The sequence below is a fragment of the Tachyglossus aculeatus genome, chromosome 24, assembly GCF_015852505.1.
Source record: "Tachyglossus aculeatus isolate mTacAcu1 chromosome 24, mTacAcu1.pri, whole genome shotgun sequence".
Classification (NCBI taxonomy): domain Eukaryota; kingdom Metazoa; phylum Chordata; class Mammalia; order Monotremata; family Tachyglossidae; genus Tachyglossus; species Tachyglossus aculeatus.
The window spans coordinates 28180473-28252561 of record NC_052089.1 but is presented as its reverse complement, the minus strand read 5'-3'; the positions used below and the strand labels follow the sequence as shown (position 1 = coordinate 28252561).

The 72089-nt window shown below is 50.9% G+C and overlaps 1 protein-coding gene across 1 annotated transcript; it reads left to right on the top strand.

Annotated features, from left to right (window-relative positions):
- Positions 1–21207: 21207 nt before the first annotated feature.
- ADAMTS5 (ADAM metallopeptidase with thrombospondin type 1 motif 5) lies at positions 21208–48398 on the top strand. The gene is given in 9 exon segments (XM_038766173.1): positions 21208–21804; positions 31563–31695; positions 35114–35281; positions 38523–38806; positions 41164–41268; positions 41270–41348; positions 44005–44180; positions 46130–46305; positions 46385–48398. Coding segments are annotated over 9 exon segments (2259 nt in total). The 3' UTR covers positions 46926–48398.
- Positions 48399–72089: the final 23691 nt, after the last annotated feature.

Here is a 72089-nt window from a genome sequence, read left to right as displayed (position 1 = left end):
GTCCTGGGGGTCAGAGGAGGGGGGCTCGGGACTCTGAACCATTAGGACTTTTTCCCCGGACCCCTGGGGTCGCCCCCCTGGGTGGGGGAGGAGGAAGGGGGGACCCTCATCCTCTCTGCACCTCCCTTTCCTCTTCTTTAAGCTCGCAATCATAACTGCACTGTTTGTTAAGTGCTTACTGTGTCTTCTAGACTGTGAGCCAGACCGTCTCTATATGTTGCCAACTTGCACTTCCCAAGCGCTTAGTACAGTGCTCTGCACACAGTAAGCACTCAATAAATACAACTGAATGCATGAATGTGCCGGGCACTGTACTAAGCGCTGGGGCCATATAATAATCCTGGTATTTGTTAAGTGCTTACTGTGTGCCAAGCACTGTTCTAAGCGCTGGGGTAGATACACGGTAATTAGATTGTCCCACATGAAGCTCACAGTCTTAATCCCCATTTTACAGATGAGGTCACTGAGGCACAGAAAAGTGAAGTGACTTGCTCAAAGTCACACAGCTGACAAGTGTCAGAGCTGGGATTAGAACCCACGACCTCTGACTCCCAAGCCCGGGCTCTTTCTGCTAAGTCATATGGGCATTAAGAGCTTGGGAAAGTACAATACAACAGTGTCACTTTTTTTGTTGTTGTATTGTACTTTCCCAACAACAGTGTCACCGTTTATTGCTGTCCTTTCCCAAGAGCTTAGTACAGTGCTCTGCACACAGTAAGTACTTAAAGACGATTGAATGAATACAGGCAAATCAGTTTAGTTACAGTCCCTGTCCCTCATTCGTTCAATCGTATTTATTGAGCACTTGCTGTGTGCAGAGCACTGTACTAAGCTCTTGTACGTGGGGCTCATGGTCTCAATCCCCATTTTGCAGATGAAGGAACCAGGCAAGGAGAAGGGAAGTGACTTGCCCAAGGTCACCCAGCAGACAAGTGGTTTCTAGACTCTGAACCCACTGTTGGGTAGGGACTGTCTCTATATGTTGCCAACTTGTACTTCCCAAGCGCTTAGTACAGTGCTCTGCACACAGTAAGCGCTCAATAAATACGATTGAATGAATGAATGGTGGTGTCAGGATTAGAATCCAACTCCTTCTGACTACTGGAAAGGCCCAGGCCCTTTCCCCTAGGTCATACTGCTTCTCTTAATAAATTTATCAATCCACTTTCCAGGGCCCAAGTGCCATTCAGGCTCCTTGGATAATGATAATAATAATAATGGTTTTTGTTGAGTGCTTACTGTGTGCCAAGCATTGTTCTAAGCACTGAGGTAGATACAAGGTAATCAGGTTGTCCAATGTGGGGCTTGCAGTCAATCAATCAATCAATCAATCGTATTTATTGAGCGCTTACTATGTGCAGAGCACTGTACTAAGCGCTTGGGAAGTACAAATTGGCAACACATAGAGACAGTCCCTACCCAACAGTGGGCTCACAGTCTAAAAGGGGGAGACAGAGAACAGAACCAAACATACCAACAAAATAAAATAAATAGGATAGAAATGTACAAGTAAAATAAATAAATAGAGTAATAAATGTGTACAACCATATTTGTACATATGTACAGTCTTCATCCCCATTTTCCAGATGAGGGAACTGAGGCCCAGAGAAGTGAAGTGACTTGCCCAAAGCCACCCAGCTGACAAGTGGCAGAACCGGGATTAGAACCCACGACCTCTGTGCTCCTAACCCCGGGCTCTTTCCACTAGGCCACGTTGCTTCCCCACCTTCCCTGCTGGGAAGCTACAAGATCAATCAATCCATCAATCAATGGTATTTATTGAGCATTTACTATGGGTAGGGCACTGTACTGAACACTTGGGAGAGGGGCGGCGGGGGCTGGCTGTGTTCACCTGATCTCCCAGTTGCCTCTCAGGTGTACTCCTCTGTCCTGCCCCAAGACACCGGAGAAAGGGTTTTTTTTGGGGGGGGAGGGGGCCAGTATATAGCCAGGGGGGGCGTCTGCCTCTGAGAGGCTTTGGGCTCTGCCCCAGAAGCCCCTCCCGCCCCCAAAGCCTGTTTAGACTCTTCATCCTGTGGATCTGAGCCTGCAAATATTTGCATGTCTGACCCCAGCAAAGCGAAGAGTTGGTCTGCATGACTTTGTTTCTGTTTGGACAACTGGAGTGACAAAAATAAACTTCTTCCACTGACCGCTGGCCCGGCCGTGGGGCTTCCTTCCTGACCAAAGTGGTGAGCTAAGCTAGACTTCCTACTGCCGTTTATTCATCCATTCAATCCTATTTACTGAGCGCTTCCGATGTGCAGAGCACAGTACTAAGCGCTCGGAAGGGGACCGCATACCAATAAACTGACACATTCCCTGCCCACGGCGAGCTCGTAGTAATCATAATTGTGGTTTTTTTATTCATTCTGTAGAATTTATTGAGCACTTACTGTGTGCGGAGCACTGTACTAAGCGCTTGGGAAAGGACAACACGATACACAGTGACATTCCCTGCCCACAACGAGTTTATGGTTTAGATGGCGGGATGGGGGGGAGACAGACATCCCTACAAATAAATAAAATGACAGATATGGACAGAAGTGCTTTGGGGCTGGGAGGGGGAAGAGAAAAGGGAACAAGGCAACGCAGAAGGGAGTGAGGGATGAGGAAAAGTGGGGCTTAGTCTGGGAAGGCCTCTTGGAGGAGGAAAAGGGCCTTCAGTAAGGCTTTGAAGGGGAGGAGAGTCATGGGCTGGTGGATTTGAGAACAGTGCTTTGCACATAACGTGGCTCAGTGGAAAGAGCCCGGGCTTTGGAGTCAGAGGTCATGGGTTTAAATCAATCAATCAGTCAATCAATTGTATTTATTGAGCACTTACTGTGTGCGGAGCACTGTACTAAGCGCTTGGGAAGTCCAAGTTGGCAACATATAGAGATGGTCCCTACCCAACGGTGGGCTCACAGTCTAGGAGGGGGAGACAGAGAACAAAACCAGATTAACAAAATAAAATAGATAGAATAGATATGTACAAGTAAAATAAATAAGTAAATAGAGTAAGAAATATGTACAAACATATATACGGGTGCTGTGGGGAAGGGAAGGAGGTAAGGCGAGGGGATGGAGGAGGGGGAGTGGCTCTGCCACTTGTCATCATCATCAATCGTATTTATTGAGCGCTTACTGTGTGCAGAGCACTGTACTAAGCGCTTGGGAAGTACAAGCTGGCAACATATAGAGACAGTCCCTACCCAACAGTGGGCTCAGCTGTGTGACTTTGGGCAAGTCACTTCATTTCTCTGGGCCTCAGTTCCCTCATCTGTAAAATGGGGATTAAGACTGTGAGCCCCACATGGGACAACCTGGGCTTAGAACAGTGCTTTGCACATAGTAAGCGCTTAATAAATGCCCTTATTATTATTATTATTATTATTAATAATAATAATAAATGTCATCATTATTACTTGAGGAGGGAGGGCATTCCAGGCCAGAGGCGGGACGTGGGCCAGGGGTCAGCGGGGAGACAAGCGAGATGGAAGGCCCTAGAGGAGCAAAGTGTGTGGGCTGGGTTGTAGAAGGAGAGAAATGAGGTGAGATAACCCATCTTCTAAACTGTGAGCCCATTATTGGGTAGTGTATGTTGCCAACTTGTACTTCCCAAGCACTTAGTTCAGTGCTCTGCACACAGGAAGCGCTCAAAAATACGATTGAATGAATGAATTGGAGGGGGCAAGGTGGTGGACTGCTTTAAAGCAGTGGTGAGGAGGGTTTTTTTCGATACAGAGGAGGGTGGGCAACCACTGGAGTTTTTTAAGGAGTGGGGTGACCTGAACGTTTTTGTAGGAAAGTGATCCGGGCAGCAGAATGAAGTCTGGACCGGAGTGGGGAGAGACAGGAGGCTGGGAGTTCAGCAAGGAGGCTGATGATTGTATAATCAAGGCAGGATAGAATGATTGTATAAATGCCGTAGCAGTTTGGATGGAGAGGAAAGGGCGGATATTAGCGATGTTGTGAAGGTTGAACTGACAGGATTTGGTGACAGATGGAATATGTGAGTTGAAAGAGAGAGAGGAGTCAAAGATAACGCCGAGGTTATGGGCTTGTGAGACAGGAAAGATGGTAGTGCCAAGCTAGCTCTCCACACATCCGCCAAGATAGCTCTCTTGATGATGATGATGATGGCATTTATTAAGCACTTACTATGTGCATTGCACTGTTCTAAGCACTGGGGAGGTTACAAGGTGATCAGGTTGTCCCACGGGGGGCTCACAGTCTTCATCCCCATTTTACAGATGAGGTAACTGAGGCACAGAGAAGTTAAGTGACTGGCCCAAAGTCACACAGCTGACAACTGGCGGAGCCGGGATGTGAACCCATGACCTCTGACTCCAAAGTCCGTGCTCTTTCCACTGATCCATGATGCTTCTCTTCCTCCCTTCAAAGCCCTACTGAGAGCTCACCTCCTGCTAGAGGCCTCCTCCAAGAGAAGCAGCGTGGCTCAGTGGAAAGAGCACGGGCTTAGGAGTCAGAGGTCATGGGTTCAAATCCTGACTCCGCCAATTGTCAGCTGTGTGTCTTTGGGCAAGTCACTTAACTTCTCTGGGTCTCAGTAACCTCATGGGTTTCCCACCCTGCTCTGTCACGGGGGGAAGTGGGGAACTCCGGGTGGAAACGGCTGAAGCTCTAGGGCCGGCAGGTGACCGGGCTGGAATTGGTGAGGCAGTGGCCCCCTGCCCCTGATTCTCCCCCAGCACAGATCGTTTAACCCCCTGAGCAGCGTGGCTCGGTGGAAAGAGCCCGGACTTGGGAGTCAGAGGTCATGGGTTCTAATCCCGACTCCGCCACATAATAATAATAATAATGATGACATTTGTTAAGCGCTTAGTATGTGCAAAGCACTGTTCAGGATACAAGATGATCAGATTGCCCCACGTGGGGCTCACAGTCTTCATCACCATTTTACAGATGAGAGAACTGAGGCACAGAGAAGTTGAGTGACTTGCCCCAAGTCACAAAGCTGGCCATTGGCGGAGCTGGGATTTGAACCCATGACCTCTGATTCCCAAGCCCATGCTCTTTCCATTAAGCCATGCTGCTTCTCTGCTGTGTGACCCTGGGCAAGTCACTTAGCTTCTCTGAGCCTGTTACCTCATCTGTACAGTGGGGATGAAGACTGAGCCCCACATCATCAATCATCATCAATCGTATTTATTGAGTGCTTACTGTGTGCAGAGCACTGTACTAAGCGCTTGGGAAGTACAAGTTGGCAACATGTAGAGACAGTCCCTACCCAACAGTGGGCTCACAGTCTAAAAGGTTGTCCCACATGGGACAACCTGATTACCTTGTATCCCCCCAGCGCTTAGAACAGTGCTTTGTACATGGTAAGCACTTAAGAAATGCTGTTATTATTATTTATTCTCTCTCCTCATCCCTGGCTCCCTCAGGGAACCAACACGGACCATCCCTGCCTCCTCCCCAGTGACCCACCACGGACCCTCCCGCACCTCTGACTCTCAATTCTTTGTCCCAGACTGTCCCCCAGTGACCCAGAATGGACCAGCCAACACCCCTGACCCTTCCCTCTCCATCCCTAATGAGATTCTAATCCCATCTCTGCCAGTTGTCAGCTGTGTGACTTTGGGCAAGTCACTTCACTTCTCTGGGCCTCAGTTCCCTCATCTGAAAAATGGGGATGAAGACTGTGAGCCCCACATGGGACAACCTGATCACCTTGTATCCCCCTCCAGCACTTAGAACAGTGCTTTGCACATAGTAAGTGCTTAATAAATGCCATTATTATTATTATTATCCCTGACTCCTCCCCAGTGACCCCGCGCAGAACATCCCACACCCCTGACTGTGCCCCAGTGACCCAGAATGGACCAGCCAACACCACTGACCCTTCCCTCTCCATCCCTAATGGGGTTCAAATCCCATCTCTGCCAATTAGCTGTGTGACTTTGGGCAAGTCACTTCACTTCTCTGTGCCTCAGTTACCTCATCTGGAAAATGGGGGTGAAGACTGTGAGCCCCCTGTGGGACAACCTGATCACCTTGTAGAGTGTGACTGTGAGCCCACTGTTGGGTAGGGACTGTCTCTATATGATGCCAACTTGTACTTCCCAAGCGCTTAGTACAGTGCTCTGCACACAGTAAGCGCTCAATAAATACGGTTGATTGATTTATTGATTGTATCCCCCTCCAGCACTTAGAACAGTGCTTTGTGCATAGTAAGTGCTTAATAAATGCCATTATTATTATTATTATCCCTAACTCTCCCTTCAATAACCCGGCAAGAGCAGTTCCCAGCCAAGAGAAGCAGCATGGCCTAGTGGATAGAGCAGATGCCTGGGAATCAGAAGGTCATGGGTTCTAATCCCGACTCTGCCGCTTGTCTGCTGTGTGACCTTGAGCAAGTCACTTCACCCCTCTGGGCCTCAGTGACCTCATCTGTAAAATGAGGTTTGAGATTGTGAGCCCCACGAGGGACGGGGACTGTGTCCAACCCGATTTGCTTGTATCCACGGCAGCGCTTAGTACGGTGTCTGGCACTGTAAAGAACGTTAAAAAGCTTTGTTAAGCATTTTGCTTTGTTAATAAATGCCCCAGTCATTGTTATTTAACGAAAGAAGCAGCATGGCTCAGTGGAAAGAGCCTGGGCTTGGGAGTCAGAGGTCATGGGTTCTAATCCCCGCTCTGTCATGTGTACTGGGTGATCTTGGGCAAGTCACTTAACTTCTCTGGGCCTCTGTTCTGTCATCTGTAAAATGGGGATGAAGACTGGGAGCCCCATGTGGGACAACCTGATTACCTTGTATTCCCCCCTCCAGCGCTTAGAACAGTGTTTGGCACATAGTAAGCACTTAACAAAAGCTATTATTATTATTATTAATATCTCTTCGTGTTGAACCATTCAGAATAAGAGAGGGGCTCAGTTGGTACATCTGGCTTGACCTTATAATAATAATAATAATAATGGCATTTATTAAGCGCTTACTATGCGCAGCAGCAGCCTCTGAATGTTAATCCCTTAGTACAGTGCTGTGCACACAGTAAGCGCTCAATAAATACGATCAAATGAATCCGGACTCGGCACTCTGTGGGGTGAGAAGCAGTACGTCTGTGTGTGGTGTCAGACACGGTGAATGTCCCTCACGCTTTTTGTTTTCCAAGAATGCAACCCTACTTTCTAGGAGAATTGGGTCTCCTAAGCTTCTTCCCAACAGGAAGAGAAAAAAAAGAGGAAGTGGGTTAACCGGCCAGGAAAATTAACTGGTCGCGGAGTCAGCAGGTGGGAAGGGAAAGAAGAGGAAGGGAAGGGTGAGAAATCTGATCCCGGACTGAAAAGGGCGGTATGGGATTTTGTGCCAGAACCCAGGCAGAGTACAGGATAGTAATAATAACAATGATGGTATTTGTTAAGCGCTTACTATTCATTCACTCGTATTTACTGAGTGCTTACTGTGTGCAGAGCACTGTACTAAGCGCTTGGGAAGTACAAGTTGGCAACATATAGAGACGGTCCCTACCCAACAGCGAGCTCACAGTCTAGAAGTCTACTATGTGCCAAGCACTATTCTAAGCGCTGGGGTAGATAGATGAGGTTGTCCCACATGGGGCTCACAGTCTTAATCCCCATTTTCCAGATGAGGTAACTGAGGCACAGAGAAGTGAAGTGACTTGCCCAAAGTCACACAGCTTATAAGTGGTGGAGCCAGGATTAGAACCCCTGACCTTTGACTCCCAATCCCGTGCTCTTTCCACTAAGCCACACTGACTATAATTATGGAGTGCTCACTATGTGCCAAGCACTGTTTTAAGCTCTGGGGAAGCTACAAGGTAATCAAGTTGGACACAGACGTGGGCTCACAGTCTCAATCCCCATTTTCCAGATGAGGTCACTGAGGCCCAGAGAAGTGAAGGGACTTGCCCAAGATGACACAGAGCAGACAAGTGGCAGAGGTGGGATTAGAACCCATGACCTTCCAACTCCCAGGCCTGGCCTCTGGCCACTACATCATCCTGCTTCCCGTCATGCTGAAGCTCCCATCAGTCAACATTTATCGAGCATCAACCAGTCATTTTTATTGAGCGCTTCCTGTGTGCAGAGCACTGCACTAAGCGCTTGGGAGAGTACAATACACAGCCACCAATTGTCAGCTGTGTGACTTTGGGCAAGTCACTTCACTTCTCTGGGCCTCAATTACCTCACCTAGAAAATGGGGATGAAGACCGTGAGCCCCCCCATGGGACAACCTGATCACCTTGTAACCTCCCCAGTGCTTAGAACAGTGCTTTGCACATAGTAAGTGCTTAATCAGTGCCATTATTATTATTACTATTATATTAATTCAATCATATTTATTGAGCGCTTACTGTGTGCAGAGCATTGTACTAAGCACTTGGGAAGTACAAGTTGGCAACATAAAGAGACAGTCCCTACCCAACAGTGGGCTCACAGTTTAGAAGGGGGAGACAGAGAACAAAACTAAACATATTAACAAAATAAAATAAATGGAATAAATATGTACAAATAAAATAGAGTGATAACTACTGTATTATATATTCTATTCTATTCTATTCTATGCACATTCCCTGCCCACAACAGGCTTACAGTCTTGAGGGGATGAACATCAATTTCTGTACAGAGCACTCGGAATAGTACAACAGAGTTAATAGACATCATCATCATCAATCGTATTAATTGAGCGCTTACTGTGTGCAGAGCACTGTACTAAGCGCTTGGGAAGTACAAGTTGGCAACATCTAGAGACAGTCCCTACCCAACAGTGGGCTCACAGTCTAAAAGGGGGAGACAGAGAACAAAACCAAACATACTAACAAAATAAAATAGAATAGATATGTACAAGTAAAATAAATAGAGTAATCAATATGTACAAACATCTATACATATATACAGGTGCTGTGGGGAAGGGAAGGAGGTAAGATGGGGGGGATGGAGAGGGGGACGAGGGGGAGAGGAAGGAAGGGGCTCAGTCTGGGAAGGCCTCCTGGAGGAGGTGAGCTCTCGGTAGGGCCTTGAAGGGAGGAAGAGAGCGAGCTTGGTGGATGGGCGGAGGGATTGGGGGCATTCCAGGCCCGGGGGAGGACGTGGGCCAGGGGTCGATGGCGGGACAGGCGAGAACGAGGCACCATGAGGAGATTAGCGGCAGAGGAGCGAAGGGTGCGGGTTGGGCTGGAGAAGGAGAGAAGGGAGGTGAGGTAAGGGGGGCGAGGCGATGGACAGCCTTGAAGCCCAGGGTGAGGAGTTTCTGCCTGATGCGCAGATTGATTGGTAGCCACTGGAGATTTTTGAGGAGGGGAGTATCATGCCCAGAGCATTTCTGGAGAAGGACAGTCCATGCTTAGTACAGTGCTCTGCACACAGTAAGCACTCAATAAATAAGATTGAATGAATGAATGAATGAACAACGTCCAACTTCCCAGTCTGGGCTCTTTCCACCGAGCCATGCTGCTTCTCGAAAGTGACTTGCCCAAGGTCACACAGCGGACAAGTGGCAGAGCTGGGATTCGAATCCAGGTCCTTCTAACTCCCAGGCCCGGGCTCTAGCCACCAGTCCACGTTGCTTCTCACTTGAGGTTGCTTCTAGCTCACACTGGTGGGGTGCACATGTTCAGCTACGTGGACGCGACAGGCGGAGTGATATGGAGTGGTTTTACTGGGTGAGGTTGGGTGAATTGTTTGGGTGACACTGGATGACATTGTGCGGTGACATTGGACGGCATTGTGAGACGACACACTGGCATTAGCGGAGGGACATTAGCGAGTGAATTATTTGCCAAATGCCATTGTTGGGTGACATTTTGGGGTCACACTGGGTGACATTTTGGGACAGCATTGTTAGATGACATTGTTGACTACTGAACAGAAGTCCTGAGCTGAAACTTCACTCCTCTAATGCTAACCTTCTCCCTGTCCCTTGATAATAATAATAATGATGGCATTTATTAGGCACTTACTATGTGCAAAGCACTGTCTCCCCATCTCACCGCCGACCCCTCGCCCACATCATGCCTCTGGTCTGGAACGCCCTCCCTCCTCATATTCATTCATTCAATCGTATTTATTGAGCGCTTACTGTGTGCAGAGCACTGTACTAAGCGCTTGGGAACTACAAGTCGGCAACATACAGAGACGGTCCCTACCCAACAATGGGCTCATGGTCTAGAAGATCCGACAGACAATTATTCTCCCTCTTTCATTCATTCATTTCAGTCATTCAATCGTATTTATTGTGTGCAGAGCACTGTACTAAGCGCTTGGGAAGTACAAGTTGGCAACATACAGAGACAACAGTATTTGTTGAGCGCTTACTGCTGTGTGCAGAGCACTGTACTAAGTGCTTGGGAAGTACAAGTTGGCAACATATAGAGGCAGCGGGCTCACAGTCTAGAAGGGGGAGACTGACAACAAAACAAAACAAATTAACAAGATAAAATAAATAGAATAAATATGTACAAGTAAAATAAATACATAAATAGAGCAATAAATATGTACAAACATATATACAGGTGCTGTGGGGAGGGATACAGGAGGGCCCATCTCCCCCAAGAGGCCTTCCCTGATTAAGCCCTCCTTTCTTTCTCCCCCAATTCCTTCTGTTTCACCCCAACTTGCTCCTTTTATTCAGCTCCCCTCCCAGCCCCACAGCACTTATGTCCATATCTGTAATTTATTGATTTCTAGTAATGCCTGTCTCCCCTTCTAGACTATGATCTGTTTGTGGGTAGGGAATGTGTCTGTTTATTATTGTATTGTAACAATAACAATAATAATAATAATGGCATTTATTAAGCGCTTCCTATGTGTAAAGCACTGTTCTAAGCGCTGGGGAGGTTACAAGGTGATCAGGTTGTCCCACATGGGGCTCACAGTCTTAATCCTCATTTTACAGATGAGGTAACTGAGGCCCAGAGAAGTGAAGTGACTTGCCCAAAGTCACACAGCTGACAATTGGCAGAGCCGGGATTCGAACCCCTGACCTCTGACTCCAAAGCCCCGGGCTCTTTCCACTGAGCCAAGCTGCTTCTAAGAATGGCATTTATTAAGCACTTACTATGTGCAAAGCACTGTTCTAAGCGCTGAGGTTGATACAAGGTGATCAGGTTGTCCCACGGGGGGCTCCCAGTCTTCATCCCCATTTTACAGATGAGATCACTGAGGCCCAGAGAAGTGAAGTGACTTGCCCAAAGTCACACAGCTGATGAGTGGTGGAACCGGGACTTGAACCATGGCCTCTGACTCCAAATAATAATAATAATGGCATTTATTAAGCGCTTACTATGTGCAAAACACTGTTCTAAGTGCTGGGGAAGTTACAAGGTGATCAGGTTGTCCCATGGGGGGCTCACAGTCTTCATCCCCATTTTACAGCTGAGGTAACCGAGGCCCAGAGAAGTGAAGTGACTTGCCCAAAGTCACACAGCCGACGAGTGGCGGAGCCGGGATTTGAAACCATGGCCTCTGACTCCAAAGCCTGGGCTCTTTCCACTGAGCCATGCTGCTTCTTGTGCTCTCTCACGCGCTTAGTACAGTGCTCTGCACAGAGCAAGCGTTCGATAAATACAACTGATCGACCGATCCCTGCGACGAACTGACTTTCTGAGGCGCTGCGGTCAGGCACGTTGGGTTCACGGAGCCCGACTGGAGAGGAGGCACCCAGCTGGCACCTCTTTGGCCTGAAGAAATCGAACGTCACGAACCCAGAACCCAGAACCCAGAAATACCGACTGGCATCTGATGAATCGGAGAGTTGAGGCGGCTGCTGAGTTTAGCAGGGTAGTTTCACGTGCCCTGCCTCTCTCCCTCCCTCCGAGAAGCAGCGTGGCTCAATGGAAAGAGCACGCGCTTTGGAGTCAGAGGTCATGGGTTCAAATCCCGGCTCCATCGCTTGTCAGCTTTGGGCAAGTCATTTCACTTCTCTGGGCCTCAGTTCCCTCAGCTGGAAAATGAGGGTTTCTGTGAGCCTCACGAGGGGCAACCTGATCACCTTGTAACCTCCCCAGCGCTTAGAGCAGTGCTCTGCATATAGTAAGCGCTTAATAAATGCCATCATCATCATCACTGACCAGTGTTCCAGGGTCAGTCTCCCCTTCTCGACTATGATCCGTTTGTGGGTAGGGAATGTGTATGTTTATTATTGTATTGTAACAATAATAATAGCAAGAATGGCATTTATTAAGCACTTACTATGTGCAAAGACTACGTTCAACGTCACGTTTTCCAGGGGCCTGGGGGCTCCGGGCTTGAAGGCCTATTTTTCTGGAATTCCAGCGGAAAGGGGACTGTTCAGATAAGCCACGGGAGCCTGTTCAACAATACGGGAGGGAAAAAGGGGCCTCGGGCCTTCAGACCCTGTCAGCATAAACCCCCCGCTTTATCGTATCAGGTTGACGTGATAGATAACAAATGGGGGCTGGTGGGGGGCTGGTGATGGGGGAGGCGGCCCCTCTGTGTGGAGCGGGGGCTCTTTTTCTGATAGGAACGAGGCCCCAACCTTGGACACTGTTGATGTTTCCAAAACAAATGGTTCTCGTAGCAAAGAACGGCCCGTCAAGAGTTCTGTATCATCGGCCTCAAAGCCCAGGAGCGGACTGGCTTGGCCTACTCATTCATTCGGGCAGTTGTATTTATTGAACGCTCACTGTGTGCAGAGCACTGTGCTAAGTGCTTGGGAGAATACCGTACAACAGTAAACCGACACATTCCCAGCCCACAACGGGCTTACAATCTAGATGGGCAGGGAGAAAGACATTGATATAAATAAGGAAATGACAGATATGGAATTAAGTGCTGCGGGGCTGGGAGGGGGGTATGAATAAAAGGAATAATAATAATGGTATTTGTTAAGTGCTTACTATGTGCAAGCACTGTTCTAAGCGCTGGGGAGGTTACAAGGTGATCAGGTTGTCCCACGTGGGGCTCACAGTCTTAATCCCCATTTGACAGATGAGGGAACTGAGGCGCAGAGAAGCTAAGTGACTTGCCCAAAGTCACACAGCTGACAATTGTCGGAGTTGGGATTTGAACCCATGATCTCTGACTCCAGAGCCCGGGCTCTCTCCACTGAGCAAGGAAGCAAGGCAGGGAAACGCAGGAGGGAGCGGGAGAAGAGGAGATGGGGGCTTAGTCAGGGAAGGCCTCTTGGAGGAGGTGGGCCTTCAGTAAGGCTTTGAAGGGGAGGAGAGTCATTGTCAGCCCTGGGCCGGCAGTCAATCGATCAATCAATCATTGTCTTTATTGAGCACCTACTCTGGGCAGAGCACTGTACTGAAAACGTGGGAGAGGACTGGGTGGACATGATCCCTGCTCCCCAAGGAGCTTCTACTCTAGAGAAGCAGCGTGGCTCAGTGGAAAGAGCCCGGGCTTTGGAGTCAGAGGTCATAGGTTCAAATCCCGGCTCCACTAATTGTCAGCTGTGTGACTTATATATATATGACATATATGACATATACATTTATATATGACATATATATGCATATACGTTTGTACGTATTTATTACTGTATTTATTTTACTTGTACATATCCATTCTATTTATTTTATTTTGTTAATATATTTCGTTTTGTTCTCTGTCTCCCCCTTCTAGACTGTGAGCCCACTGTTGGGTAGGGACCGTCTCTATATGTTGCCAACTTGGACTTCCCAAGTGCTTAGTACAGTGCTCTGCACATAGTAAGCGCTCAATAAATACGATTGATTGATTGATTCTCTGGGCCTCAGTGACCTCATCCGTAAAATGGGGATGAAGACTGTGAGCCCCCCGTGGAACAACCTGATCACCTTGTAACTTCCCCAGCACTTAGAACAGTGCTTGGCACATAGTAAGCGCTTAATAAATGCCATTATTATTATTATTATTATTATTATTATTATTATAAGTGCTCAATAAATGCCACCGATGAGATACACACACACACACACACACACACACACACACACACACACACACGCACACACACACACACACACACACCCCCCACTCCCCCACCCCCAAGCACCTTCTTGGGAAGAGTCTAAACATATATTGCTTAGAGAAGCAGCGTGGCTCAGTGGAAAGAGCCCGGGCTTTGGAGTCAGGGGTCATGGGTTCGAATCCCAGCTCTGCCAATTGCCAGCTGTGTGACTTTGGGCAAGTCACTTAACTTCTCTGGGCCTCAGTTACCTCAACTGTAAAATGGGGATGAAGACTGTGAGCCCTCTGTGGGACAACCTGATCACCTTGTAACCTCCCCAGTGCTTAGAACAGTGCTTTGCACATAGTAAGCGCTTAATAAATGCCATTTTAAAAAAAAAAAAAAAAAGAGTCTTGGAAAAGCCCACCAGAGGCTGCCGGCCTAAACTGTGAGCTCCCCTTCTAGGCTGTGAGCCCGTTGTTGGGTAGGGACTGTCTCTATATGTTGCCAACTTGGACTTCCCAAGCGCTTAGTACAGTGCTCTGCGCACAGCCCTCAATAAATACGATTGAATGAATGAACAAAGGCCCGGCTTGTGTGTGTCCATTCCTTCATTCAGTTGTTGTTATTGAGCTCTTATCGTGTGCAGAGCACTGTGCTAAGCCCTAAGGAGAGTACAACATAACAGTAAGTAGACACATTCCCTGCCCACAGTGAGCTTACATTTTAATAATAATTCATTCATTCAATCGTATTTATTGAGCACTTACTGTGTGCAGAGCACTGTACTAGGCACTTGGGAAGTACAAGTTGGCAACATATAGAGACAGTCCCTACCCAAAATTGGGCTCACAGTCTATAATAATAATGATGGCATTTGTTAAGCGCTTACTATGTGCCGAGCACTGTTCTAAGCACGGGGAGAGATACACAGTCATCAGTTTGTCCCATGTGGGGCTCATTCTTAATCCCCATTGTCCAGATGAGGTAACTGAGGCACAGAGAAGTCAAGTGACTTGTCCAAAGTCACACAGCTTATCAGTGACAGAGCTGGGATAGTAATAATAATAATGATGGCATTTGTTAATTGTTTATGATGTGCCAAGCACTGTTCTAAACACTGGGGGGATACAAGGTAATCAGGTTGTCCCACTTGGGGCTCACACTCTTAATCCCCATTTTCCAGATGAGGGAACTGAGGCACAGAGAAGTGAAGTGACTTGCCAGAAATCACCCAGCAGGCAAGTGGTGGAGGCAGAATTAGAACCCACGGCCTATGACTCCCAAGCCCGTGCTCTTTCCACTCTGCCACGCTGCTTCTCTAGAGCAGCATCCTAGAAGGGAAGCCCACAAGGGACTCACAGCCATTCATTCATTCAATCGTATTTATTGAGCGCCTACTGTGTGCAGAGCACTGTACTAAGCGCTTGGGAAGTACAGGTTGGCAACATATAGAGACGGTCCCTACCCAACAGTGGGCTCACAGTCTAGAAGAAGCCAAGCAGAGGGAAGAACAGGTGTCTAACCCCCATTTTACGGATGAGGAAACTGAGGCCCAGAGAAGTTAAGCGACCTGCCCACATAACAGGCAAGGGGGTGGAGCTGGGATTGAATTCGAGTTTCCTCGCTCCCAGACTGGGTGGAACCTACAGCTTGAAGACCACAGGGAAGTCTGGTCTCAAGCACTGCGACAGAGAAGAGGAGAGTCTGGAGCCCACGCGTGGGGCGAAACAGAGACCGGCTGACTGGGAGACCCCTGCTAGTGGACAGATAATAATAATAATAATAATAATAATAATAATAATAATAATAACATTTATTAAGCACTTACTATGTGCAAAGAACTGTTCTAAGCGCTGGAGAGGTTACATGGTGATCAGGTTGTCCCACGGGGGGCTCACAGTCTTCATCCCCATTTTGCAGATGAGGTAACTGAGGCACAGAGAAGTTAAGTGACTTGCCCAAAGTCACACAGCTGGCAATTGGCGGAGCCGGGATGGAGAAGGAGTCTACGGACTGGTCAGTCAAAGCTCTCCCCCACTTCAAAACCTTATCGAAGGCCCATCTCCTCCAAGAAGCCTTCCCTGACTCAGCCGCTCCTCTTCTCCCCCTCCCTTCTGCTCCTTCATTCATCCTCCCTCCCGTCCCCAAAGCACATAATAATAATAATGGCATTTATTAAGCGCTTACTATGTGCAAAGCACTGTTCTAAGCGCTGGGGAGGTTACAAGGTGATCAGGTTGTCCCACGGGGGGCTCACAGTCTTCATCCCCATTTGACAGATGAGGGAACTGAGGCACAGAGAAGTGAAGTGCCTTTTTTTCATTCATTCATTCAATCGTATTTATTGAGCGCTGACTGTGTGCAGAGCACTGTACTAAGCGCTTGGGAAGTACAAGTTGGCAGTCACACAGCTGACAATGGGTGGATCTGGGATTTGAACCCATGACCTCTGACTCCAAAGCCCGTGTTCTTTCCACCGAGCCACGCTGCTTCTATGTATATGTCTGTAATTTATTTATTTGTCTATATTAATGTCTGTCTCTCCCTCTTGACTGTGAGCTTGTTGTGGGCAGGAATGTGTCTGTTTGTTGAGAGCTCACCTCCTCCAGGAGGCCTTCCCAGACTGAGCCCCCTCCTTCCTCTCCCCCTTCTCCCCCTCCCCATCCGCCCCGCCTTACCTCCTTCCCCTCCCCACAGCACCTGTATAGATGGATATATGTTTGTACGGATTTATTACTCTATTTATTTATTTTATTTGTACATATTTATTCTATTTATTTTATTTTGTTAATATGTTTTGTTTTGTTGTCTGTCTCCCCCTTCTAGATGGTAAGCCCGCTGTTGGGTAGGGACCGTCTCTAGATGTTGCCAACTTGGACTTCCCAAGCGCTTAGTACAGTGCTCTGCACACAGTAAGCGCTCAATAAATACGATTGAATGAATGGTGTCCTCTCCCAAGCGCTAGGACAGTGCTTTGCACACAGTACGCGCTCAATAAATGACTGAATGAATGAATGAGCTATCAGCTCTCCAGTCATCCTACTTACCTACATACCACCTACCTACTTATGTCCAACAAGGTCTATCATTCATTCATTCGTTCCTATTTATTGAGCGCTTACTGTGTGCAGAGCACTGTACTAAGCACCTGGAAAGTACAATTCGGCAACATATTCATTCAATAGTGAATATGTTCTAGACTGTGAGCCCACTGTTGGGTAGGGACTATCTCTATATGTTGCCAACTTGCACTTCCCAAGCGCTTAGTACAGTGCTCTGCACACAGTAAGCGCTCAATAAATACGATTGAATGATTAATAATAATAATGGTATTTATTAAGCACTTACTATGTGCAAAGCACAGTTCTAAGCGCTGGGGAGGTTACAAGGTGATCAGGTTGTCCCACGGGGGGCTCACAGTCTTCATCCCCATTTTACAGATGAGGGAACTGAGGCACAGAGAAGTGAAGTGACTTGCCCAAAGTCACCCAGCTGACAAGTGGCGGAGCCGGGATTTGATCCCATGACCTATGACTCCAAGGCTGGGGCTCTTTCCACTGAGCCATGCTGCTTCAATCGTATGTATTGAGCGCTTACTGTGTAGAGACAGTCGCTACCCAACAACGGGCTCACATTCATTCATTCAATCGTATTTATTGAGCGCTTACTGTGTGCAGAGCACTGTACTAAGCGCTTGGGAAGTCCAAGTTGGCAACATCTAGAGACGGTCCCTACCCAACAGTGGGCTCACAGTCTAGAAGGGGGAGACAGACAGCAAAACAGAACAAGTGGACAGGTGTCAATACCATCAGAATAAATAGAATTATAAATATATACACATCATTAATTATACATGTACACATCATTAAGGGAAGCAGCGTGGCTCAATGGAAAGAGCTCGGGCTTGGGAGTCAGAGGTCATGGGTTCGAATCCTGGCTCCGCCACTTGTCGGCTGTGTGACTCTGGGCAGGTCACTTAACTTTTCTGTGCTTCAGTTACCTCATCTGTAAAATGGGGATTAAGACTGTGAGCCCCACGTGGGACAACCTGATCACTTTGTAGCCCCCCCAGCGCTTAGAATAATACTTTGCACATAGTAAGCGCTTAACAAATACCATTATTATTATTATTATTAATAATAATAAAATAGCGTGGCTCAGTGGAAAGAGCACGGGCTTTGGAGTCGGAGGTCAGGGGTTCAAATCCCGGCTCCGCCAATTGTCAGCTGGGTGACTTTGGGCAAGTCACTTCACTTCTCTGTGCCTCAGTTGCCTCATCTGTAAAATGGAGATTAAGACTGTGAGCCCCCCGTGGGACAACCTGATCACCTTGTGACCACCCCAGCGCTTAGAACAGTGCTTTGCACATAGTAAGTGCTTAATAAATGCCATTATTATTATTATTATTATTATTATTATAAAATAGAGTAATAAATATGTACAAATATACACAAGTGCTGTGGGGAGGGGAAGGGGCTAGGGCAGAGGGAGGGAGTGGGAGTGATGGGGAAGGGAGCAGAGGATGGGGGGCTCAGTCTGGGAAGGCCTCCTGGAGGAGGTGAGCTCTCAGTAGGGCTTTGAAGGGAGGAAGACAGCTCAATCCACCTGTCCTGGTCTACCATCTACGTATTTGGCTATTTCTCTGCCTGCCTATCTGTTTTTTCAGTCCCTCTACCTCCTCACTCCTCCAATCGCCCCATCTCCCCCTTCTAGACTGTGAGCCCACTTCTGGGTAGGGACCGTCTCTATATGTTGCCAACTTGGACTTCCCAAGCACTTAGTACAGTGCTCTGCACACAGTAAGCGCTCAATAAATACGATTGAATGAATGAATGAATCTTCAGAGATTTCGCCCCTGCTTCCCCAGCTACAGACCCCCAGACTCAATTGATCAACAGAAAATAATAATGATGGTATTTGTTAAGCACTTACTGTGTGAGAAGCAGCATGGCCTAGTGGCAAGAGCCCAGGCTTGGGAATCAGAGGTCATGGGTTCTAATCCCAGCTCTGCCACTTGTCTGCTGTGTGACCTTGGGCAAGTCGCTTCACTTCTCTGGGCCTCAGTTCCCTCATCTGGAAAATGGGGATGAAGACTCTGAGCCCCATGTGGGACAACCTGATTACCTTGTATCTACCCCAGCTCTTAGAACAGTGCTTGGCACATAGTAAGCGCTTAACAAATACCATTATTATTATTATTATTATTCTCTGGGCTTCAGTTCCCTCATCTGTAAAATGGGGATTAAGACTGTGAGTCTCACATGGGACAACCTGATTACCTTGTATCTACCCCAGCGCTTAGAACGGTGCTCAGCACATTGTAAGTGCTTAACAAATGCCATCATCATCATTATTATAATAATAATTATTATTATTATCCTCTGGGCCTCAGTTCCCTCATCTGTAAAATGGGGATTAAGACTGTGAGTCTCACTTGGGACAACTTGATTACCTTGTATCTACCCCAGCGCTTAGAACAGTGCTCGGCACATAGTAAGTGCTTAACAAATGCCATCATCATCATTATAATAATAATAATAATAATTATTATTATTATTATTATTATCCTCTGGGCCCCAGTTCCCTCATCTGTAAAATGGGGATTAAGACTGTGAGTCTCCCGTGGGACAACCTGATGACCTTGTATCTACCCCAGCGCTTAGAACAGTGCTCGGCACATAGTAAGCGCTTAACAAATACCATCATTATTATTATTATTACTATTCTCTGGGCCTCAGTTCCCTCATCTGTAAAATGGGGATTAAGACTGTGAGCCCCACGTGGGACAACCTGATTACCTTGGATCTACCCCAGCGCTTAGAACAGTGCCTCATACATAGTAAGCGCTTAACAAATACCATCATTATCATCATTTTTATTATTCTTATCAATAGTATTTATCGAGCCTACCGAGCACTCTTAAGGGTCAGGGTGGGTCCAGATAGGCGCCAATCTCTGCCCTCTCCAGTCCAGCCGGGGAGGCCGACTTGGAAGCAAATTGCAGCTAGAGGGAGCGAGGGGAGACTCCGAGAGCAGAGAGGATCCCGACCCGAGGGTGGGGAGGGGGGAGAGACGCGGCCGGGCTGGGAGATGGGGCAATCTGGGGGCTCCAGCCCCTCCACACCGGCCGAGGGGGCGGGGGCTGGGGGACAGGGGGTGGAGGAGGAGTAGGAGGAGGAGAAGAGGAGGAGGAGGGAGGGGAGGTTTCAGGCGTTGGAACCGGTGGCAAAACCGCTATAAATGCATTGTTCCCTCTCCGGCCCTCGCAGAGAGCTCGCGCCTCTCCAGGACTGGATCCCCGGACCCCCAAACCCTGGATCCCTGGACCCCTTGACTCCCGGGACTCCCGGACCCTGAACCCCCGGACTCTGGCCCCCTTGACCCCCTGGCTCCCTGGACCCCCAGACACTGGATTCCTGGACCCTTGACTCCCTGGACCCCCGGACTCTGGCTCCCTGGACCCCTTGACCCCTGGACCTCTGAGCCCCCGGACTCTGGATCCCTGGACCCCTTGATTCCCTGGACCCCCGGACCCTGCATCCCTGGACTCCTTGACTCCCTGGATTCCCCGGACCCCCGAGCCCCCGGACTCTGGATCCCTGGACCCCTTGATTCCCTGGACCCCCGGACCCTGCATCCCTGGACCCCTTGACTCCCTGGATTCCCCGATCCCTGGACCCCCGAGCCCCCGGACTCCGGATCCCTGGATCGCTTGATTCCCTGGACCCCCGGCCCCTGCATCCCTGGACCCCTTGACTCCCTGGATTCCCGGCCCCCCGAGCCCCCGGACTCTGGATCCCTGGACCCCTTGATTCCCTGGACCCCCGGACTCCTTGCGCAACGAGAGTAGGCGCCGGGGGTCCTCCCGGCCATCCCGGCTTCTCCGGCCTCTCCGGCCCACCGGCCCAGTGCCTCGCCCCCCTCCCCTCCGCTGAGCCCACCGGGACGGGTCCTCGTGCCCCCACCCCCCCCGGCAGGCCCCCCTCCTCCGCCTTCAGCCCACCGGACTCCTCGCTGTTGCCAGCCACGGGCCCGGGATCCGTCGCCACCAACTCTGCCTCTGTCTCCTCCTCCTCCTCCTCCTTCCCTCCTCCTCTTTCCCTCCTCCTCCTCCTCCTCCTCCCTCCCCCAGGGGCGGTTTCACAACTTTGTAGACCGAGAGGTTTTTGCAAAGTAGCTGGGCTCGCCTTTCCCTCCCGGCTGCCTGTCCGCCTTGGACTGTCTCCGGCCCTCTCGGGGTGTCCGTCTCTCCACCTGTCTCCGCCTCTCCCCGAGGGTCTCTGCCTCCTCCCTCTGTCTCTGGGGGTCCGCCCCGGTCTGTGCCTCCTCCTCCGGGCAGACCATGATCCTGCAGCTGGCGGCTCTGGTACTGCTAGTCCTGGACCAGGCCGGGGCGGTGGACCTGGGGGTCCCCGAGACCCCCTCCGGACCCCCTCCGGACCCCCCAACGCCCCCCGCCCGACGCCCCGAGGGTCGGCCCCACGTCCTGACCGGTGCCAGCTGCGAGACGCCCCCGGCGCCTCCTCCGCGCGGCCCTCCGGGGCCAGGCCCGGCCTCGGCACGAGGCAGGCGTCGACGTCGACGCTCGGTGTCGCGGGCTCGACACGTGGAGCTGCTCTTGGTGGCCGACGCGTCCATGCGGAGGACCTACGGCCAGGGCCTGCAGCATTACCTGCTGACCCTCGTGGCCATCGCCTCGCGCCTCTACGGACACGCCAGCCTGGAGAACCCCGTCCGCCTGGCCGTCGTGCAAGTACTGGCCCTGGACGAAGACCAGAACCAAGACCAGGACACGGACCGGGACGATGACCGAGGACCCCCCGTCCACCGCAACGCGGCCGCCACCCTCAAGGCCTTCTGCAAGTGGCAGCACCGGCGAGGCCGGCAGGGCGGAGGACGCGGGGGCCACTATGACGCCGCCATCCTCTTCACAAGGGAGGTAGGTGCCCAGCCTCCCCGCCCCTTGACCCCCGACCGGCCCCCCGGGACCCCGGAGAGGAGGAACCGGAGAAAGCTTGGTGAGAAGGGCCAGAAGGTCAGCCCTCCTCCTGTGGGGGACCGAGTGAGATGAAAAGGGGGTGAGAGCGCAACCAGAGAAACGCGGGCGAGACGTCCGGAAGAGAAGGAGCGGGTCGTGTCCGGTTGTATTAATAATAAGAATGATGATGATGGTCTTTGTTAAGCGCTTACTATGTGCAAAGCACTGTTGTAAGCGCTGGGGAGGTTACAAGGTGATCAGGTTGTGCCATGGGGGACTCCCAGTCTTAATCCCCATTTTACCGATGAGGTAACTGAGGCCCAGAGAAGTGAAGTGACTTGCCCAAAGTCACTCAGCTGACAGTTGGCGGAGCCGGGATTTGAACCCATGACCTCTGACTCCAAAGCCCGGGCTCTTTCCACTGAGCCACGGGCATTTACTCTATGCAACGTACCAGTTCTCACCGTACCTCCATCCCATCTGTCCTGCCACCCACCTCTCACCCACATCCTACCTCTGGCCTGGAAAGCCCTCCCTCCTCAAATAAATAAATAAATAAATAATGATGGCATTTATTAAGCGCTTACTATGTGCAAAGCACTGTTCTAAGCGCTGGGGAGGTTACAAGGTGATCAGGTTGTCCCACGGGGGGCTCACAGTCTTCATCCCCATTTCACAGATGAGGGAACTGAGGCACAGAGAAGTTAAGTGTGTTGCCCAAAGTCACACAGCTGACAATCGGCGGAGCTGGGATATGAACCCATGACCTCTGACTCCCAAGCCCGGGCTCTTTCCACTGAGCCACGCTGTGTCTCTAATCCGACATTCCCTCCCCGTCCACAGCCTTATTGAAGGCCCATCTCCTCCAAGAGGCCTTCCCTGACTAAGCCCCCCTTTCCTCTTCTCCCACTCCCTTCTGCGTCCCCCTGACTTGCTCCCTTTATTCATAATAATAATAATAATGTTGGTATTTGTTAAGCGCTTACTTTGTGCAAAGCACTGTTCTAAGCGCTGGGGTAGATACAAGGTAATCAGGTTGTCCCACAAGGGGCTCACAGTCTTCATCCCCATTTTCCAGATGAGGGAACTGAGGCCCAGAGAAGTGAAGTGACTTGCCCAAAGTCACACAGCTGACAAGTGGCGGAGCCACAGCACTTATGTCCATATAATAATAATAACAATAATAATGATAGCATTTGTTAAGCGCTTACTATGTGTGAAGCACTGTTCTAAGCGCTGGAGGGGAATACAGGTGATCAGGTTGTCCCACTTGGCGCTCACAGTCTTAACCCACATTTTACAGATGAGGTAACTGAGGCCCAGAGAAGTGAAGTGACTTGCCCAAAGTCACACAGCTGACAAGTGGCAGAGCCGGGATTAGAACCCATGACCGCTGGCTCCCAAGCCCGGGCTCTTTCCACTGAGCCACACTGCTTCTCTACTACATTCTTCTGTAATGGATTTAATTTATATTAATGTCTATCTCCCCCCCTCTAGGCTGTAAGCTCGTTGCGGACAGGGATTGTGTCTGTTTATCGTTCTAGCGTCCTCTCCCAGAGCTTAGTACAGTGCTCTGCACACGGTAAGTGCTCAATAAATTCGAATGAACGAATGAACAGTATAACAGATACATTTCCTGCTCACAACAAGCTTACAGTCGGAGTGGTGTCCGGCAAAGGCCTATAAGGGGGTTACTGGCACGGAGTGGCGTCCAGCCCCCCGCCCCACCATGCTACCTGTCTCACGGCGGACACCTGCTCTCCTCAGAGAATTCCCAGGGCCTCTCGTAGTTTTCCCAGCACTTCCCTTCCTGTGGGTGGAATTGAGGATGTGGGAATGGGAGGAGGCGGGTGGGGGGGGAGGTCATTGTCGGGGCAGCAACCGGGCATCAATCCAGCCAAGACACCTGGTGTGTCCGGGCCTGCTCCTTGGGCTGATGGGCTGGGGGCCTTTCTGAGGGGTAATGGGCTCCTCCCTCAAATCCACTAAAAGTAGTCATAGGAGGAGGGGTCGTTCTGGGGTCCTGGGGTGGCCTGACCATTTCCTTTTTTTATTGGCATTTGTTAAAAGCTGACTATGCGTCTAAGCGCTGGGGTAGATACAGCCTAATCGGGATGGACACAGTCCCCATCCCACATAGCGTTCACAGTCTTCATCCCCGTTTTCAGGTGAGGTAACTGAAGCACGGAGAAGTGACTCCATCAGCCAGTCAGATTTGCTGAGCGCTTACAGTGTGCAGAGCGCTGTACTAAGCACTTCGGAGAGTACAATGTAACGGACACAATCCCATCCAATGCGGCAGATTAGTGGTGGAGCCGGGATTAGAACCCAGGTCCTCTGACTCCCGTTAAGCCACACCGCTTCTCTACCCCGTTACCCCTCAACCTCCCAGCTGGGCAAGGGAACACTAGTGTTACGATAGAAGGAGCGATGGCAGGGTTCGCTATTTGTGGAAAGCACTCTGCTGAACACTGGGCGGGCATTGGCCGCTCAGATCGCACCCAATCCCTGCCCACGTGGGGCTCGCGAGGGAGCGAGAGCAACAAACTTGTCACTCATTCATTGTCGTATTTATTGAGCGCCTACTATGTGCAGAGCACTGGACTAAGCGCTTGGGAAGTCCAAGTCGGCAACATAGAGAGACGGTCCCTACCCAACGACGGGCTCACAGTCGAGAAGCGGGAGGCAGATGACAAAACAAAACATGTGGACAGGTGTCAAGTCATCAGAATAAATAGAAATAAAGCTAGATGCACATCATTAGCAAAATAAATAGAATAGTAAATAGGTACAAGTAAAATAAAGAGAAGAATAAATCTGTGCAAACATATATACAGGTGCTGTGGGGAGGGGACCGTCTCTCCCCCTTCTAGACTGGGAGCCCGCTGTTGGGTAGGGACCGTCTCTATATGTTGCCAACTTGGACTTCCCAAGCGCTTAGTACAGTGCTCTGCACACAGTAAGCGCTCAATAAATACGATTGAATGAATGAATGAATGAAGGGGAAGGAGGTAGGGTGAGGGGGATGGGGAGGAGGACAGGAAAAGGGGGGCTCAACCTGGGACGGCCTCCTGGAGGAGGTGAGTGCTCAATAGGGCTTTGAATCAATCAATCAATCAATCATATTTATTGAGCGCTTACTGTGTGCAGAGCACTGTACTGAGTGCTTGGGAAGTACAAGCTGGAAGGGAGGAAGAGAGGTAGCTTGGCGGATTTGTGGAGGGAGGGCATTCCAGGCCTGAGGGCGGAATGAGCCAAAATGTCCCCATTTTGCAGATGAAGAAGCTGAGACCGAGAGAGTCGGTCAGTTGTATTTATCGAGCGCTTACTGTGTGCAGAGCACTGTACTGAGCATTTGGGAGAGTACGGTGTAATGATAAACAGACACACTCTCTGCCCCCAGTGAACTTACAGGACAGAGAAGGGGAAGCGACTTGGTCAAGGTCACTCGGCGGGCAAGGGGGAGCCGGGACTGGAACCCAGGTGCATTGATTTCCCCTCTTCCCCTTCCCGCCGCCAGGCCTTGCCGGCCTGCTGTCCCTCCGGGGGTCAAGCAGCGTGTTCCCCAAGGTCACGGCAGGGCTCCGGGAGCTGAGGAAATTAAGAAAGAGGGTTCTTGCCCAGCCCGGCCCACTGTGGACACCACTCCCTCCCAGGCTATTTTTACCCAGCCTGCCCTGCGGTCAGGCGGTGGAAGCATCGGCCCAGGGGAGGGACGGAGGGACCGACGGGAACAGCGTGTCAACAGACACTCGTCCCGGCGGCCCTGCGCCCACGGGAGACGGTGGAAAATCCACCTCGTGACTCAGTGGCCCTCTGCAAACGTCCGCTGAGTTCCCCGGGGCCCACGCCGGTGGTGGGACCCGCTGCCCTCCCGGGGGGACAGGCCTGGAGGGAACAGGACAAGAGGGAGGTGGTCCTCTCTGCCTCAGGCTTCTGCAGGGACCGTGTGTGTAACTTTTGGGGGTGTACGTGAGACCGTACATGTGACTGGGTGTACGTTCATTCGTTCATTCAATCGTATTGAGCGCTTACTGTGTGCAGAGCACTGTACTAAGCGCTTGGGAAGTCCAGGTTGGCAACATATAGAGACGGTCCCTACCCAACAGCGGGCTCACAGCCTAGAAGGTGAATGAGGGCATGGGTGTTGCCAACTTGTACTTCCCAAGTGCTCAGTGTAGTGCTCTGCACACAGTAAGCGCTCAATAAATACGATTGAATGAATGAATGGGGACCGTCTCTATATGTTGCCGACTTGGACTTCCCAAGCGCTTAGTCCAGTGCTCTGCACACAGTAAGCGCTCAATAAATACGATTGAATGAATGAATGAACAGTGTGGTCTAGTAGGTAGAACGCAGGCCTGGGAATCAGAAGGACCTGGGTTCTAATCCCCTCGTCAGCTGTGTGACCTTGAGCAAGTCACAGCGTGGCTCAGTGGAAAGAGCCCGGGCTTGGGAGTCAGAGGTCCTGGGTTCTAATCCCGGCTCCGGCGCCTGTTAGCTGTGTGACCTTGGGCAAGTCGCTTCACTTCTCTGGGCCTCAGTTACCTCATCTGGAAAATGGGGATGGACTGTGAGCCCCCCGTGGGACAACCTGATCACCTTGTATCCTCCCCAGCACTTAGAACGGTGCTTCGCACATAGTAAGCGCTCCACAGATGTCATCATCATTATTCTCTGTACCTCAGCGACCTCATCTGTAAAATGGGGATTAAGGCTGTGAGGCCCCCGTGGGACACGGACGGCGTCCAGCCACTGTTGGGTAGGGACTGTCTCTGTATGTTGCCAACTTGTACTTCCCAAGCGCTTAGTACAGTGCTCTGCACACAGTAAGCGCTCAATAAATACGATTGAATGATTGGTTTATTAGCTTGTCTCTCCCCCAGCGCTGAGAACAGTGCGCGACGCAGAGTAAGCGCATAACAAATCCCATCATCATCACGGGTGTATGTAGCTGTGTATGAGCACAGGTATGCACGTGTGTGTATGCGTGTGTTGCTTTTAAAGCGGTTTCATGACTTTCCAGCGGCCTCTGCTGCCTTGCCCTGCTCTGTCGGAGGATGCCGTCTGGAAGGGAGGGAGGGCAGGAAGGGAATTTGGGCGGTTTGTGGACGGAAATGCTCCAACGGGACGACGGAGGGAAAGAGCGAGGCGGCTCCTCAGCTCCAAATATCTCAAACCTCCGCCTGCCCTCCGGCCTTTCGCGCTCACAGCCGATCCCCCGTGTCTAGGGGAGATGGGACGGAGCGTGTTGGGGAGGGAGGAGTTCCCACCCCGGGGTACAAAAGACGGGCTCGCGGCTTCGGACCAACCGGTGAAGCAGGCGTGTGGTCACCGGAGCGGCCCAGGTCCTGAAATCTGGAGCGGGACCCTTGCCCCCCAGCCGATTGTCTGGTACGGGCAGAGTGCTCTGGAGAGGACCGTAGCGTTAGAGGACCGGATCCCTGCCCTCAAGGAGCTTCCAGGAGGGACAGACAGATGCTGAAATCGTTTCCGCGTGGGGAAGAAGGCAAAGTGGATTTGTACGAGAGCGGCCAGTGAAAGTTAGATCTCTTCAGTGCCGCCCTGAGCAAGATTGACTCCATGCCAAGCGCTGACCTCTGCCCTCACGATGGCTATTTGACATTGGTTTTTGGACACCAGTCCTCCGGCCGGCCGGCCTCCATCACCAGCCTCCATTCATTCAATCGTATTTATTGAGCGCTTACTGTGTGCAGAGCACTGTACTAAGCACTTGGAGAGTACAAGTTGGCAACAGCCTTCCTGTCTTCCGCTCTCCGGCATCCAGCCATCCAGCAGGCTGGCCTCCATCTGCAGCCAGCTGGTCTCCATCCCTCTTGTCATCCAGCCCTCCAGCAGGCCGGCCTCCCTCTTATGATCCGGCCTCTAGCTTCCAGCCCTCCACGTCCCGCTTTTCAGCTCCCAGCCCTCCAGCTGTCCGGTTTGCACCTCCAGCCTCCAGTTGGCCGGCCTCCACCTCTAGCCCTTCAGCCTCCCGGCCTCCACCTTCAGCCTGCAGCCCTCAAGGCCCGTCTCTGGCCGGCCTCCAGGCTCCAGCCCGGGGCTGGGGCGGGCCCTGAACTCTGGCGCTGTCAGGCTCGCAGTCCCAGCTGGGCCTCGGGATGGGTTGTTTTTTGGGCCCAAAGAGCACGGGTGAGGCCCGTTTCCGCCCCTGTTTACCCGTGGCGGCCACCCTGGATCAGAGTGTCAGCAGATCCAGCCTGGAGGCCGCCCAAGCACAGGCGTTTCCCGGAGGCGGGGCTGGGGAAGGGGGTCCGGGGAGAGTGGGGGGGTGGGGAACCAGTGGGGGTGGGGCTCAGTCAGCCTCCAAGAGTTTTTCTGCCGCTGTGATTTCCTTGGCACGAGACCTGTTTTCCTTCTGGAATAGCACTTATGCTGGAATTCACATCCCGCGGCCCCAAGTGGAGAAACGCGAGCTGCCCCGGCCTCCCGGCCTCCCATCCTCCCGGCCTCGACCGCTTCCTGGTTCTCCTTGACCTCCCCCGACCCGCGCCCCCTCTCTCTCCTGTCTGTTTTCCGTCGGGTCAGGCGAGGCCGGGGTGGCCAGGGTGCCAAAGAGAGGAGACCACGGGCTAGGCCCCTGGACAGAGCAGGGCCACGGCGGGGGAGACGGGTCAGGGGGCGACTGCTCACCGGGCACTGGAAACCGAGTCCCGACGCTCGACTGCACGGCAGCTGGGGTCGCCCGCTCCTGATTGGGGGTCCTGTTTGGGAATCCCTCTGGAAGTAGCTCCAGGGTCACACAACTAGTGTTGGTGAGACGGTCGGGCACAGTCCAGCTGCCGGAGGTAGCGTTCCCAACGGATGTGACGTGGCCTCCGGGGCACCTTGTGACCCCTGGAGATGCTGTGGTTGAGAAGGACACTGAGGCAGCCAGGATGGAGTGACCAACCAAGACGGTGCTCCCCGGGGAGCTTGCCAGGGACAGTTGAGTCTAGAGAGATGATGTCTCATCTTGTTTCTCTCCTCCCAGGTGCTAAGGCAGTCTGTCCATGACCCACTGAACTACTTGGACCTGAGACCTTCCCCGTGTGGCTTCTGAGTCATAGATCTTGGGTGTGGGCACGCACGTATGTGTACATGTACAGCACACAGAGGAACCCGCGGTCCCAGGGTTCAGGGCCCTGTACAGGACACCTCCTGGGTGCAGATACCTGTTCTGGGCACCTCTTGGGTGCAGAGCGCTGTACTGGGCACCTATTAATAATAACAATGATGATGGCGTTTATTAAGCGCTGAGCCCGTTGTTGGGTAGGGACCGCCTCTATATGTTGCCAACTTGTACTTCCTAAGCGCTTAGTACAGTTCTCTATACACAGTGAGCGCTCAATAAATATGATTGAATGAATGTTTGTGCAAAGCACTGTTCGAAGTGCTGGGGAGGTTACAAGGTGATCAGGTTGCCCCAGGGGGGGCTCAGCCTTCGTCTCCATTTTACAGATGAGGTAACTGAGGCACAGAGGAGGTAAGTGACTTGCCCAAAGTCACAGAGCTGACAATTGGCGGAGCCGGGATTTGAACCCACGACCTCCTACTCCAAAGCCCGCGCTCTTTCCACTGAGCCACGCTGCTTCTCAGCATCTATTGGGTTCAGAGCCTTGGGCGGACATCTCCTGGATGCGAAAGACTGTATTGGGCACTTATCACGTTCAGTGACTTGTACTGGGCACCTTCTGGATACAGAGGACTGTACTGGGCACCTACCCTGCACAGAGCCCTGTACTGAGTGCCTACTGGGTGGAGAGTTCTGTAGTGGACACCTACTGCGTGCAAAGCTCCGAACTGGCTTTCCCAGAGGCTGGGCTGCTCTGGACTGGCCGCCCTCCAGCCCGGGGGAGGAGGCCCTCGCCCTAGTTGGGGGGAATTTGGGGAACAGGAAGTCCAAGTTTTCCTGCTCATCCCGTCCTCCCCTTCCTAGCCCAGACAACTCCCTCCCTATGTGGGTCCAGACCCCTTCGGAGCACGGATTGGTGAAGGATGTTTGGTGGGACAGGGGTCCTGGGACCATGGGTTCCTCTGTGTGCTGTACATGTACACATACGTGTGTGCCCACACCCAAGATCTATGACTCAGAAGCCACACGGGGAAGGTCTCAGGTCCAAGTAGTTCAGTGGGTCACGGACAGACTGCCTTAGCACCAGAGAAGCAGCGTGGCTCAGTGGAAAGAGCCCGGGCTTTGGAGTCGGAGGTCATGGGTTCAAATCCCAGCTCTGCCAATTGTCAGCTGGGTGACTTTGGGCGAGTCACTTAACTTCTCTGTGCCTCAGTGACCTCAACTGTAAAATGGGGATTAATACTGTGAGCCCGCCGTGGGACAACCTGATCACCTTGTAACCTCCCCAGCGCTTAGAACAGTGCTTTGCACATAGTAAGTGCTTAATAAATGCCATCATTATTATTATTATTATTATCTGGCTCTACCCCCTACCTCCCTGGAAGCTGACGACTAACCCGTCGTGGACACACAAGGTTATCCAATCTAGCCCGCTGCCTCCTCCCAGTCAAGTGACTGCCCATCCCTGGATCCATGGGGTCCTGTGATCCAGACCCCTGCCTCCATGCAAGCAGGCCAGCGACTAACCCACCCGGAATAATAATAACAATAATAATAATAATAATAATAACAATAACAGGATAGATGGGGTCATTCGCTCCAGTCCCCTGACTCCACGCAGGCAGGTGGATGACTAACCCCCCAGATAGATGGGGTCATGCGATCCATTCCCCTGTCTCCGTGGAGGAATGTGAATGGCTAACCCACTCGGGTCACACAGGGGCATCTGATTCAGCCCCCTGCCTCCACGGAGGCAGGAAATCCCCTCTCCCCGTTGAGGGGCAGGGGTTCTGCTGGTTTCGGAGCTGCAGCCATCTCCTGGGAAGGGAGGGAAGAAGAAAGGAAGGGAGGGAGGGAGAAATGAATGGGCTGCTTTGTATCCATTTAACATGTCAGGTCCTGAGTTTTTGTCTCCCCGGAGCCATTTCACCCAAAAGAGGCCTCACAACCATGCAGGGGGATGGAGACTGTGCTCCCCACCTGACACCCGAGGAAACAGAGAAGTTGAACAACTTTCTCAGGGCACATCGGGACCGCGAACCCACGTCTCCAGCCTCTCTGCATGATATCTAGCCGCCTGCCCTGGGCAATGTGGCAAGCTGGGGGCTGTGGTGGTTGTGGTGATTGTGGTGGTTGTGGTGTCTGTGGCTGAGGCTGTGGCACGGAAGCAGCATGGAGGAGTAGATAGGGCACGGACTGGGAGTCAGAAGGTCATAGATTCTAATCCCGGCTCTGCCACTTAGCTGCTGTGTGGCCTTGGGAAGTCGTTTGACTTCTCTGGGCCTCAGTTACCTCCTCTGTAAAATGGGGATTAAGACTGTGAGCCCCATGCAGAATAGTGACTATGTCCAACCCGATTTGCTTGTATTCACCCCAGCGCTTAGCACGGTGCCAAGTACATAGTAAGCCTTAACAAATACCACAGTTATTTTTATTATTATGCCTGGAAGGTGGAAGGTCTGCAGTGTTTGCTTCCTCGACAGCCTGTGGCCCCTGAGAGCCAGGCTGGCTCGCTGTGGACGAATTTGGCCCTCACATTTCTCTTTCTCTCTCTTTCTCTCTGTCTCTGGTGGTTCCCCCGTCTCTGTGCGTTCCCCCATCCCTGTCTCTGGTGCCCTTGTTGGTGGTCCAACGTGGGTGGCAGGACCTGTGTGGCCACCACTCCTGCGACACCCTGGGCATGGCAGACGTCGGGACGGTATGCTCCCCCGAGCGCAGCTGCGCCGTCATCGAGGACGACGGTCTCCACGCGGCCTTCACCGTGGCCCATGAAATTGGTGCGTCGGGGCGGGCCGGGGATCCGGGGAAGACTTGGGGGGTGGTCCAGGGGGCTAGTGAGGCTGGGGGGATGCGGGTCGGGGAAGGCGGGAGGGAGAACGGGGGACTAGGCGGGGGTGAGCCCTGCCGGGCTGGGTCATTTCTAAACTGTGAGCCTGTTGTTGGGTAGGGACCGCCCCTATATGTTGCCTATTTATACTTCCCAAGCGCTTAGTCCAGCGCTCTGCACACAGTAAGTGCTCAATAAATACGATTGAATGAATGAATTCAGTCGTGTTTATTAAGCACTTGTCATGTGCAGAGCGCCGTACTAAGCGCTTGGGGAAGTACAATATAACAACAAACAGTGACATTCCCTCCCCACAACGAACTCACAGTCCGGTGGGGGGACGGGCTTGTCTGTCGTTTGGTCAATCGTATTTATTGAGCACTTAATGTATGCAGAGCACTGTGCTAAGCACTTGGAAATGTATGATATGACCATAAAAAGACGCATTCCCTGCTCACGATGAAACCATGCTGTTAAGCGCTTAGTATGTGTCAAACACTAGTCTAAGGGCTGGGATAGGTACAAGTTAATTAGGTAGGACGCAGTCCCTGACCCACATGGAGTTCTCAGGCTGAGTAGAAGAGAGAACAGGTATTGATCAGAGCCTCATTTTACAGTCAAGAAAACTGAGGCACAGGGAAGTTAAATGACTTTCCCAAGTTGACAGAGCAAGCAATTGGCAGAACCGGCATTAGAACCCAGGTCCTCACCTTCTCTGTGCCTTAGTTCTCCTATTCTCCCGCTTACTTAGACTGTGAGCCCCATGTGGGACAGGGACTGTGTCCAAACTAATTCACTAGTATCTAACCCAGTGCTTGGAACAGTCTCTGACACGTAGTAAACGCTGAACAGATATCATTTTTTTAAAAAGGAGCTGACAGTCTAGATAGAGAGAGACAATAAATTAAATTACAGATAAGGGAATAAGTGTTGTGGGGCTGGGGTGGATTTCGAAGTGCGTGAGGAGTACACAGCCTGGGTCTTAGCTGAAGCAGATGGGGAAATGAAGGTTCAATCAAGGAAGGCCTCTTGGAGGAGATGTCATTTTCATTGGGCTTTCAAGGTAGGGAGAGCAGTTGTCGGTCTTATATGAAAGGGGAGGGGACTGTAGGGCTGTTGGAAGGGGTCAGTGGTGAGATCAAGGCCAAAGAAAGGTTGGCATTAGAGTTGCCAAGTGTGTAGGTTGGGTTATAGTAGAAAATCAGCAAGGTGACTGAGTGCTTTAAAGTCGATGGTAAGGAGTTTCTGTTCGAAAAGATGGATGGGCAGTCCCCGGAGGTTCTTACCGAGTGGGGAGTTGTGGACTGGAGGATTTTTCAGAAAAATGATCAGCAGGGTGAAGTGTGATCTGGAGAAGGGCGTGATAGGAGGCAGGGAGGTCAGTGAGGCTGATGCGGTGGTCGAGGCCGACAGGATAAGTGCTTGGATCGGCGAGGCAGCGGTTTCGATGGAGTGGAATGGGTGGATTTCAGCAATGTTGTGAAAGTAGGACTGACAGGATTTTCTGACGGATTGAATGTGCGGGTTGAAAGAGAGAAATGAGTCAGGGCTGATGCCAAGATTACAGACTTGGAAGACAGGGAGGAGGGTGTTGTTGGTGTCTGCAGTGATGGGAAAGGCAAGGGGGAGGACTGCCGGGAAGGAAAGGAGCTCTGTTTTGAGCATGTTAAGTTTGAGGCAATAATAATAATAACAATGGCATTTATTAAGCGCTTACTATGTGCAAAGCACTGTTCTAAGCACTGGGGAGGTTACAAGGTGATCAGGTTGTCCCACGGGGGGCTCACAGTCTTAGTCCCCATTTTACAGATGAGGGAACTGTAGGATTTCGAAGTGCGTAAGGAGTACACAGCCTGGGTCTTAGCTGAAGCAGATGGGGAAATGAGGGTTCAATCCAGGAAGGCCTCTTGGAGGAGATGTCATTTTCATTGGGCTTTCAGAGAAGTGAAGTGACTTACCCCAAGTCACCCAGCTGACAAGTGGCGGAGCCGGGATTTGAACCCGTGACCTCTGACTCCAAAGCCCGGGCTCTTTCTCCTGAGCCACGCTGCTTCTCAGGTGTCGGCAGGATATCCAAGAAGAGATGTCTTGAAGGCAGGAGGAAATGCGAGACTGCGGAGAGGGAGAGAGATCAAAGCTGGAGAGGTAGATTTGGGAATCATCCGCTTCCAGTTGGTATTTGAAGCCAAGAGGGGAACGAATTCTCCGAGGGAGTGGGTGTAGATGGAGAATCGAAGGGGATCCAGAACTGAACCCTGAGGGATTCCTACAGTTAAGGGGTGGGTGGCAGAGGAGGAGCCGGCTAAAAAGACTGAGACGGAGCAGCCAGAGCGATGGGAGGAAAACCAGGAAACAATGGCAGCGAAGCCAAAGTTGGATAATATTTCCAGGAGAAGGGGTTGATTTGCAGGGTCAAAGGCAGCAGAAAGGCCGAGGAGGATTAGGACGGAGTAGAGGCCGCTGGTTTTTGGCAAGAAGATGGTCGTTGGCAACCTTCTCGACAGTCTTCTAGACTGTGAGCCCGTTGTTGGGTAGGGACCGTCTCTATATGTTGCCAACTTGGACTTCCCAAGAGCTTAGTACAGTGCTCTGCCCACAGTAAGTGCTCGATAAATATGATTGAATGAATGAATGAACCTTAAGAGAGGGCGGTTTCTGTGAAGGGGGCAGTGGTCAGATTGCAGAGGATGGAGGAGAGGGAAAAAAAGGGATCCAACCCCGGCCGTGGGAAAACCCCACAGGAAGCCAGACCCCTGAGGTGGGCCATCCAGGCTCTGATTTCCTTGTGGTTTTTTATAATGTTATTTGTTAAGCTCTTACTATGTGCCAGGAACTGTACTAAGTGCCGGGTTAGCTACAAACCAGTCAGATTGGATACAGTCCCTGAACCTCGTGGGGCTCACAATCTTAACTCATTTTACATTTACTCATTATAGAGAAGCAGCGTTCAGCGGAAAAAGCCCGGGCTCGGGAGTCAGAGGTCATGGGTTCTAATCCCGGCTCCACCACATGTCCGCTGCTTGACCTTGGGCAAGTCGCTTCGCTTCTCTGAGCCTCAGTTCCCTCATCTGTAAAACGGGGATTAAGACTGTGAGCCCCTCGTGGGACAACCTGATCATCTTGTATCCTCCCCCCCAGCGCTTCAACAGTGCTTCACACATAGTACGCGCTTAACAAATGCCATCATTATTATTATTATTATTGACAGATGAGATAATTGAGCCTCAGAGAAGTGAAGGGTCTTGTCCACGGCCACGCAGCTGACGTGGCGGAGCCGGGATTAGAACCCAGGCCCTTCTGCTTCCTAGCCCCAGGCTCAAGCCACCAGGTCACGCTGCCTCTCAGTAAATACTATGGACTTCCCTCAGGCCACCTGCTCGGCCTCTCCCACGACGACTCCAAGTTCTGCGAGGAAAACTTCGGCGCCACAGAAGACAAGCGCCTGATGTCGTCCATCCTGACGAGCATAGACGCCTCGCGACCGTGGTCCAAGTGTACGTCGGCCACCATCACCGACTTCCTGGACGACGGCCACGGTACGGAGGGGGGCTGGTCACCTGTCCACCTCGGTGGGGGCTCTGGGCCGGACACCTGCCGTGCACAGAGCATGGTTTAGTCAATCAATCAATCAATAGTATTTATTAAGCACTTACTGTGTGCAGAGCACTGTACTAAGCGCTTGGGAAGTACAAGTTGGCAAAATATAGAGACGGTCCCTACCCAACAATGGGCTCACGGTCTATAAGATAGTCTAGTCGATAGAGGATGGGCGTGGGTTCTAATCCCGGCTCTGCCACTTGTCCACAAGTTCATTCAATCACATTTAATAATAATAATAATGGCATTTATGAAGCGCTTACTATGTGCAAAGCACTGTTCTAAGCGCTGAGGATGTTACAAGATGATCAGGTTGTCCCACGGAGGGCTCACAGTCTTCATCCCCATTTTACAGAGGAGGGAACTGAGGCCCAGAGAAGTGAAGTGTCTTGCCCAAAGTCACCCAGCTGACAAGTGGAGGAGCTGGGATTTGAACCCACAACCTCTGACTCCAAAGCCTGGGCTCTTTCCATTGAGCCACGCTGCTTCTCTGAGTGCTTACTGTGAGTGCTCTGAGTGCTTACTGTGTGCAGAGCACTGTAACTAAGTCACTTCGCTTCTCTGTACCTCAGTGACCTCATCTGTAAAATGGGGATAGAAACTGTGAGCCCCACAGGGTACAGGGACTGGATCCCACTCGATTTGCTTGTATTCACCCCAGGGCTTAGTACAGTGCCTGCCACGTAGTAAGCGCTCAACAAACACCATCGCTATTGTTATTATTGAGCACCTGTTGTAGGCCGAGTTCTGAACTGGATGCCCGTTGTTTCACCTGTCTACCTGTTTTGTTTTGTTGTCTGTCTCCCCCTTCTAGACTGTGTTGTCTCTATATGTTGCCAACTTGTCCTTCCCAAGCGCTTAGTACAGTGCTCTGCACACAGTAAGCGCTCAATAAATATGATTGAATGAATGAATGCAGAGCACTGAGCCAGGTGTCTGCTGTGTGTAGAGCACTGGATTGTGTGCCCATTTTGTGTAGAGCACTGAACGGTGTCTAATGTGTGCAGACCATGGTCCTGGATGCCTGCTGTAATAATAATAATAATAATAATAATGGCATTTATTAAGCACTTACTATGTGAAAAGCACTGTTCTAAGTGGTGGGGGGTACAAGATAAAGTCCCACGTGGGGCTCATAGGCCCCATTTTACAGGCGAGGGAACTGAGGCCTGGAAAAGTGAAGTGACTTGCCCAAAGTCACACAGCTGACAAGTAATAATAATTGTGGTGCTTGTTAAGCACTCGCTATGTGCCAGGCACTGTACTAAGGGCTGGGGTGGATAGAAGCAAATCGGGCAGGACACAGTCCCTCCCGTCACCTCCTCCAGGAGGCCTTCCCACAGAGCCCCCTTTTTCCTCTCAATCAATCAATCAATTGTATTTATTGAGCGCTTACTGTGTGCAGAGCACTGTACTAACCACTTGGGAAGTACAAGTTGGCAACATATAGAGACAGTCCCTACCCAACAGTGGGCTCACAGTCTAAAAGTCTCTCCCCCTCCCCATCCCCCCTGCCCTACCTCCTTCCCCTCCCCACAGCACCTGTATATATGTTTGGACAGATGGTTTACTCTACTTATTTTACTTGGACATATTTACTATTCTGTTTATTTTATTTTGTTAATATGTTTCGTTTTGTTGCCTGTCTCCCCCTTCTAGACCGTGAGTCCATTGTTGGGTAGGGACCGTCTCTATATGTTGCCAACTTGGACTTCCCAAGCGCTTAGTCCAGTGCTCTGCACACAGTAAGCCCTCAATAAATATGATTGAATGAATGAATGAATGAATGTCCCACCTGTCCCAATGCCCATTTTACAGTTGTACTCTCCCAAGCGCTTAGGACAGTGTTCTGCACACAGTAAGCACTCAATAAATACGATTGAATGAATGAATAAATAATAATAATAATAATAATGGCATTTATTAAGCGCTTACTATGTGCAAAGCACTGTTCTAAGAGCTGGGGAGGTTACAAGGTGATCAGGTTGTCCCACAGGGGGCTCACAGTCTTAACCCCCATTTTACAGATGAGGGAACTGAGGCCCAGAGAAGTTATGTGACTTGCCCACAGTCACACAGCTGACAATTGGCAGAGCCGGGATTCGAACCCATGACCCCTGACTCCAAAGCCCGGGCTCTTTCCACTGAGCCACGCTGCTTCTCTTAAGTGAAATGACTTGCCCAAAGTCACACAGCTGACAAGTGTGGCACAGATAAGTGAAGGGACTTGCCCAAGGTCACACAGCAGACACGTGGCATGGTCGGCATTAGAACCCAGGACCTTCTGTCTCCCAAACCTATGCTCTATACACTACGCCTTGTTGCTTCATTCAGTTATTCATTCAATCGTATTTATTAAGTGCTTATTCATTCATTCAATCGTATTTATTGAGCGCTTACTGTGTGCACGGCACTGTACTAAGCGCTTGGGAAGTGCAAGTCGGCAACATATGGAGACGGTCCCTACCCAACAATGGGCTCACAATCAGGCCTGGGCATCAGGGTCCTAAACCCGGCTCCACCCCTTGTCTTCTGGGTGACTTTGGCCAAGTCTCTTCACTTCTCTGTGCCTCAGTTCCCTCATCTGTGAAATGGGGATTAAGACTATGAGACACAGGTGGGACGGGGACAGCGTCCAACCCGATTAGCTGTATTCACCCCAGCGTTTAGTACAGTGCCTGGCACAGAGTAAGCACTTCTCGAGTACCGTAAAAACCCCAAAACCTGTCAGGTCAGTGCGGTGTTGGGTGTTGCGAATATTATGCAGGGAGCGGGAGCGGGATGGTTTCCGGGTGTCATCAGAGAAGCAGCATGGCTCGGTGGAAAGAGCACTGGCTCTGGAGTCAGAGGTCACGGGTTCAAATCCCGGCTCTACCAGTTGTCAGCTGGGTGACTTTGGGCAAGTCACTTCACTTCTCTGGGCCTCAGTTACCTCGTCTGGAAAATGGGGATTAAGACCGTGAGCCTGCCCTGATCACCTTGTAACCTCCCCAGTGCTTAGAGCAGTGATTTGCACATAGTAAGCGCTTAATAAATGCCATTATTATTAGTAGTAGTAGTAGTATTACCCCCTGACTCAGGCCCTAGAGGATTTCCGGCAGCCGGGAGCGATGGAGTCCTCTTGGGTGCCTCCCTGGAGGCGGAGGAGGGTCCCCGAATCTGACGCCTCTGTTCCCGCAGGGAACTGCTTGCTGAACGTCCCCAAGAAGCAGATCCCGGGGCCCGAGGAGCTCCCGGGCCAGACGTACGATGCCATCCGCCAGTGCCAGCTGGCCTTCGGGCCCGAGCACACCGTGTGCCCCGGCATGGACGTCTGCGCCCGGCTGTGGTGTGCCGTCCTGCGCCAGGGCCAGGTGGTCTGTCTGACCAAGAAGTTGCCCGCCGTCGAGGGGACGCCCTGTGGCAAGGGGAGAATTTGCCTGCAAGGCAAGTGTGTGGACAAAACCAAGAAAAAGTATTACTCGGTACGTTGCCCCGGCCGTGAGGGAGGGCCCCGTCCCCGCCCCGCGCCCACCCCCTGTCCACAACGCCTTCGGCCGGCCACGGGACCTCACCGTCTCGGACCACGGACGGAGTTGTCGAACGCTTGAACGGGGAGGCCGAGTCAGGGAGAGGAAGAGATTCGCCGCTGCCTTTGCGCGGGGAGGCCAAATCGTGGCTCCAGTTTAGCGTTCTGACAGGCCATTCATTCATTCAATCGTATTTATTGAGCGCTTACTGCGTGCAGAGCACTGTACTAAGCACTTGGGAAGTACAACTTGGCAACATATACCCAACATATACACTGTTGGGTAGGGACTGTCCCTATATGTTGCCAATTTGTACTTCCCAAGCGCTTAGTACGGTGCTCTGCACATAGTAAGCGCTCAATAAATACGATTGATGATGATGATATACAGACTCACAGTCTAGGAGGAGGAGACAGACAACAAAGCAAAACATGTAGACTCATGTGGATGCATGATAATAAAACATGTAGGTCACACAGCCGACAAGTGGCGGAGCCGGGATTTGAACCCCTGACCTCTGACTCCAAAGCCCGGGCTCTTTCCACTGAGCCACGCTGCTTCTTAACGAATACCACAATTCATTCATTCAAGTCATTCAATCATGTTTATTGAGCGCTTACTGTGTGCAGAGCACTGTACTAAGCGCTTGGGAAGTACAAGTTGGCAACACACAGACTAGACTGTGAGCCCAATCAATCAATCAATTGTATTTATTGAGCACTTACTGTGTGCAGAGCACTGTACAAAGTGCTTGGGAAGTACAAGTTGGCAACATATAGAGACGGTCCCTACCCAACAGTGGGCTCACAGTCTAGAAGGGGGAGACAGAGAACAAAACAAAACATATCAACAAAAGCAAATAAATAGAATAGATATGTACAAGTAAAATAGATCAATAAATAGAGTAATAAATCCATACAAACATATATCCATATATACAGGTGCTGTGGGGAGGGGAAGGAGGCCCTGCTGAGAGCTCACCTCCTCCAGGAGGCCTTCCCAGACTGAGCCCCTTCCTTCCTCTCCCCCTCGTCCCCCTCTCCATCCCCCCATCTTACCTCCTTCCCTTCCCCATAGCACCTGTATATATGTATATATGGTTGTACATATTTATAACTCTATTTATTTATTTATTTATTTATTTTACTTGTACATTTCTATCCTATTTTATTTTGTTGGTATGTTTGGTTCTGTTCTCTGTCTCCCCCTTTTAGACTGTGAGCCCACTGTTGGGTAGGGACTGTCTCTATGTGTTGCCAATTTGTACTTCCCAAGCGCTTAGTACAGTGCTCTGCACATAGTAAGTGCTCAGTAAATACGATTGATTGATTGATTGAGGTAAGGCAGGGGGATGTGGAGGGGGAGGAGGGGGCTCAGTGTGGGAAGGCCTCCTGGAGGGTAGGGACCGTCTCTATATGTTGCCAACTTGTACTTCCCAAGCGCTTAGTACAGTGTTCTGCTCGCAGTAAGCGCTCAATAAATACGATTGATTGATTGATATAGAGACAGTCCCTACCCAACAGCGGGCTCACAGTCTAGAAGGGGGAGACAGAGTTGGTCAGATCCTCGGTCATCTCCTGCCCTGCTGGCTGAGATTTCTGGGGACGAGGACTGGACTACCCCATCGTAGGTTCCTCCGGAAACCACAGCCACAGGTTCTCTCCTGGAGGGGCGGGGGGCTATGGGACAGAGACACGGTTGAGGTGTCGCTACCCCTCAATGGTCTGGGTCTAGGGTGAGAATCAATCAATCAATCAATCAATCGCATTTATTGAGCGCTTACTGTGTGCAGAGCACTGTACTAAGCGCTTGGGAAATTGGCAACATATAGAGACAGTCCCTACCCAACAGTGGGCTCACAGTCTAGAAGGAAGCAAGTATGGGGCTTGGGGGGGTCTGGGAGGGGATCCCGGCTCCGCCACATGTCTGCTGTGTGACCTTGGGCAAGTCGCTTAACTTCTCTGAGCCTCAGTTCCCTCATCTGTAAAATGGGGATGAAGACTGTGAGCCCCACGTGGGACAAACTGATCGCCTTGTATCCCCCCCAGCACTTCAAACAGGGCTTTGCAAGTAGTAAGCGCTTAACAAATGCCATCATTATTATTATTATTACTATTATTACGGACATGTCTCTCTGTGGTTTGGGGGTGTCGCTTGTTGGGAGAGTTTTGGGGACCCCAAGGTGTCTAATGCTGCTCTGACCCCACCCCCAGTCCTGCCCTCGGTGGTCCCCATCTACCCCCCCAACCCAGCCTCGGTGGGGGCTGGAGATTCCCAATTGGGTGGGAACATGGAGGGTGCTTCGTTTACAGGTCTCCAGTCACGGCAACTGGGGGTCGTGGGGACCCTGGGGTCAGTGTTCCCGCTCCTGCGGAGGAGGGGTCCAGTTCTCCCGCCGCCACTGCAACAACCCGGCCCCCCCGAAACAACGGCCGCTACTGCACCGGCAAGCGGGCCCTCTATCGCTCCTGCAGCATCACGCCGTGTCCCGACAGCGGTACGTGGGATGCCCTGTGCATCCTTTGACTTTCCCCAGCTCCAAGACCCAGCCTGGACACCCTCCACCCCCTGGCTGTCCCCTCTCATTCATTCATTCAATCAATCATATTTATTGAGCGCTTATTGTGTGCAGAGCACTGTACTAAGCCCTTGGGAAGTACAAGTTGGTGACACCTAGGGATGGTCCCTACCCAACAACGGGCTCACAGTCTAGAGGGGTGAGGGGAGGAGAATGGGGGTGTGAAGAAGGGGGTAAAGAAGGTCTGGGAGAGGAGAAAGGGGTGTGTGAAAGAATAATGGGATGGAAAAAAAACTGAGGAGAAGAGGGTGTGAAAAGGAGCTGGGGGAGAGGGAAATGGGGGGGTGAAAAGGGTCTGAGGAGAGGGGAATAGGGGTGTGAAAAGGAGCTGGGGAGAGGAGAATGGGGTGTATGAAAAGGGGCTGGGGAAAGAGGGGACTGGGGGTGTGAAAAGGTGCTGGGGAAAGAGGGGAATGGGGGTGTGAAAAGGGGCCTGGAGGGTGAAAAGGGGCTGGGGGAGAGGGGACTGGGGGCGGTGAAAAGGCGTTGAGGAAAGAGGGGAATAGGAGTGTGAAAAGGGGCTGGGGAAAGAGGGGAGTCTCCCCCTCGTCCCCCTCTCCATCCCCCTCATCTTACTTCCTTCCCTTCCCCACAGCACCTGTATATATGTATATATGTTTGTACGTATTTATTACTCTATTTATTTATTTATTCATTTTACTTGTACATATCTATTCTATTTATTTTATTTTGTTAGTATGTTTGGTTTTGTTCTCTGTCCCCCCCTTTTAGACTGTGAGCCCACTGTTGGGTAGGGACTGTCTCTAGATGTTGCCAATTTGTACTTCCCAAGCGCTTAGTACAGTGCTCTGCACACAGTAAGCGCTCAATAAATACGATTGATGATGATGATGAGTAGGGGTGTGAAAAGAGGCTGGGGGAGAGGGGAATGGGGGTGTGAAAAGGGGCTGGGGGAGAGGGAAATGGAGGGGTGAAAAGGGGCTGGGGAGGAAGAAGGCATTCGTGGGGGGATCGGGGGTCTAGGTGTCTGGGTATGCTCCCCGGGCCCTTTACGGGCCCTCTCCATCCCTGACTCTCTTCAGTGATCCCGCATGGATCCATCCAACTCTCTTGACTCTCTCCTCTCCATCCCTGACCTTCCCCAGCTCCATTCATTCATTCAATCGTATTTATTGAGCGCTTACTGTGTGCAGAGCACTGTACTAAGCGCTTGGAAAGTACAAGTTGGCAACATATAGAGACGGTCCTTACCCAACAGTAGGCTCACAGTCTGGAAGGGGGAGACAGTTATCCAACACAGACCATCCCAAGGCCCTGACTCTCCCCATTTCATTCTTCACTCATCCTTCACTCGTTCTCTGCTCCAGTGACCCAGCGCAGTCTCATTCATTCAATCATATTTATTGAGTGCTTACTGAGGGCAGAGCACTGGACTAAGTGCTTGGGAAGTACAAGTCGGCAACAGATAGAGACAGTCCCTACCCAACAACGGCCTCACAGTCTAGAAGGGCAGCACGGGCTGGATGCAAACACCCTGGTGTGCCCTCGGTCACCTGTATATATGTATATATGTTTGTACATAATACTCTATTTATTTTACTTGTACATATTCTATTTATTTTATTTGGTTTATATGTTTTGTTGTCTGTCTCCCCCCACCTCTAGACTGTGAGCCCACTATTGGGTAGGGACCGGCTCTATATGTTGCTAACTTGTACTTCCCAAGCACTTAGTACAGTGTTCTGCACACAATAAGCGCTCAATAAATACGATTGAATGAATGAATAGAAGGGGGAGACAGACCACAAAACAAAACATGTGGACAGGTGTCAAGTCGTCAGAACAAATAGAATTAAAGCTAAATGCACATCATTAACAAAATAAATAGAATAGTGCATATGTACAAGTAAAATAAATAGAGTAATAAATCTGTACAAATATATATACAGGTGCTGTGGGGAGGGGAAGGAGGTAAGGTTGGGGGGTTGAGAAGGAGGAGAGTAAAAAGGGGGCTCAGTCTGGGAAGGCTTCTTGGAGGAGGTGAGCTCTCAGTAAGGCTTTGAAGGGAGGAAGAGAGCTAGCTTGGCAGATGTGCGGAGGGAGGGCATTCCGGGCCAGGGGAAGGACGTGGGCCGGGGGTCGATGGCGGGACGGGTGAGAACGAGGTAGAGTGAGGAGGTGAGCGGCGGCAGAGGAGTGGAGGGTGCGGGCTGGGCTGGAGAAGGAGAGAAAGGAGTGACTCAACATGGACCAGCCAACATCGCTGATTCTCCCCTCTCCATCCCTGACTCTCCCCAGCCCCAGTGACCAGCGCAGATATTCCAACACCCCTGTCTCTCCTTACTGCATCCCTGACTCACCCCAGTGACCCATCCAACACCCCTGACTCTCTCCGTCCATCTCTGACTGTCCCCAGTGACCCAGCACAGCCCCCCCCAACACCCCTGACTCACCCCTCTCCATCCCCGACTCTCCCCCGGTGACCCAGCATGGACCACCAACCACCCCTGACTCTCCCCAGTGACCCAGCGCAGACCATCCAACACCCCTGACTCTCCCCTCTCCATCCCCCACTCCCCACCCCAGAAATGACAGAATGCTCCCCACTTTCCAGGCAAAAGCTTTCGCCAGGAGCAGTGCGAGGCCAAGAATGGCTTCCAGTCGGACGCCAAGGGGCTGAAGACTTTTGTGGAGTGGGTACCCAAATACGCGGGCGTCCTTCCGGCCGACGTCTGCAAGCTGACCTGTCGAGCTAAAGGGACCGGCTACTACGTGGTTTTCTCCCCAAAGGTATCTCCGGGAGAGCGGGACAGGGGTGGCAAACGTGGGAGGGACCCAATCCAAGGGAGCTGGCGGATGAAGACTTCCGCCATACGTGCCCTCCCCGTTAGCTCCTGCAGCGGTCATGGAGACCAGTAGGCCTCTCCATGGTATCTGAGCACTTATTGTGAGCAGAGCACTCTACTGAGCGCTTGGAAGAGGACCACCCAACAATAGACACATTCCCCGCCCTCAACAAGCTTACAGTCTAGAACTGAAGCCACCAGAGAGTCCGGGAAAACGGTCCGAGTCCCGCTCTTCATGGACAGTAGATGCCTAGTCCCAGGTGCCTAGTTCAGTGCCCTACCCCCAAGAGGAGTTCAGTAAGTAGCACTACCAGCCCAGAACCAATCAGTGGAGACTGGTTGGTCCCCCAAGCTTTATCCAAGTTAAGGGTTGGAGACATATTTGCCCCATTGGTGCCTAGTGGCCCCAGCTGAGCCCGCTGTTGGGTAGGGACCGTCTCCATATGTTGCTAACTTGTAGTTCCCAAGCGCTTGGTACAGTGCTCTGCACACAGTAAGCGCTCAATAAGTACGATTGAATGAATGATGAACCAGAGCTCAGCGGGCTCCCCCACTCCCCATTGGTGAGGGGGCAAGGGTGGACCCTCTATGAGGAAGGGATTTCCTTTGTAGAAAGGGCTCTGAGTCCCTTTTGGTCTGTAGTTCATCATCAATCGTATTTATTGAGCGCTTACTATGTGCAGAGCACTGTACTAAGCGCTTGGGAAGTACAAATTGGCAACATATGGAGACAGTCCCTACCCAACAGTGGGCTCACAGTCTAAAAATTGCAATTTCTGGATTCATTTCTCCGGAAAATAGAGGGAGAGAGTGTGGCTTAGGCACAGGCTAAGAACAGACTGGCTAATCGTGGCCTAGAGGAAAGAGCCCGGGCCTGGTGCCCCCAACTTGCTTGGCCTGGGTCCTGGAGTGAATCACTTAACTTCTCCGGGCTTCAGTTTCCTCATTGGTAAAATGAGGATTCAATATCAGTTCTTCCTCCCAATAAAAACAGTGCTTGGCACATAGTAAGAGCTTAATAAATGCCATCATTATTATCATTATTATTATAAAACTGAGCTCCAGAAGCAGCGTGGCTTAGTGGCCAGAGCATGGGCCCGGGAGTCAAAAGGTCATGGGTTTTAATTCCCGCTCCTCTACTTGTCTGCTGTGTGGCCTTGGGCAAGTCACTTAACTTCTCTGGGCCTCAGTGACTTTATCTGTAAAATGGGGATTGAGACTGTGAGCCCCATGTGGGACAACCTGATTACCTTGTATCCCCCCAGAGCTTAGAACAGTGCTTGGCACATAGTAAGTGCTTAACAGATGCCATCAGTATTATTATTATTCTCTGGGCCTCAGTTCGCTCATCTGTAAAATGGGGATTGAGACTGTGAGCCCCACACAGGATGGGGACCGGGTTCAACCCGATTTGATTGTATCCACCCCAGCATTCATTCATTCATTCAATTCAATCGTATTTATTGAGCGCTTACTGTGTGCAGAGCACTGTACTAAGCGCTTGGGAAGTACACGTTGGCAACACACAGAGACGGTCCCTACCCAACAGTGGGCTCACATTCTAGAAGGGGGAGACAGACAAAAAAAACCCAAAACACATTAACAAAATAAAATGAATAGAATAAATATGTACAAATAAAATAAGTAAATAAATAGTTAGTACAGTGCCTCGTACATAGAAAGTGCTTTACAAATACCACAGTTATTGTTATTATTGCGTGCTAAGCACTGCACTAAGTCATCTAAGCAGTCAACCCGTCGAATCTGAGCGCTTAGTGTAGGCAGAGCACGGGGAGAGTACAACACAACAATAACCTGACTCATCCCCTGGCGACAACGCGGTCCGGGCGTCCCCGGCCAGGCCGCGTTGTAACGGAGCGCGGTGGCCCGCAGGTGACGGACGGGACCGAGTGCCGGCCCTACAGCAGCTCGGTCTGCGTGCGGGGCAAATGCGTGAAGACCGGCTGCGACGGGGTCATCGGCTCCGCGCCGCAGTTCGACAGGTGCGGGGTGTGCGGAGGCGACAACTCCAGCTGCACCAAGGTCACCGGGACCTTCAATAAGAGGAGGTAAACTGGGGTCGGATCCCAGGGGCGGGGGGCGGGCACGGCCGGGCCTCCTGACCAGTCTCCCCACTCCGCCCCACAGCAAGGGGTACACGGACGTGGTCCGCATCCCCGAGGGCGCCACCCACATCAAGATCCGCCAGTTCAAGGCCAAGGACCAGAGCCGCCTGACGGCCTACCTGGCCCTGAAGAGGAAGAGCGGCGAGTACCTGCTGAACGGCGGCTACGTCATCTCCACGTCCGAGACCGTGGTGGACGCCCAGGGCACCGCCCTCAACTACAGCGGCTGGAGCCACCAGGACGACTTCCTCCACGCCATGGGCCACGCGGCCACCCGCGAGGTGCTGGTGGCCCAGGTCTTGGCCACCGACCCCACGCGGCCCGTGGACGTCCGCTACAGCTTCTTCGTGCCCAACCGGGCGGCCCCCGGGTCCAACGCCGTGCCCGGCCGGGCCGCCCCGCGCTGGGTGACCGGGCCCTGGCTCTCCTGCTCTCGGACGTGCGACCGGGGCTGGCAGTCCCGGACCGTGCAGTGCCAGGACGGAAGCAAGAAGTTGGCCAAGGGCTGCCTCCTGCCCCAGAGGCCTACCGCCTTCAAGCAGTGCCTGCTCAAGAAGTGCTGACCCCCAGGCCTGGGGCCCAGTGGCCGTGGGAGGGGGCCGGTCCGGGGGGCGTCACGCCAACCGGGGGCAGGAGGTGGGCAGGATCGACCCGCCCCGCAAGACGACAACGGAGAGGGCCCTCGTCTCCGCACAGGAGACCGTGGGACGGATCCATCGCGGTAGGCCGTGGGGTGAAAGGTCACCGGACGACCCCCGTGGCTCCGGGGCCCGCTCCCTTCCTCCCCCGCAGAGAGCGGACCCCTGGCACTGACCGTCACGCATTTGGATTTTCACTCCTGGCGAATACATCTCCCGGGGACGTCGCTCGATGCCACTTGACGCTACAAGGAAACGAGAAACAGCCTCTCCGGAAACCAAGCGGTCGGCTGACGTGTTTCTGCGTCCGTCTCCCACTCGTTGCTGTTCCCGATGAGGTGACCTACGTTTCGGTCATCGGAGAGGGCCACACGACCACTTCCTGATGGCACGATTCTTTATGTGGTCTAACATCGCCCCGCCCGTAAAGGGGAAACGCACCAACAGGGATTCACAGATCGTTTTGTGCATGTGTGTTCATGCGCACGCACACGGTAAAAAGTGACATCTGATATGTCAAAATTTGGAACAATAAAAAAGCATGTTGCTGCGTTCTGTGACGATCCCAAACTGTTTTGTTATCTGCCACTCCCCCGCTGAAATCTAACAATGTGTAATGTACCTACATGTCTCGAAGAAGGCGTGGAAGGTCAGCAGAGCACAGCAAATAGTATTTTATCGATGTCTGTTCACCGTTTTTAAAACCGGTACCCATCCGCCAGCAAAACTTTCCGACTTGTCATTTTTCTGTTTTCATTTGTTTTATGACTAGAGGAACCATTTCGGTTTTGTTCGGAGTCTAAAGCGCACCAAGATCACTAAGGAGTTAACTCCATCTCGATCTGGTGGTTAAATCCCTATCAAATAAGACTGTTTCCACAGAGTGAAATGTTATTCCTTATTGCCTGGATCCCATCGTCTGACTTTTTTTTTTTTTAACCACTTGAAAAGTTTTTTGAAGCCGCAGCCAGGGTGAAATGGAAAAAAAAAACTATTCAGGAAGGGTTGGGTATTTTTTTGAAGTCTTGTGTAGGCAGAGTAGAAGTATTTGAAACGGAGTTAACCATGCTTTGCTTGTCAGAGCGCAGTCGGTGGGGTCTTAATGGTGAGGCGAAAGATGGAAAGTTGCATTTCAGACCGATTTTGTCATCATTAGCTCAGACACTTGGGAAATTCCTGCCATAGCAAACCTGTGTCGAGCACAGCCGGACGGTAAGTGCTTACTGCACACTGTTATACTTACCGTTCTTATTTTATCCCGCTGCCTTCAACTGAAAATACAAATCAGCCCTCCCACCCCCTTCCAGGGATAGGCAGGGGTTCGGGGGTCAGGCATTGAGTCGGGGAATAGCAATAATGTCATTTGTTAAGCTCTCACTGTGTGCCAGGCACTGTACTAAGCGGTGGGATAGATACAAGTTAATCGGGTTGGACCCAGTCCAAGTCCCGCAATCTTAGTCCCCATTTTACAGATGAGATAACTGAGGCCCAGAGAAGTGAAGTGACTTGCCCAAGGTCACACAGCAGACACGGGGCAGAGCTGGGATTAGAACCCAGGTCCTTCTCACTCCCAGGCCCGGGCTCTCTCCACTAGGCCAGTTTCATGCCAAGTTCACTCATTCATTCATTCAGTTGTATTTATTGAGCGCTACTGTGCGCAGAGCACTGTACTAAGCGCTTGGGAAGTACAAGTTGGCAACATATAGAGACGGTCCCTACCCAACGACGGGCTCACAGTCTAGACGTTCTCTGCGGATCGCTGCCCTTCACTCTGTGAGAGGACGTTTTCAATCGATCGTTCGTATTTACTGAGTGCTTACTGTGTGCAGAACACTGTACTAAGCGCTTGGGGGACTACAATATAGCAGAATTGGTTGAGATGTTCCCTGCCCACAAAAAGTCAGGAGGCAAGTCACTTTACTTCTCTGTGCCTCAGTTACCTCATCTGTCAAAGGGGGATATATACTGTGAGCCCCATATTCTGCTGCTTGTTAAGTGCTTACTGGGTGTCCAGCACTGTTCTAAGCACTGGGGTAGAAACAAATTAATCTGGTTGGACCCAGTCCTCGTTCCACAGGGGGCTCTAAATAGGGACTTCACTGTCCAAATAGTCCATCTGGGGCCTGGACTGTGTCCAACTTGATTATCTTGTACCTATCCCAGCGCTTAGTACAGTTCCGGGCACGTGGTAAGCGCTTAACAGATACCATAATAAAAAAGCTTACAGTCTATGCATAGTTATGTACAGATAACCTGGAAATGCATCTTGTAAGGAATGGGACACTGAACTTGGGGGAAAATATTTCCGCTGAACTTAAGGTTACCTGCCTCCCAAGCTGTCGATGACTTGATTTGTTCCAAAAATTGTCGGCGAGCTTCTTGTGCCGGCAGGACTCGAATGACCCGTTTGGTGGATTGGGCTTCGATCAGTCGATCCGGGGTATTTACGCCAAACACCGACTGTGCAGAGTGCTGTACTGAGCGCTGGAAATGGGGGTGGTCTCTGCTACGGCCTGCTCTCCAGACCCTCTGGGATGATCACAGAAAGTCCTGGCTGAGGCAGAGTGGCGAAAATATCCGCTGGTCCAGACTTAAACAGATTTAACCTCTTCGTTAGGGGCATAATCCTTTCCCAGAATAATACCATCTTCTCCGGTCGTCGGGGAAGACAGAAAGCGGCAGGGATATCACGGTCTGAAAGAGTTTCCTTGAGCAGGGACAGAGGAGGTGGGTCTGGAGACTTGGTGTGTGGCAGGTAGCCTGGACCACCCCTTCTCCATGGCAACGGGTGTCGGGGAAGATGCTCGGGCCTCAAGCCGTGACTCCTGGGGAATTTTTTTTTTAAAAAACAGCGGTGGTTTCACTCAGCTTCTGCCCCTCACGTGAAGAGAGTGGACACCCATCTTCCCTCACCCAATTTTCCATGCCCTTCCCTGCCAGCTACCGGCCCGCCGAGCCTTCCTGTGGAAACGGTCTTATGTTCCGTAAAGAGGAAAACTTGGGGGACTCATCTTCAAACCGCACTGAAAATGATAATTTATTGCTTTTGCCACTGGTATGTGAACTTGTTTAATGAACCTATTTATTCTTATTTAAAAAAGAATATCAACTGTGCAAATTCCACTCTAAAATGTTTTGCTATCGTCCTTTTTTTTTTAATTTATGCTTCTCTTTATGTGTAAAGTACACTTTGTGAGTTTACAAGATGGACGGCACTGGTTGCTTTTCTATTTTTTTACAGAAAGCTTTCTGCATGGAACAGGTGTATATGTATGTATAAATATATATGTGTATATATAGAGATATATATTCCACATAACTCTGCTTTCTGACACCATCTGTTCCCATTCCAGGATAATAATAATAATAATGGCATTTGTTAAGCGCTTACTATGTGCAAAGCACTGTTCTAAGTGCTGGGGAGGATACGAGGTGATCTGGTTGTCCCACGTGGGGCTCACAGCCTTCATCCCCATTTTACAGATGAGGGAACTGAGGCTCGCAGAAGTGAAGTGACTTGCCCAAAGTCACACAGCTGACAAGTGGCAGAGCCGGGATTTGAACCCATGACCTCTGATTCCCAAGCCCGGGCTCTTTCCACTGAGCCATGCTGCTTCTCTGAGCCAAATGCCCCAAGCTCTTAGCATGAATAACTTGCAAGGAGGTTTGAAGGCAGTGAAATCCATCCATGGCATTTATTGAGTGCCTAATGAGTGCAGAGCACTTTACTGAGCGTTTGGGAGAGGACAAAGAATTAGAAGACATGATCCCTGCCCCCAAGGAGCCTCCAGTCTACTGCGTGCACTATACTGAGCGCTTGGGAGAAGACAATAGAGTTAGTAGGTGTGATCCCTGCCCCCAAGGAGCTCCCAGTCTACTATGTACAGAGCACTGAACTGAGCATCTGGGAAAGGACAGTGGAGTTAGTAGATGTAATGCCTGCCCTCGAGGAGCTGACAATGTTGGAAAATGGCAAGTGGCCCCTTTCCCTCAGGGTGGTCCAGGACGAGGCAAGCTGTGAGTCCGTTGTTGGGTAGGGACCGTCTCTATATGTTGCCAACTTGTACTTCCCTAAGTGCTTAGTACAGTCCTCTGCACACAGTAAGCGCTCAATAAATGCGACTGAATGAATGAATGTGACCCAGAATCCCAAGGGGAGGAGGGCAAGAGATGAGAGGAGCCCTGAGGGGCCAGCAAGTCCAGCCTCGCGTGCGGCCAGGGACTGACGAAGCCACCTGGGACGAAGGGTGACTCTCTGGGGCTGCGATCAACCGTTTTTATTGAGCACTTTCCGCGTGCAATGCATTGAACTAAGCACTTGGGAGAGTGCAATATAACAGGCTGCACCACCCCACCTCTCTGCGGATGAGCCATGAATAATAATAATAATAACAGCCTTTGTTCAGCGCTTACAATGTGCCAAGCACTGTTCTAAGAGCTGGGGGGATACAAGGTAATCAGGTTGTCCCACATGGGGCTCACAGTCTCAACCCCCATTTTACAGACAAGGTAACTGAGGCACAGAGAAGCGAAGTGACTTGCCCATGTGGTGGAGCTGGGATTAGAACCCATGACCTCTGGCTCCCAAGCCCGGGCTCTTTCCACTGAGCCACGCTGCGATGCCAGATCCTGTCTTGATTCCTGCCTTAATCCCCCTCTACTTATTAGTACTCAGTGAATATCATCATCAATCGTATTTATTGAGCGCTTACTATGTGCAGAGCACTGTACTAAGCGCTTGTGAAGTACAAATTGGCAACATGTGAATATGTGGACAAGGGGTCCGTGTTGGGTCACCGGGGGAGAGTCAGGGGTGTTGGATGGTCCGTGCTGGGTCACTGGGGAAGGAGTCATCGATGGAGATGAGAAGCAGTGTGGCTCAATGGAAAGAGCCCAGGCTTTGGAGTCAGAGGTCATGGGTTCAAATCCCAGCCCCGCCAACTGTCAGCTGTGTGACTTTGGGCAAGTCACTTTACTTCTCTGTGCCTCAGTTCCCTCATCTGTAAAATGGGGATGAAGACTGTGAGCCCCCCCGTGGGACAAGCTGGTCACCTTGTAACCTCCCCAGCGCTTAGAACAGTGCTTTGCACATAGTAAGCGCTTAATAAATGCCATCGTTATGATGGAGAGGGGAGAGTCAGGGGTGTAAGATGCTATGTGATCCTGTATACTGTACTGAGCACTTGGGAGAGTATGGGAGGAAATCATGGAGTGAGCAGTCCTGGGGTCTGTCCCCAAGGGGCCACAGTCTATCGTAGTAATAATAATAATAATGGCATTTGTTGAGCGCTTACTGTGTGCCAAGCACTGTTCTAAGCACTGGGGTAGTTGCAAGGTAATCAGGTTGTCCCGCGTGGGGCTCACAGACTTCATCCCCATTTTACAGATGAGGAACCTGAGGCACAGAGAAGTGAAGTGACTTGCTCAAAGTCACACAGCTGATACGTAGCGGCCGGGATTAGACCCCACGTCCGTATGCGGGTGCTGTACAGAGTGTTTGAGAAAGTGTGGGAGAGAATCATAGAGTTGACAGATCTGGTCCCTGATCTCAAGGGAGTGACAGTCTACGGTGTGCAGACACTGTACTGAGCGCTTGGGAGAGCGCAGAAGAGAACCAGTGGCTCAGCAGGCCCGATACCTGCTCTGAAGGGGCCGAGGGTCTAGCGGGGGGAGAATAAAAAGGAAAGAAACGATGTTTCCCTCCACCCCTCCCCAAACAACCTCCCGATCTCTGCGGAAGCTGTGGGAAGGCCATGAAGGCCAACCGGCTCCTTGTAGAACTGGCGGAAGACTTGTTCCGGCCCTTTGGGGAAGGCTTCCAGGCAACCAGGGAGAGTCAGGAAAAGCCGGCCCGTTTCCGTTTGGGAAAAGGTGCGGGGGAGGGGGCCGTTGGGAGCGGGAATCGGTTGTGTCTTTGCAGGTTCTGATGCATGAAGCGTTTCCTTTCGGTCTGTTTTTCTTTCACAAGCTTCGGCTTCCCCCTCGCCCCCTCCACCCACCTTGGCAGTCAGCCGTCTGGGGTGTATCCTGTTTCCTCGGCGGATGGGGGGTACCCAACCGGAGCCTCGGCCTCCACCACCGCCCTCCCCGAAATGAGCCCCCCTGGCGAACAGGGAGTCTATTTTGAAGGGTGCCTTTGCCCTGGATTTCTTTGTGCAGGTTAATCGGTTCTGTACTTCCCCTTGCCAGGCCCATCCCACAGTTTTCCAGGCGTCAGGACGGGGGTTGGGCCGTGCGGCCAGAAGAGCGTTTGGGGTGTCGGTCGTCGGTTACGGGGTGAAGTCGGGATCATGAGGAGGGCGGCGTGGGCAGTTTGAGCCATCAGAGAAGGAAAGTCCCAAAAGCCGCCGTCTTGCCCACCGCCTTCCTGGAAGAGAGACTGTTTTTCTAGGCCGGAGGCGAGGCTTCGTCACGTCGGCCCTGGGTGGCCCAGGATGGGGAGGCCGCGGAGAGGCCTGGACCTCGGCTCTCCCGGCCTCTTGGCCGGGCAGGGGGCCGAGCGCGGAGGAGGAAGTGACCTCCGGATGACTGTCCACCGGGTTCCCGCCCACGGACGGATTCCCGAGGATAACACCCGGTCTCCGGTCAAGGGTCAGCTTACCTGAAAGGCTCACTTCCCGGAAGCTGGCTGGATCTTAGGGTTCAGCTCTCCTGCCCCTTCCCCCTCACTCCCGTTCCCTTCCCCCTTGGCTCCCCCTAACATCCCCTTTTTCTCACCCTTTTTCCTCTCCCGCCCCCACCTCTCAGCCTCCCTCCCCAGGCCTCCCTTTGTCCCAAGATTTCCTAGTCCCTGGGCTAGTACTGACCAAGCAGGGATGGAGCTGAGCCGGGCAATCTGGGCCTGATTGGGCAGCGAGAGGGTGATTGAGAGGGGGCGGGAGTGACCGGGCTGGGCCAGCGCTGACCAGATGGGGATGGCGATGACCGGGAGGGGACCGTGGTGACCGGGAGAGGTGGTGCTGACTGGATATTGAAGGTGGCATTCGGGAAAGGACGGTGTCAGTGAACAAGTGGGGACAACACCGATCGGGCCGGGCCGGCGGTGAGAGGGCCGGCTTGGAGGATGGACGGGCCGACCCGATGCCCAGCCTAGATCTGCTGGGGTCCAAGTTAGTGGACAGGTACCCACAACTAGTACTCCCAACCCCCCACCGCATCTCCAGTTCTAGCCCCTCCAGCGTGAATCAGTGGAAAGAGCGCGGCCTTTGGAGTCAGAGGTCACGGGTTCAAATCCTGGCTCCGCCACTTGTCAGCTGTGTGACTTCACTTCTCTGGGCCTCAGCTACCTCATCTGGAAAATGGGGGTGAAGACTGTGAGCCGCCTGTGGGACAACCTGATCGCCTTGTAACCTCCCCAGCATTTAGAACAGTGCTTGGCACACAGTAAGCGCTTAATAAATGCCATCATTATTATTGTTATTCAGGGGCTTTCGCCCCCTGAACCTTAGACTCTCACATCTCTACATCGACTTTATTATTAAGAAGAAGAAGAAGAAGGGGGAGAAGGAGAAGGAAAAGAAGGAGGAGGAGGAGAAGGAGGAGAAGGACGGGGAGAAGAAGAAGAAGGAGGAAGAAGAAGAAGGAGGAGGAAGAAGAACTGTGGTATTTGTAAGTGCTTACTATGTACCAAGCACTGTTCTAAGCGCTGGGGTAGACACAAGCTAATCAGGTTGGACACAGTCCCTGTCCCACATGGGGCTCACAGTCCTAATCCCCATTTTACAAATGAGGTAACAGAAAATGATGATGCTGATGGTATTTGTTAGCACTTACTATGTGGCAAGCACTGTTCTAAACGCTGGGGTAGAAACAAGCTAATCTGGTTTGACGCAGTCGCTGCCCACATAGGGTTTATAGTCTTAATCCCCATTTTACGATGAGGTAACTGAGGCACAGAGCATGATGATGATGGTATTTGTTAAGTGCTTACTCTGTGCCAAACCCGGTTCTAAGCACTGGGTTAGATACAAGGTCATCAGGTTGTCCCACATGGGGCTCCCGGTCTTAATCCCCATTTTACTGATGAGGAAACTGAGGCACAGAGAAGTGAAGGCCACACAACAGACACGGGGCGGAGCCGGGAATAGAACCCAGGTCCTCTGACTCCCGGGCCCGGGCTCTTTCCAAGAGACCATGCTGCTTCCCTTTATTGCTCTTCCCATTTCTCCATCCCCTTCCACTTCCATAGACCACCGTGTTCCTCACGGGCAAGATTCTGCCTCTCACTTTTGGTCTACTCTCCATTCATTCATTCAATCATATTTACTGAGCGCTTACTGTGTGCAGAGCACTGTACTAAGCACTTGGGAGAGCACCGTACAGCAATAGACACACTCCCTGCCCACAACGAGCTTACAATCTAGAGCTCTTTGCATGCGGAGGCACCCTATACAGTGGTACAGCACTTATTAGACACCTACTATAGCAACCGGTGCACAGTAAGCACCCAAAACAGTGCTGTGTCCAGTACAGTACTCGGCACAGTATATATAGCACTCTGCACACAGTAGGCACCCAGTACAGCACCCTCCATGTGATAGGTACTCAATACAGAGCTCTGCACACGGCCAGAGCAAAATAAGTATTTATATATACACTATTTGTGAACCTTCATCTCTCTAAGCTATTGCTTTTTTTTTCCCCATTAAGTTTGAACTGCGTTTCCTCATTCTTGTTTTATTTTGGAATTTTAAACGAAAACATTTTCCTTGGAAAGTTTCTAAATACACAGTAATACAACCGGGAGGGGCCGCCTAAGTGAAATATGTATATTTAGGTCTGTTTTTGTCTACGAAACCCTTTGCTGAGTTCAAACTATTCGGCATCAGGCCGCGGTGAATCAGAACAGCCAAGTGGATTTCATCTCTCACCGTCATGTGAATCCGTGTTTTCCCGGCTCCTCGTGTTCCGAAGTGTTCTTGGAGCGCTGAGCGTTGTGGGGAGACCGCTCGGGTCCTGGCACCGGCCTCCGGACTTCCCACCGGCCCGTGGCCTCCTCTTTATTCCCATCCACCTCTTCCCGGCCATTCCCACTCCTCCACCCCACTGGAATCCAGTCAACAAACAGCTCCTCTGGGAACTAAACCATGGAGCCGGGGTGATGTCGGGAAAAGGTCATTTAGGCTTGTAGACTTTACCTCGATAATAATAATAATAATAATGGTACTTGTTAAGCACTTACTATGGGCCAAGCACTGTTTTAAGTGCTGAGGTAGATACAAGTTAATTATTATTATTATGGCATTTGTTAAGCACTTACTATGGGCAGTGTGGCTCAGTGGAAAGAGCCAGGGTTTGGGAGTCAACTTGTAAAAATAATAATAATAATAGCATTTATTAAGCGCTTACTATGTGCAAAGCACTGTTCTAAGCGCTAGGGAGGATACAAGGTGATCAGGTTGTCCCACGGGGGGTTCACAGTCTTCATCCCCATTTTCCAGATGAGGTAACTGAGGCCCAGAGAAGTGAAGTGACTTGCTCAAAGTCACACAGCTGACAAGTGGTGGAGCCGGCATTTGAACCCATGACCTCTGACTTCAAAGCCCGGGCTTTTTCCACTGAGCCACGCTGCTTCCCTATTGCACTTCCCAAGCGCTTAGTCCAGTGCTCTGCACACAGTAAGCACTCAAAAAATACGATTGGATGAATGAATGAATGAGTCAGAGGTTGTGGGTTCTAATCCAGCTTCTGCCACTTGTCAGCTGTGTGACTTTGGGCAAGTCACTTCACTGCTCTGGACCTCAGTTCCCTCACCATCTGTAAAATGGGGATGAAGTCTGTTAACCCTAGGTGGGATACCCTAATTTCCTTGTATCTACTCCAGCGCTTAGTGCTTTGCACAAAGTAAGCGCTTACCAGATGCCATCATTATTAGGGGCCGAGCACTGTTCTTAGCACGGGGGTAGATACAAGGGAATCAGGTTGTCCCACGGGGGGCTCACAGTTTTAATCCCCATTTTACAGATGAGGTAGCCGAGGCGCAGAGAAGCACAGTGGCTTGCCCAAGGTCACACAGCAGACGTGTGGCGGAGCCGGGATTAGAACCCAGATCCTTCTGACTCCCAGGCTTCCTGGAAGCCGCATGGTCTAGCGGAAAGAGCACGGAATTGGGTGTCAGAGGAGGTGGGCTCTAATCTCAGCTGTGCCACTTGTGTGCTGTGTAACCTGGGGCAAGCTGCTGCACTTCTCTGTGCCTCTGCTCAACTTCTCCGTTTCTCAGTTCTCTTACCTGTAAAATGAAGATAATAATAAGAATAATAATGGCATTTATTAAGCACTTACTATGTGTAAAGCACTGTTCTAAGCGCTGGGGAGGTTACAAGGTGATCGGGCTGTCCCACGGGGGGCTCACAGTCTTCATCCCCATTTTACAGATGAGGGAACTGAGGCCCAGAGAAGTTAAGTGACTCACCCAAAGTCACACAGCTGACAAGTGGCAGAGCCGGGATTTGAACCCATGACCTCTGACTCCAAAGCCCGGGCTCTTTCCACTGAGCCACGCTGCTTCTCTCTCTGGGAGATTCAATACCTGCTCTCCCATCTACTTAGATTGTGGAATAGGGACCGTTTTGGATCTGAATATCTTGTATTCGTTCATTCATTCATTCAATTGTATTTATTGAGCGCTTACTGTGTGCAGAGCACTGTACTAAGCGCTTGGGAAGTCCAAGTCGGGAACATATAGAGACGGTCCCTTCCCAACAACGGGCTCACAGTCTAGAAGGGGGAGACAGACAACAAAAAAAAAACATGGAGACGGGTGTCAAGATCGTCAGAACAAACAGAATTAAAGCTATAGGCACATCATTAACAAAATAAATAGTAAATATGTACAAGTAAAATAAATAGAGATATTAATCTGTACAAATATATATGCAGGTGCTGTGGGGAGGGGAAGGAGGTAGGGCGGGTGGGATGGGGAGCTCTTAAAACAGTTCTTAACACACAGAAAGCGCTTAACATGCCCGCCTCCCCCACCTGTCTGCTGTGTGACCTTGGGCAAGTCACTTCACTTCTCTGTGCCTCAGTTCCCTCATCTGTAAAATGGGGATTACGACTGTGAGTCCCACATGGGACAACCTCATCTCCTTGTATTCCCCCCAGCGCTTAGAACAGTTCTTTTGCACATAGTAAGCACTTAAAAAATACCAACATTTTTATTATTATTAACAAATACGATTATTATCAATAAATATTATTGATTGACATTATTACTACTGCCTCTACATAGATAAGAACAGATCTCTCATCTGCAGGCAAAAGATAACAAATTGTAACTATGTACTTATCTATGCACCCGTCAATTGTATTTATTGAGTGCTTACTGAGAGCAAAGAATCCCGGCTCCGCCAAATGTCTGCTGTGTGACCTTGGACAAGTCACTTAACTTCTCGGAGCCTCAGTTCCCTCATCTGTAAAATGGGGATTAAGATTGTGAGCCCCACGTGGGACAACCTGATCACCTTGTATCCCCCCCAGCACTTAGAACAGTGCTTTGCACATAGTAAACGCTTAACAAATGCCATTATTATTATTATTATTACTAAGTGCTTGGGAGAGTGCAATATAATGGACATCAAAAACCCACTGTTGGGTAGGGACTGTCTCTATATGTTGCCAATTTGTACTTCCCAAGCGCTTAGTACAGTGCTCTGCACATAGTAAGTGCTCAATAAATAAGACTAATGATGATCAAAAAACTCATTTTATAAAGTTTATTATTAGTCCAGGTTTCCATTGATTTTAGATCCTGTAAGTATGTTGAGTGTGGTGTTTCTCGGGTGGTTATTATGTACTATATCAATCGTCATCATCAATCGTATTTTTTTGAGTGCTTACTGTGTGCAGAGCACTGTACTAAACGCAAAGGAGAGTAGAATACAACAGAGTCGGTCGACTTCCTCCCTTTCCGCGATGAACTGGGCAAGCTCTGCCCGTAGGTGCTTGGGGTAGAATAGTGCTTTGCACATAGTAAGTGCTTAACAAATGCCATTATTATTATTATTATTATTACTAAGTGCTTGGGAGAGTGCAATACAATGGACATCAAAAAACTCATTTTATAAAATTTATTATTAGTCCAGGTTTACATTGATTTTAGATCCTGTAAGTATGTTAAGTGTGGTGTTTCTCGAGTGGTTATTGGGTAGGGACCGTCTCTATATGTTGCCAATTTGTACTTCCCAAGCGCTTAGCACAGTGCTCTGCACATAGTAAGCGCTCAATAAATATGATTGATTGATTGAAAGAGCCTGGGCTTTGGAGTCAGAGGTCATGAGTTCAAATCCCAGCTCCGCCTCTTGTCAGCTGTATGACTTTGGGCAAGCCACTCAACTTCTCCGTGCCTCAGTTCCCTCATCTGTAAAATGGGGGTGAAGACTGTGAGCCCCCCATGGGACAACCAGATCACGTCGTATCCTCCCCAGCGCTTAGAACAGTGCTTTGCACATAGTAAGAGCTTAACAAATACCAAAAATAATAATAATTATTATTATTTATGCCATTTTGGTGCATTTCTGGTCTGTTTGGAACACATTAATGCACTTTACATTATTTCCTGGGGGGGAAACCGATCTTTGTTTATAATCATAATTAGGGTATTTATTAACCACTTAGTCTGTGTTAAAACTGCTGGAGTAGTTGAAAGGGAACAGTCCCTATTGATGATGGTATTTGTTAATCGCTTACTGTGTGCCAGGCACTGTTCTAAGCACTGGGGTAAATACACACTAATCAGGTTGGACACAGTCCCTGGCCCTCCTGGGACTCACAGTCGAGAAGCAGCGTGGCTCAGTGGAAAGAGCCCGGGCTTTGGAGTCAGAGGTCATGGGTTCAAATCCCAGCTCTGCCAATTGTCAGCTGTGTGACTCTGGGCAAGTCACTTCCCTGGGCCTCAGTTCCCTCATCTGTAAAATGGGGATGAAGACTGTGAGCCCCCTGCGGGACAACCTGATTACCTTGTAGCCTCCCCAGCGCTTAGAACAGTGCTTTGCACATAGTAAGTGCTTAATAAATACCATTATTATTATTATTATTATTATTATTAATCCCCCTTTTTATAGCTGAGGCAACTGAGGCCCAGAAAAGCAAAGTGACTCGCCCAAGGTCACCCAGCAGCGTGGCTCACTGGAAAGAGCCCGGGCTTTGGAGTCAGAGGTCGTGGGTTCAAATCCTGGCTCTCCCAACTGTCAGCTGTGTGACTTTGGGCAAGTCACTTCACTTCTCTGGGCCTCAGTTACCTCATCTGTCAAATGGGGATTAAGACTGTGAGCCCTCCGTGGGACAACCTGATCACCTTGTAACCTCCTCAGCGCTTAGAACAGTGCTTTGCACATAGTAAACTCTTAATAAATGCTATCATTATTATTAAGTGGAAGAGGCGGGATTAGAACTCAGGTCCTTCTGAGTCTGTCCACTAGTCCATGCCTGCTTCCCATGCTTCCTTCCCTCAGGGTTCCCACTCTATCTCAGTCTTTCTATCTCAGTCTATCTATCTCGGGTTCAAATCCCGGCTCCACCAACTGTCAGCTGTGTGACTTTGGGCAAGTCACTTCACTTCTCTGTGCCTCAGTTACCTCATCTGTAAAATGGGGATGAAGACCGTGAGCCCCCCGTGGGACAACCCGATCACCTTGTAACTTCCCCAGCGCTTAGAACAGTGCTTTGCACATAGTAAGCGCTTAATAAATGCCATCATTATTATTATTAAGTGGAAGAGGCGGGATTAGAACTCAGGTCCTTCTGAGTCTGTCCACTAGTCCATGCCTGCTTCCCATGCTTCCTTCCCTCGGGGTTCTCACTCTATCTCAGTCCCATTTTCCAGGTAGGGAAACTGAGGCCCAGAGAGGTTTAACTGATTTGTCCAAGGTTGCCCAGCAGGCTGGTGTGAGGGGCAGGGGGAGGGACAGGAGGGGGTCGGGAGAGGGGCGGCCTATCAACGCTCCCGAGTCTCTCACTGTTTGGAGATTCCCGTTCTGGAATCTCTATCCTGGCTTGATCCCATTTTGGGAATGTGGGTTTTCAGCGCCGCCTGGCGGTCATACAGCTCACCACCATCGGCGTCGTAATAATTAAGAATAATAATAATAATATTTATTAAGCGCTTCCTATGTGCAAAGCACTCTTCTAAGCGCTGGGGAGGTTGCAAGGTGATCAGGTTTTCCCAGGGGGGGGCTCACAGCTTTAATCCCCATTTTACAGATGAGGGAACTGAGGCCCAGAGAATCTGGGAAGCTAAGGCCAGGTTGCTTCACTCTCTGGATGCCGCTTCTTTCCTCTTCCCATGGCTTTAATTCAGAACCAGGCCAAACACGAATTATTTATTCATATTAATGTGACTTAAAGTGACTTGCCCAAAGTCACACAGCTGACAGTTACCACTTACCTCCTTCCCCTCCCCACAGCACCTATATATATGTATAGATGTTTGTACGTATTTTAACTCTATTTATTTGTACATATTTATTCTATTTATTTTATTTTGTTAATATGTTTTGTTTTGTTGTCTGTCTCCCCCTTCTAGACTGTGAGCCCACTGTTGGGTAGGGACCGTCTCTATATGTTGCCAACTTGTGCTTCCCAAGCGCTTAGTACAGTGCTCTGCACACAGTAAGCGCTCAATAAATGCGATTGAATGAATGAATGACAGTTGGCAGAGCCGGGATTTGAACCCCTGACCTCTGACTCCAAAGCCCGGGCTCTTTCCACCGAGCCACGCTTCTTCTCACTACAGTCGTAGTACATCACTATGTATCAGACGCCTAGCGTGGGTAGAACTGGACGTTTCGTCTGTGTGGACCGGGTGCCTACTGTGTGCAGAGCGCTGTGCTGGACTTCTCCTGTGTACAGACCATTTTGCCCCGCACCTACTATGTGCAGAGTGTAGAACTGGAATAGAACCCAGGGCTGGAAGTCGGAAGGTCATGGGTTCTAAGAGGCAGAAGCAACTTGAGAAGCAGCGTGGCTCGGTGGAAGAAGCCCGGGCTTTGGAGTCAGAGGCCATGGGTTCAAATCCCGCCCCTGCCAATTGTCGGCTGGGTGACTTTGAGCAAGTCACTTAACTTCTCTGTGCCTCAGTTACCTCATCTGTAAAATGGGGATTAAAACTTTGAGCCCCACGCGGGACAACCTGATCACCTTGTAACTTCCCCAGCGCTTAAAACAGTGCTTTGCACATAGTAAGAGCTTAACAAATACCATTATTATTATTATTATTCTAATCCCCACCCTGTCACTTATCTGCTGTGTGATCTTGGGCAAGTCACTTTACTTCTCTGGGCCTCTGTTACCTCATCTGTAAAATGGGGATGAAAACTGTGAGCCTCCCATGGGACAACCTGATCACCTTGGACCCCCCCACCATCGCTTAGAACAGTGCTTTGCACATACTAAGCGCTTAACAAATACCATCATCATTATCATTATTAACAGGCACCATTATTACCATCTATCTCACTGCTGACCTGTTGTCCACATTCTCCATCCAGCCTAGACCGATTCGTACTAACCGATTCGAGCGCTTAGTACAGTGCTCTGCGCACAGTAAGCGCTCAATAAATACGATTGATGATACAGACCAGCAGACCGCCGCTCCACCCTCCTTCAAAACCCCCGGAAAATCCCACCTCCTCCAAGAAGTCTCCGCTAACGCCTCATTTTCCTCCTCCCTCTCCCTTCGTGTCACCTACACACTTGGATCCGTAGTCCTTGATATAATAATGATAATGATAATAATAATAATGGCATTTATTAAGCGCTTACTATGTGCAAAGCACTGTTCTAAGCACTGGGGAGGTTACAAGGTGATCATGTTGTCCCACGGGGGCTCACAGTCTTCATCCCCATTTGACAGATGAGGGAACTGAGGCCCAGAGAAGTGAAGTGACTTGCCCAAAGTCACACAGCTGATATTCGCCCCCACAACACTCACATCTGTGTCCTGACACAATGGTGTTTCCCCTCTCCTTAATTTCTTTTGTCTGTCTCCCCCCGTAGACTGTAAACTCTTTGAGAGCGGGGATCACGTCTACCCTATCACGTCTATTATATCATCCTTCCCAAGCACTCAGTACAGTGCCAGGCACACAATAACCACGTGACAATATCGTTTTTAAAATGGTATTTGTTGAGCACTTACTCTGTACCAGACACTGTCCAGCGCTTAGAACAGTGCTTTGCACATAGTAAGCGCTTAATAAATGCCATCATTATTATTATTATTCTAAGCGCTGGGGGGATACAAGGTAATCAGGTTGTCCCACATGGGGCTCACAGTCTTCATCCCCATTTTACAGACGTGGAAACTGAGGCACAGAGAAGTTAGGATACCCGTCCAGGGTCACGTAGCAGGTTGAATGATGGAAGAACGCTAGCAGCCCTGAAAAGGAGCTGACCACTCCTCAGAAAGGGCTTCCTGGCCACTAATAATAATAATAATAAAAATTGCAGTATTTGTTAAGCGCCTGCTATGTGCCAAGCGCTGTACTAAGCGCTGGGGGAGATAGAAGAGAGTCGGGTCCCCCCCTGGGATCATGCTCTAAGTAGGAGGAAGAACAGGTATTGAATCCTCATTTCACAGATGATGAGGGGGAGGCACGGAGAAGTCGAGTGACTTGTCCAAGGTCACGTAACAGGTATGTGGCGGAGTAGGATTAGAACTCAGGTCTTCTAACTCCCAGGCCTGGCCTCTGTTCACTAGGCCATGCTTTTTCTAGTCACAGCTCCACAGCGGAGTCTCCCGAGGCCGTGGGAATGAGATGCAGCGTGGCTCAGTGGAAAGAGCCCGGGCTTGGGAGTCCAGAGGTCGTGGGTTCCGATCCCGGCTCCGCCACTTGTCTGCTGTGTGACCTTGGGCCAGTCACTTAACTTCTCTGGGCCTCGGTGACCTCATCTGTAAAATGGGGACGAAGACTGCGAGCCCCACGGAGGACAACCTGATGACCTTGTATCTATGAAGGCTGTGAGCCCCCCGTGGGACAACCTGATCACCTTGTAACCTCCCCAGCGCTTAGAACAGTGCTTTGCACATAGTAAGCGCTTAATAAATGCCATTATTATTATTATTATTATTGTTATTATTATTACCCCAGTGCTTAGAACAGCACTTGGCACATAGTAAGCGCTTAATAGATGCCATTATTATTATTATTATTATTACCCCAGTGCTTAGAACAGCGCTTGGCACATAATAAGCGCTTAATAAATGCCATTATTATTATTATTATTATTACCCCAGTGCTTAGAACAGCGCTTGGCACATAGTAAGTGCTTAATAAATGCCATTATTATTATTACCCCAGTGCTTAGAACAGCGCTTGGCACATAGTAAGCACTTAATAAATGCCATTATTATTATTATTTTTATTACCCCAGTGCTTAGAACAGGGTTTGGCACATTGTAAGCGCTTAATAAGTGCCATTATTATTATTATTACCCCAGTGCTTAGAACAGCGCTTGGCACATAGTAAGCGCTTAACAAATGCCATCATTATTATTAGAAGCAGCGTGGCCTGGAGGCTAGAGCCCAGGCTTGGGCATCGGAAGGTCATGGGTTCTAATCCTGGCTCTGCTACTCATCTGCTGCGTGAGTCAGGGCAAGTCACTTCATCATCAATCGTGTTTATTGAGCGCTTACTGTGTGCAGAGCACTGTACTAAGCGCTTGTACTAAGCACTGTACTTCACTTCTCTGGGCCTCAGTTACCGCGTCCATAAATGAGGATTGAGACTGCGAGCCCCACGTGGGACGGGGATTGGGTCCAACCCGATTTGCTTGTACCCACCCCAGGGCTTAGTACAGTGCCTGGCACGTAGTAAGTGCTTAACAGATGCCACAATTATTATTATGATTATTGTAAAGCGACCCCCTTTGTGCAGGTCTGGACCGGCCTGGCTCAGACCGGGCCGCGGGACGCTTAAGATGGAAAAACTGAGGGGGAGAGAGTCATTAAAATGAATAACGAGTGTCAGTGTACACGGGGCTCTGATGAAGTGCGAAACCACAAGATGATAGAATATGTTTTCGTGCTCGGGACGCTGGACGCAGGGCAATTTCCGAGGCCTTTAGGGAAATCGAGGCCGATGCCGCCTGGCGTGGGAAACAAATCACTTGGGTTCGGGCAAGTCAAAATAAAATAAGACCAAAAATAATAGCGATATCGGTGGCGGGCATCTCTGCGGACAGCGTTGTGCTGAGCAACGGGGCGGGTATACTGTACTCTACCGAGCGTTTAGTAAATTCAATGGGATGAAGTGATTGAATCTGGGATAATCAGGTCAGACAGTCCCCATCCCATTCTTTTAGACTGTGAGCCCACTGTTGGGTAGGGACTGTCTCTATATGTTGCCAATTTGTACTTCCCAAGCGCTTAGTACAGTGCTCTGCACATAGTAAGCGCTCAATAAATACGATTGATGATGATGATGATCCCGCGAGGTCTCTGTCTAAGAGGGAGAGAGGACCAAAAAATAGGTTATCCCCATTTTCGGAGTGAGGAAGCAGAGACTCACGGAGGTTAAGCGGCGTGGCTCGGTGGAAAGAGCCCGGGCTTTGGAGTCGGTGGTCATGGGTTCAAATCCCAGCTCCTCCAATTGTCAGCTGTGTGACTTTGGGCAAGTCACTTAACTTCTCTGGGCCTCAGTTCCCTCATCTGTAAAATGGGGATTGACTGTGAGCCCCCCGTGGGACAACCTGATTACCTTGTTACCTCCCTTGTTACAAGGTGATCAAGTTGTCCCACGTGGGGCTCACAATCTTAATCCCCATTTTCCAGATGAGGGAACTGAGGCCCAGCGAAGTGAAGTGACTTGCCCAAAGTCACCCAGCTGACAATTGGTGGAGCCGGGATTTGAACCCATGACCTCTGACTCCAAAGCCCAAGCTCTTTCCACTGAGCCACGCTGCTTCTCTTAATTGCAGCGTAATTTGTAATTGTAATTTGCAGTGTATAATTTAAAGGTAGGTAGAAGCAGCGTGGCTCTGTGGAAAGAGCCCGGGCTTGGGAGGCAGAGGTCATGGGTTCAAATCCCAGCTGTGTGACTTTGGGCAAGTCACTTCACTTCTCTGGGCCTCAGTTCCCTCATCTGTAAAATGGGGATGAAGACTGTGAGCCACCCGTGGGACAACCTGATCACCCTGTAACCTCCCCAGCGCTTAGAACAGTGCTTTGTGCATAGTAAGCGCTTAATAAATGTCATCATTATTATTATTATTATTGTTATTATTATTATTATTATTATTCAAGTGCTGTGGGGAAGTCGAGGCTCAGAGAGGTTAGGGGGCTTGAGGAGATTCTCCTACAGGCTGGCGGTGGGACGAGGAAGCTCTGAGGGCCCATGTGGAGAGACACCGATGGTATCTTCTAGACTGTGAGCCCACTGTTGGGTAGGGACCGTCTCTATATGTCGCGAACTTTGCCTTCCCAAGCGCTTAGTACAGTGCTCTGCACACAGTAAGCGCTCAATAAATACGATTGAATGAATCCCGCCTGCGGACTCCGGCTCCCGCTGACCATTCCTCGGGTCAGGGACCGCCGTGGGGCCTGGACCCGAGAAGTAAGTGACCCAGGCCGGGCCGAGGAAGAGGTTCGCGGTGACTTCGCCGTTTCGGACACGGAAGCACGCATGTGCGGCACGTGTGAAGGTGTGTGCGTGCGGCGCGGGCCACGGAATAGCACACGGGCTGAGGTGGGGCGGGTCCGTGCAGATCCCGAGCCCAAACTTCCCGGCTTCCTGGGCTTCCCGGAAATCCACAGGGCCCAGGCCTGGTGGTCTGCGTCCCGAAACAGTCACAAACGTGTGCACACAACCCCCGCACCACACACACATAGGAGCACAATCACACAGGCCCACCCCTTTACCCACATATAATGAGAATGACGGTATTTGTTAAGCACTTACTATGTGCCAAGGTACTAGGGAGGATACAAGGTGATCAAGTTGTCCCACGTGGGGCTCCCCATTTTACAGATGAGGTAATTGAGGCCCAGAGAAGTGAAGTGACTTGCCCAGAGTCACACAGCCGACAAGCGGCAGAGCCGGGATTAGAACCCATAATAATAATAATGGCATTTATTAAGCGCTTACTATGTGCAAAGCACTGTTCTAAGCACTGGGGAGGTTACAAGGTGATGAGGTTGGCCCACAGGGGGCTCACAGTCTTAATCCCCATTTTCCAGATGAGGTAACTGAGGCCCAGAGAAGTGAAGTGACTTGCCCAAAGTCACACAGCCGACAGTTGGCAGAGCCGGGATTAGAACCCATGACCTCTGACTCCCAAGCCCGGGCTCTTTCTACGGAGCCACGCTGCTTTTTTAATGATGGCATTTATCAAGCGCTTACTACGTGCAAAGCACCGTTCTAAGCGCTGGGGAGGTTACAAGGTGATCAGGTGGTCCCACGGGGGGCTCACAGTCTTCATCCCCATTTTCCAGATGAGGGAACTGAGGCCCAGAGAAGTGAAGTGACTTGTCCAAAGTCACCCAGCTGACAAGTGGCAGAGGCAGGATTCAAACCCATGACCTCTGACGCCAAAGCCCATGTTCTTTCCACTGAGCCACGCTGCTGCTTCTGTGTGTACATATATGTACATGACCTGCTCCCAAATACATGTCCAGTCACACCAACCCACCCGCTATACCCATTCCGATACACATGTACACACTCCCAGTCACGCACTTTATGCACACACACATACACACACACACAGACTCCCAGCAGTCACACAGACCCACCCCCTCACACACAGGTGCAGTCTCACAGACACACACCCCCCCACACACACACAGACACAGATACACACATTCAGAGAAGCAGCGTGGCTCAGTGGAAAGAGCCCGGGCTTTGGAGTCAGAGGTCACAGGTTCGAATCCCGGCTCCGCCACTTGTCAGCTGGGTGACTTGGGGCAAGTCACTTCACTTCTCTGGGCCTCAGTTCCCTCATCTGTCAAATGGGGATGAAGACTGGGAGCCCCCGGTGGGACAACCTGATCACCTTGTAACCTCCCCAGCGCTTAGAACAGTGCTTTGCACATAGCAAGCGCTTAATAAATGCCATTATTACTATTATCAACTTGTAACCTCCCCAGCGTTTAGAACAGTGCTTTGCACATAGTAAGCGCTCAATAAATGCCATCATTATGATTATTATTACTCCAACGCACAGTCACACCCACACGCTTTCATACAGTGTCCCAGGCCCACCCCCACCCACCCTCACACCGTCCTCACTCCCCCACCCAGCCCCACAAACCCACTCCCCCACACCCCGACAACACCCAAGCTCACCCCCTCCCAAACACGCACAGTCCCAGGGACCCACACACTTCCCCACCCCTCACTCAGCGTGGCTCACTGGAAAGAGCCAGGGCTTTGGAGTCAGAGGTCGTGGGTTCAAATCCCGGCTCCGCCGCTTGTCAGCTGGGTGACTCGGGGCAAGTCACTTCACTTCTCTGGGCCTCAGTTCCCTCATCTGGAAAATGGGGAGGAAGGCTGTGAGCCCCACGGGGGGACAGCCTGATTACCTTGTATCTACCCCAGTGCTTAGAGCAGTTCTTAGCACATAGTAAGCGCTTAACAAATACCAACATTATAATAATAATAATCAATCAATCGTATTTATTGAGCGCTTACTGTGTGCAGAGCACTGTACTAAGCTCTTGGGAAGTACAAATTGGCAACATATAGAGACAGTCCCTACACAGTCACAGTCTAGAAGAGTGGGCATGCACTCCCCTGCACGCACAGTCACACAGACCGACTCCCCGCCAACACACATTCCCTCCGCCAACACACATTCCCTCCACCCCTGACACACACAGACTCCACACCCCACAAACACAGTTTCATAGATCCACTCCCACACACATGTACGCTCAGTTTCACAGGCCCATCTCCACACAACGCCACACTCCCACACAGAGTCACATGCAGTCGTCGCTCATTCAGGCATACACTCCCCCCCCCCCCCCAACAGACACACACACACACAAAAAAAAAAACACACAAAAACACACTCTGACACACACTCTCCCTGCCCGGCTGAGCGGGTCAGAAGAGCCCATGTTGAAACGTGCTCTCTCCTCCCGGAGAACCGAGTGGATTAGCTGTTCTTCAAGACAGCTGGTCACCCCATTTATTCACTCAATTGCATTTATTGAGCGCTGTGGGCAGAGCACTGTACTGAGCGCTTGGGAGAGTATAATATATCAGTAAACAGACCTCGGCCCACGAGATTCCAGTCTAGATTCAGTCAATGGTATTTACTGAGTGCTTACTGTGTGCAGAGCACTGGACTAAGCGCTTGGGAGGGTATGATATAATAATAAACAGACACATTCCCTGCCCACAACGAGCCTTTTAGACTGTGAGCCCACTGTTGGGTAGGGACTATCTCTACATGTTGCCAACTTGGACTTCCCAAGTGCTTAGTACAGTGCTCTGCACACAGTAAGCGCTCAATAAATACGATTGATGATGATGATGATGATAGAGGGGCAGGAAATGTGTCTGTTTATTAATATATCATACCCTCCCACCCACTGCTCTAGCCGTTCGTGGCTCCCTGGAAAGAGCCCGGGCTTGGGAGTCAGAGGTCTTGGGTTCTAATCCCTGTTCCGCCGCTTGCCAGCTGTGTGACTTTGGGCAAGTCACTTAACTTCTCTGAGCCTCAGTTCCCTCACCTGTAAAATGGGGATGAAGACTGTGAGCCCCACGTGGGACAACATGATCACCTTGTATCTCCCCCCCAGTGCTTAAAACAGTGCTTCACACATAGTAAGCGCTTAACAAATGCTATTATTATTATTATTATTGTCATTATAACCGTTAGAAAGGAATCGATTTCCAGAAGTGCAGGTTCATAGTAAGCGCTTAACAAATGCTATTATTATTATTATTATTATTGTCATTATAACTGTTAGAAAGGAATCGATTTCCAGAAGTGCAGGTTCATGGAGGGGTTCGCCTCCTGCCACCAGGCCTAGGCATCTACTTGTCTGCTATGTGACCTTGGGCAAGTCACTTAACTTCTCTGCACCTCAGTTACCTGTAAAATGGGGTGAGCCCCACGTGGGACAAGGGACTGTGTCCATCCTGATTTTGTTTGTATCCACCGTAGTGCTTAGTACAGTGCCTGGCACATAGTAAGTGCTTAACAAACACGATCATTATTATTATCTCCCCTGGCACTTAAAATGGGCACATGGACACAGTACCATCGAGTGGCATCAGGTGGGGGAGATAAATTGATAGAGGGGGAGGGGGAGAGATTATGTAAGTGTGGGGTCCATTCTGAGACCTCCCCAGCCCACCCGCCCAACCAAATGGGCACAGCACTGAAATCGGACCAGGCAGGGGAGTTGCTTAATAATAATAATAATTATTATTATTATGGTATTTGTTGAGCGCTTACTATGTGCCAAGCACGGTTCTAAACTCTGGCATAGACACTAGGTGATCGAGTCGGACCCAATCCCTGTCCCCCGTGGGGCTGGCAGTCTCCCTCCCCATTTTACAGGCGTGGTCACTGAGGCGGGGAGAAGTGAAGTGACTGGTCCAAGGTCACACAGCAGATGAGTGGTGGAGCCGGGATTAGAAGCCAGGCTTCCAGAAGGGCAGGCCGCAGGTGGGACCCCTCTCCCCTCCACCCTGTAAGGGTCATTGTGGGGGTGTTGGGGGGGGGGCTATTGCAGTGCCAGAGTTTGGGGGCTGGGGGTAACTGCAGTGGGGGGGGTCTCAGGACGGGATGGATGGGGGTTGGGGAGGGTCCCCCCCCCCCCCCCAGTAGCCGGGGAAACCCTCCCTTCCCCACAGCACCTGTATATATGTATATATGTTTGTACACATTTATTACTCTATTTATTTTACTTGTACATATCTATTCTATTTATTTTATTTTGTTAGTATGTTTGGTTTTGTTCTCTGTCTCCCCCTTTTAGCCTGTGAGCCCACTGTTGGGTAGGGACTGTCTCTATATGTTGCCAACTTGTACTTCCCAAGCGCTTAGTACGGTGCTCTGCAAACAGTAAGCGCTCAATAAATACGATTGATTGATTGATTGATTGATTGGTCCGGTCATCATGATCATCAATCGTATTTATTGAGCGCTTACTATGTGCAGCGCACTGTACTAAGCGCTTGGGAAGTACAAATTGGCAACATATACAGTCCCTCCCCAACAGTGGGCTCACAGTCTAAAATTCATTCCTTCATTCAGCCGTATTTACTGAGCGCTTACTGTGCGCAGAGCACTGTACTAAGCGCTTGGGAAGTACAAATGGGCAGCAGATAGAGACGGTCCCCCCCCCCCCAACGACGGGCTCCCGGCCTAGAAGGGGGGGGGGACCGACGACAGAACTAAACGGAGAAAGAGCAGGCGTATGTACTGAGCGCTTACTGTGTGCAGAGCCCTGGACTGAGCGCTTGGAAGGGAATAATGGGGAAGGGGAATCCAGGGATAGGGTGGGCTGGGTGGGGGGCGCTTCTGGGACCCCCTAAACCTTGGGGGGAACTCTCCCTCAGGATGGAAAAGTAGCTGGGGCAGGGGGGAGGAGGCTGTGGGTGTCCGGTTGCACTGCCCTTCCGGACGCGGCCATTTCCTTTTGGCCTGGGCAGGGCCGGGAGAAGGAAGGGGGAGAGGGGTTCCCCGGATCTCTTCCTCCTCTTCCTCCTCTTCCTCCTCCTCTTCCTCCTCCTCCTCCTCCTCTTCCTCCTCCTCCTCCTCCTCCAGGGGAGCTCCATTGGAGTGGGGGGGACAAGGAAGGAGGAGGGAGCCAGAGGGAGGAGGCGGACATGGGTGGGATTAGGGGGGAGGGCTTGGAGAGGGCCTGAGGGGGCTTCTCTTTGACCAGGGGCATCCGCGGTGGGTGGGCACGGCTTGGGGGGACAGAGGTGGCCCCCCGGAGAGGCAGAATTGGGGAGGGGGGCGACCCGGAGTCTGTTGGACCCCCCTCTAGCAGTTAACCTGCCCCCCATCTCAGCCACTTTCAAGTGCCCGTTTTAACTGCCAGGGGAGATTAGTGTTATTGTTAATTATAATAATAATGGTATTTGTTGAGCGCTTGCTATGTGCCATTTGGTCATTCTGTCGTGTTT